Genomic DNA, 72,089 nt, shown 5'->3' with positions numbered 1-72,089 from the left:
TTTTTAAATACTACCAATTTTACATGCTAAGGAAAATTTTCTAGTACTCAGTTACGACCGCAACTGCCCATTGCCAGCTCGACATCTCCGGGAGAACGGACGCAAAGGAGACAGTTTACAGATATGGCGGAACTCCAAATACCACTGATATTCCGAAGGACAAACAGAAATAGCAATTTCGAGTAGGGCGCACGCTGGTTCCCGGTTAAGTAAAGGTAAGCCACAGGCTCCCTTACCACGGCCTTGACACGGAGATAGCGCTTCAGCAATAGACAGCCACCTCACCTCTTCCATTCCTCGTGGCGTCAGCTGTTCGCTTTCCCCTTCCGTGGAACAGGACATTGCCGTACGAAGCACACCTCTTCGTTAAACCGGAAACACGTCCTACGCAGGTTCCTTACCCCCACTCGCTGCTGGTCGGTGTAATTCAGACCTTCAAGAGCGGACACCAGAAAAACATCCAATTCAGTGAAAGATATGGGTTTATTAGGGAAGGTTATTCCCCAACAGTCCTCTGGCTGTATTTCCTCTAATATATTATCGACTATTTGTATCTCTGTGACTTGCAACTCCGATGCTAAAACAGCCATACGCATTTGATCTACGGGCGTAGCGAAAGGTTCATGAGGAAACTACAGTCGCCCAAATAGTTTACGGTCCAGCGCACTCTTAATATGGGGCGACAATTTCAGCCTAATAATTCTTTCCGCAAATCCCTCAATGTTCCGCATTCGTGTAAAATTTGGGAGTAGACATGGCTTGACACACCTCTTGTCAGGGATACGACGCCTGAAAAAAACCTTATGGTAGACTGCCAAAGCGTCGGCATGAAACTCAGATTTGACCGTCATCCACAGGATGTATTCCATTTGGCTTAAATACTCAATTGAAAGTTCGTTTCTACCTTGAAGCAGTAACATCATTCGTATAGGTAATTATCCAAACGACTCCCACTTTGGTCCTTTAAAGGCGTCTATAGCATTGCTGCTACTTGCGGCAATTATCTGCTCTGAGGGACACTCTTGTACACCACCTATTGCTCCTACGAGGTACATTCAAGTTCTAAGGCCTCCGACTTTTTTTTCCTAATTACTACTCACCCGAAATCGATGAAACTGGCGTTACTTCTCGACGTAATCGCCCTGCAGACGTACACATTTTTCACAACGCTGACGCCATGATTCCATGGCAGCGGCGAAGGCTTCTTTAGGAATCTGTTTTGACCACTGTAAAATCGCTGAGGCAATAGCAACACGGCTGGTGAATGTGCGGCCACGGAGAGTGTCTTTCATTGTTGGAAAAAGCCAAAGGTCACTAGGAGCCAGGTCAGGTGAGTAGGGAGCATGAGGAATCACTTCAAAGTTGTTATCACGAAGAAACTGTTGGGTAACGTTAGCTCGATGTGCGGGTGCGTTGTCTTGGTGAAACAGCACACGTGCAGCCCTTCCCTGACGTTATTGTTGCAGTGCAAGAAGGATTTTGTTTTTCAAAACATTTTCGTAGGATGCACCTGTTACCGTAGTGCCCTTTGGAACGCAATGGGTAAGGATTACGCCCTCGCTGTCCCAGAACATGGACACCATCATTTTTTCAGCACTGGCGGTTACCCGAAATTTTTTTGGTGGCAGTGAATTTGTGTGCTTCCATTGAGCTGACTGGCGCTTTGTTTCTGGATTGAAAAATGGCATCCACGTCTCATCCATTGTCACAACCGACGAAAAGAAAGTCCCATTCATGCTGTCGTTGCGCGTCAACATTGCTTGGCAACATGCCACACGGGCAGCCATGTGGTCGTCCGTCAGCATTCGTGGCACCCACCTGGATGACACTTTTCGCATTTTCAGGTCGTCATGCAGGATTGTGTGCACAGAAGCCACAGAAATGCCAACTCTGGAGGCGATCTGTTCAACAGTCATTCGGCGATCCCCCAAAACAATTCTCTCCACTTTCCCGATCATGTCGTCAGACCGGCTTGTGCGAGCCCGAAGTTGTTTCGGTTTGTTGTCACACGATGTTCTGCCTTCATTAAACTGTCGCACCCACGAACGCACTTTCGACACATCCATAACTCCATCAACACATGTCTCCTTCACCTGTCGATGAATTTCAATTGGTTTCACACCACGCAAATTCAGAAAACGAATGATTGCACGCTGTTCAAGTAAGGTAAACGTCGCCATTTTAAGTATTTAAAACAGTTATCATTCTCGCCGCTGGCCGTAAAATTCCATCTGCCGTAAGGTGCTGCCATCTCTGGGACGTATTGACAATGAACGCGGCCTCATTCTAAAATAATGTGCATGTTTCTATCTCTTTCCAGTCCGGAGAAAAAAAATCGGAGGCCTTAGAACCTGAATGCACCTCGTAATTGTCTAATCGAGGCGGCTCACTCCACTTTGCAATTCATGCACCTGCCCCTGTAACTGCAGGGCCAATCTAACTTGCTCAGAATGAAGACTACATTCCTGAACACCCTGCAACCGATTATCCCAGTAGGTCATCTGTACCTGAAATCTGTACATTACTTTACGGGTGTTATATGTCGTAAAAGCTCTGCATTCTGACAAAGGGTCGTCAGGGCCGCAGCGCAGGCAGATAGCGCTACACCTTCCTCCTCAACGCAGTCGGTACTTAATCACCAAGTGGTTGTCCATACCGGCAGGCAGACGAGCCGCAAGTACGGCAGTGTTGCCTCACACAGAAGCCGATTTACTATTAATTCGTAGATCAGCTTGTAGCGAAACAAGCACTGTATCGTTCGTGAGATACAGAGGCGAGCGAATGGGCCGGGACTTAACCCCAGTTGATTGCTAGTAGCACCACGTCACCATAAAGCGTCTGCGCGCAGCGCGCAATTAGTGCACCAAAATTAAGAGTAAAATCAAAACTTTTAATTGCTTTTTCAAACTTTGTCAACATATGCTTTAATGTAATAATATTTGAAATGTCAATTCTTAGAGTGATTTGATCTATACTTTTCCTAAATACATCGTTTTAAGAACAAAAAATAAGTGGCGCTAAATAATAGAGCTAGAAAGTCAGAAACTGGTCAAAATGTGCATATGTATGTTAAAATTAAGTGGTGTAAGTCTCAAGAAGATTAAATAAAAATTGCGATCAGAATTCACGTTTTTAAGAAAAATTGAAGGCGCTAAATTCACTATGTGATCAATAGTATACGGACACCTGGCTGAAAATGAGTTACAAGTTCGTGACGACCTCCATCGGTAATACTGGAATTCAGTATGATGTTGGCCCACCCTTAGCCTGGATGACAGCTTCCACTCTCGCAGGCATACGTTCAGTCAGGTGCTGGAAGGTTTCTTGGGGAATGGCAGCCCATTCTTCACGGAGTGCTGCACTGAAGAGAGGTATCGATGTTGGTTTGTGTAGCCTGACGCGAAGTCGGCGTACCAAAACGTCCCAAAGGTGTTGTATAGGATTCAGGTCAGGACTCTTTGCTGGCCAGTCCATTATAGGGAAGTTACTGTAGTGTACCACTCCTCCACAGGCCGTGCGATATGAACAGGTGCTCGACCGTGTTGAAATATGCTATCGCCATCCCCGAATTGCTCTTCAACAGTGGGAAGCAGGAAGGTGCTTAAAACATGTACTGTGATAATGTCACGCAAAAAAAAACAAGGAGTGCAAGCCCCCTCCATGAAAAACACGACCACACCAAACACCACCGCCTCCGAACTTCACTGTTGGCACTACTCACGCTGGCAGATGACGTTCACCGGGAATTCGGATAGCCATATTGTGTGCAGTGATTCGTCACTCCACACAACGTTTTTCAAATGTTCAGTCGTCTAAAGTTTACGCTCCTTACACTAAGCGAGGCGTCGTTTGTCATTTACCGGCGTTATGTGTGTCTTATGAGCAGCCGCTCGACCACGAAATCAAAGTTTTCTCACTTACCACCTAGCTGGCATAGTACTTGCAGTTGGTCCTGATGCAGTTTGGAATTCCTATGTGATGGTCTGGATAGTTGCCTGCCTATTACACGTTACGACCCTCTTCAACTGTTGGCGGTGCCTGTCAGTCAACATACGAGGTCGACCTGTACGCTTCTGTGCTGTAGGTGTCCCTTCACGTTTCCACTTCACTATCACATCGGAAAACGAGGACCTAGGGATGTTTAGGAGTGTGGAAATCTTGTGTACAGACGTATGACACAAGTGACACCGATCCACCTGACCACGTTCGAGGTCCATGAGTTTCGCGGGGCGTCCCATTCTGCTTTGTCATGATGGCTAATGACAACTGAGGTCGCTGATGTGGATACTTAGCAGTAGGTGGCAGCACAATGCACCTAATATGAAAAACGTTAGGTTTTGAGGGTGACTGCATACTTTTGATCACAGAGTATGTTAGAGTTAGAAGCGTGAAAATTTGTATGATGCTTCATTTCAACATAAAAATAATAACTACGTGACCACATTAAGCTACCTCTAACAGTTTTCGAGTAATTTAATGAAAACTCAAATTGGAACTAAAGCGTCCTAATTTGTAGTAGATTAAGTATCGTAATTGTAATACTAAATTTTTTTACAGCACGTGATAAAATCTATTAAATAATAGAGCTATGACAAATTTTAAGACCGTAATGTTAATAACAACCAATAAAAGGTCTCTTAAGGTTATAGTTCAGAGGTAGATCATTTTAAAAAATTCTAGAAGACAAAATTTCGGTGCAAGCGACCTGAAACTTTTTCTGTGATTTTAACCAAGTTACTAACATGCTTACAAAATTTAAGAAAGTTTTGGATTAATTCATAACTTTGTTACTAAATATTCTGTGTATGAGAAAGAGGCCGTTTCGAGACTGCTGCCGTGTGCACAAGGCGGATGACAGCAGGTGTTCCCTTGGCCTTCCGGAGCGCCACATATATAAATACAGCCCGAGAGGCAAGACTAGGTTTCACTTAGCAAGCTGCCAGTGTAAGATCCGCGTCAGTTAAACGCCGGAGTGCGTGCTGCCTCGTAAGACGTCAGAGACAGGCTATTTAAAAACGTTGATTTTCAGTAATAATTGATAGTGAACTAGCGAGGACTGCACACCGTCCTGGGTCGCTTAGATTTTCACCAAAGTAACAGTTAGTGTGCCGTCTGTGATATTTACGAGTCTGGGTGGCAAGTGGTGACAATTGTCTTCCACCTTTGTGTCGATCTTTTAAATTTGAGTATTAATAGTCAGGGCGAAAGACAATTTGGTAGGAACTTACCACAGAGGTCGCTTCTGGACTGCTTATTGTGCTGTTTAGGATAGAGAGATTTACTGTCACTATGAACATAATGAATACTTCATGTTGTGTTGGAGAAACCCTATTAAAAACATGTATCAATTAGACCTCCAAATCTTCATCTACAATCATAGTCCTGATCCAGCTAAGCAAATATAGAATTGCAGCATTTCTTTCAGTGGGCTGGACAAGAATGTGGACGTGCAGACTGGAGACTATGGTCAGATGTAGATCATTTCTAAAAATTAAGAACGTTCTAGATTAATTCAAATAGTTGGCAGGCTCTGGTGAACTATTGCTTTAACATACCCGCCGCCCCACGAACTGCTCCTTCTTCAACAAGGACAAACCAAGACTGTCACGGAACTCCATGTTCAGTAGTGAATCGCTACAAACAAACAGCTCAGTTAGTATGACTGTGCACTAATAGACAAGAAGATCGAGAAGAACCAACAGCAAGTTCAAATAGCCAAGACCGCAAAAGCCGCGCGGGATTATCCGAGCGGTCTAGGGCGCTGCAGTCATGGGCTGTGCGGTGGAGGTTCGAGTCCTGCCAGGCGCATGGGTGTGTGTGTTTGTCGTTGTCCCCAACGCGTCTCCACCACGCCCCCTGGCGCCACAGGCTCCGAGCCGCGAGAAGTGACGTACATCAAGCGCGCTGGACGGGAATTCAGGGAGGGGGGCCGTCATGGCTCGCATGCAACTGACCACTCCCTAAACTACTACATTTCCATTATCACTTGTAATGAATAGTTAAATAATTATCTGGCAAAAGTAGTAACGTATTCATTAAATAGCTACACAAGTACGACAAAATATGAGGCATTCAATTGCTGTATTTTTGTGGAGAATGTGATGTTCTGACAAACATTTACAGAGTTAAAATGTATGAAAACGCCATAGGTCAGTAAAAGAAATAGGTGCGCAGACAGTGCTTTCAGAGATGATAGCTATAGCGCAATGCTATCATCTGAGATATTATTTCTTGAAATCACAAAGTTTCAGTGTAAAAATTGTTTATAGTCACTTTAAAGTATTAACTTCTGTAGTATTAATAATACTGAAAATATTGCTCTGCTATTGGATACTCCTAATTTTTCTGAGATCGCAGATGTATTCAGATTTGTTTTAGTTTTTGACTTTGACTTATCCTTGAATTTATAAGAGCTGTAGCTTAGCCATCTTTCAGATTGTCTCCAAGCCCACCACTGCTGTTGCGTTTCACATTGTGCTAAGTGACCGACCACTGTCCAGTCTCCATTCTGGGATTTTCCTCATTTCCAGCGATACTGGTCGTCGTCACAGATGACTATCCGATACCCGTCGCTTAGATGGACAGACCACGGCGCCCCCTAAGCCCTGGAGCCGTCCGTATAGCTTCACAAACAAATTCACTTCTTCTCATCCCAATTCTAAACCAACAATTATATCGCCTACATACGCGTAACGATAAAGAATGTATTGTGAAGCACAACGTCGAAGTGAATCAAGGAGTGCGGGAAAACCGGAGAAGAAGGTAAACGAATTGGCGGAAATTAGATCTTACAGTAGAGCATGCTGAAATTTAAATCGACATAAAGGACAAGAAACGAATATGTTCTCCATAGATTCGCTGGGATTTGTGGAGAACACTCCCTAGAAGAAGGGACAGGGTGGTAGGACATGGGTTAAAACACCAGGGAATAAATTCGATAGTACTGCAAAACTGTAAGGGTAAACGGAATTAGATGGGTAGATCACGTAACTAATGAGGAGGTACTGAATAGAATAGGGGAGAAGAGAAGTTTGTGGCATAACTTGACCAGAAGAAGGGATCGGTTGGTAGGACATGTTCTGAGGCATCAAGGGATCACCAATTTAGTATTGGAAGGCAGCGTGGAGGGTAAAAATCGTAGGGGGAGACCAAGAGATGAATACACTAAGCAGATTCTGAAAGATGTAGGTTGCAGTAGGTACTGGGAGATGAAGAAGCTTGCACAGGATAGAGTAGCATGGAGAGCTGCATCAAACCAGTCTCAGGACTGAAGACCACAACAACAACAACAACAACAAACGGAATTTCAGAATTAGTGAACATTACACAAAATTAACAAAATATTGCTTGAATTCAGTTGTTTAACAAACATAAGCTGTTAAGCTATCTGACTTCCTGGGAGATCCGTATACTGCTTCGAAAATTATTTCTCGTGTGTGGTATTAGTAATGGTCTCAATGCCTAAATTTTACCTTTTTCTATTGCATTCATAATTCGTTCAAACTTCCGCCCGACGTCACTAACTCCGTATGAACTACCTCTTCTCCGAGGCACTACAGAGCTCGCTGTTTCATCCCGTAACCCCCAACCAACCAACCAATCAAGCTGTCTGACGCTGATGCAGGACTTTAATTGCGCTAATATATCTAGACTTGCCTTAAAGAAAGTGGGGAGAATAGTTTAAAACCAAAGGAGTAAAACTTGATGCCTCTGCAACGTTACAGACGCTGATTGTGGCTGACAATCTTTTAGTTGTAGGTAACGGGGAAGAGAAGCTACGACTAACTATTCATGAACTGAATCAGCTCTGCTCTAACTGTAATTTACCGATCTCAAATAACTAAACGGAGATAATGGCTTTCGTAGTAATATTCTCATGAAAATAAAAGAAATATTACTGTCAATATGCTGTTGGAACGTTACACATTCTATCCGTGCAAGCAGTAATATCGATTACAACTCTGGCAGTGGGAAACAGATGAAACCAAACAGACTGTAAACTATGTGCCGAGCAGTTAGAATCGTTCCGAAACAAAATAAAAAACATATAAACTTATCTAAACATTTATATTGTTTGGTTTGTACTAGTACTTCTTTAAGGGATATCCGAATGAAAGAAGGCCATATAAAAGCAGCAGAAATTAAATTATTTGGAACCATAAATGGATATATATTACTTAACAAGATAAGCAGCAATGTAGTCAGAAAGGTACGTAAATTTTATGCTATAAGTGATAAAATAGAAAAAGGCAGGAGAATGTTGAAAAGGCATTTAAATAGCATAGGAAATAGAAGAATACTAAAAACTGTTCGAATACTGCCTCGGTCATGGATGTGTGTGATGTCCTTAGGTTAGCTAGGTTTAAGTAGTTCTAAGTTCTAAGGGACTGATGACCTCAGATGTTAAGTCCCATAATGCTCAGAGCCATTTGAACCATTTGAAAAACTGTTTTGCATTCGCAAGCTAGTGGATCGAAGGAGTATTGAGAATTGGAACACATTGAATGATACTGAAGCGATGGTAACTACAATGGATCGAATGATGCAAAATCTTTTGAAAGAGAAGAAGAAGAAGAACTAGTGATCATTGGGCATAATTACTACTCTGAAATGTAGACTTTTACACAGGTGAGGAAGTCGTGGTCGGGAATACCACACCTGAGGACTGACGACTCAAACATTAGAGTAATAGTTACATACGAGATTATGATAAACAATGCGAACAAGCTCTTTACGTCCTGTGAAAAGTAGGACAATGTGCTAACGATGAGATCACTAAAGGCACCATAGCTCGGATTGTAGTAACGACGAGTTAATCTGTTAAACTAAATACTTTTGCTATTCAAATATTTATTCTTGTTCATAAGATCATAAATGATTATAAAAAATTTGATGCATCGGGAACTGTGCGATTGGAATTAAATGTAAATCACGTTTTGTTTCAAAAACAAATCTGTAAACGCAAATGTGAGATGCGAAAACAGAGAAAATATTTTTGAGTCAGCGAGACGTCCACTATCACTGCGGTCGCTGTCGAACTCTTTGAAGTTAATTTAGGAACAGCTGCTTACGAGTAGAGGAGTACTGAAACTGCGACCCTTAATTTTATATTCTGTTTCGCGACAGGAGAATGTAGCCTGTTGGGGTTACGCCCTCTTGGGAAATCTCTGGTGCGTTGTTGCTTTATAGGCGACTGAGAGGAACACAAGAACGAAAACAGTTTCTGCATTCGTGGTTTATTAAAGGAAAATGTGAAACGCAAATCGTGGACGCAGTTCTGTGATACATTTGTTTGTTTCTCATTTTAGGTATTTACTATTTTTTCTCAATATGAAAACTTGTCGCCATATAATAGCAATTTAGGAATACCAAACAGCACTAAATTCTATTTTTTGTGGTTCAAATTGCGAGTGTGTGTTACACATTATTATCTAATATTAAATCTCAATATTTTTAAGCATAATTTCGCACATTACGGGGAACACTGCTATTCGCAAATAAAATCGTCTTGTCGCTGTAAGACTACTGTCTGTAGCACTTGTTGTTGTTATCAATGATTAATGAGAACCACCAAAGCTTTACTGATACATGTTTACTGTTCAACGACCGGTTTTGTTCGTTAGAACATCAACAAATTGCCTGCAGTTAAACTAAACAAGACATTAATCTTAAAGCTATAGTACCTTAACGAATAAAATAGGCAACACATTGCCAACAGATTTACAAAAATTACTCGTCGAGTTGTGCCGGTACGATGAGAGAGGTTAGAAGTAAACTCTGGAAATGACTACCACACAAACGTTCTGCCGAGCACGTGGAAACATGCCTGGCAATAAGTGCTTGCTTTATACACAGGAACTGTCCAGACAGACAGGGCCGGTTCGAGAATATTTTTCCTCGACTTATAATTTGGCGTCCTTCGGCTCACTTCTTTTCCCTTGCTCACTTTCACCGACGTCACTTTTTGCTACTAATTGTGAAACACACTTCATACAGGTTGGCACACCTTGATTCTCCAACCCTCTCAAGTTCCCCGGCGCTCCAAGTTGCGTCTTGCGTCGCTTATGCAGACAGAACCACTTCACCAGAGAGGTTAACATACTCTATCGAGAATGGTATATCGATTGTGGGATAATGATCAGGTAAACAAGGAAATATACTGCTACAAATAAAGACAACATTTTAAAGTGCAATATATATATATATCACAAAATTGGTAAAAACGGGGATGAACGAAACAGTTATGGTCATTAAAAAGGGAAGAGATGACAATGCATATACAAAGTCTCATCGTTATACGATATTTTAACTGTGATCATACAAAAAGATCGTGAGTAATGAATAAAAGCAGTTACCAAAATCGAATTGTTATTGAACATATAAAAGAATTAAGAACAGCTGAAAGGAGTGGTTCCTATTACATGTTGTTAACAAATTGAATGTGAACTATGTTGAACTTACTCCAATCCCGTACAATAAAAGGACAGATTCTAGTGTTTACAGAAAACTGAACTGCCATTATACAGATGAAACAGTGAATGACAAATTAAAGAAACGATTGTGAAGTAATTAGAGGAGAGGCTTGTGCCGTCAGCTGGCATGTATCTTGAGCCAATCTTACGTCATATGGTCTTTACTCACACACACCGAATATTGCCTACCGTGGTATGAGGATAGCTGTTGTTGCAGGGGCAAGGAACTAATATTTCATTTTTCTACATAATTCGATGTTTTTGTCACCTAAAAGTAAATTTTTCTGTTCTTATATCAATGCTATTCCAGCTATGTATGTACAAGTAAAACATTTGAAAGGTGAATAATTATGATAGACGTTAATCTTAATAATCATGGTGTGAATGTTCCCACCATTTTATTATTTTAAGTTATGTAAGCCGATTATTGGGAGGGAACTTGCACTTTGAGCCAAATGGTGGTACTGTACTATGATTATTGCACAAGGTGCAGTTCATTATAGGGTATGTAACTAAGTTTTTTTAGAATATATGGCCTGTTAATTCTGACATGACAAGGAGCAGAGAGGGGGCGGGGGGAGAAGGTTTGGAGAGGTTGGCGTGGGGCCAAAACAAGACCAGCAATTGCTTTGGAAGCTCTGACAGAAGCTGTAGCTGTTGTGAAGTCTGAACTAAAAGTGAGAAAAGAAGCGAAAGATCTTGATGTTTCATGAGTCACTCAACAGACAAGATTTAGAGAAGTTCTTGTTACGCTTCTTACAAAAGCTGTAGCCAAACAGGTATTTACTCCTGAGGAAGAAACTGAGTTGGTTACTAGCTTGTAAGTGTCTCTAAACTGCACTGTGGACTGTCTCCAATTACAAAAATTGGCATTTCACTTTAGTACATCGATGAATAAAGGCATGCCTCTGTCTAGAGAAAAAACAGAGCTTGTAAACAAGAAAGCCTGAAGCAACTTGCTTGGTTCGTTCAGAAAGCACAAAAAGAAGAAAAAAGAAAAAAACACTTCACGGGAGAAATTGCTTCTGTAAATTATTGAGACCCAACTGCGAAATTCCTAAGAGAGGGAAGAGTAAATATAACATTTGTGTGTGGCCTATAGCAGATGACAGATGATGTAGATGAAATTTCGCAAGGAACACGTTCTTAGATTCCTTCCAGATCCAGCATTTTCATGGCCACGTCAGCTAATCGATCTGAAATTGGCAAAACTGTTGACTGTCGATACTTGAAATGTCAGCATCACAGCTACAAGTATCCTGCGTAAACTAGCTGTTCACCACTGGTACATCATATATATTGGTTGTGATAACCGTTTCAACATCAACTAAGGCCTGAAGATGGTGTACTGAATAGCTACACAATAAATGATCACATAAGGACGGCTGTAGGTGTTTCATTTTCTTACAAAGTAAAGAAATGGTTTAATGCGTACATCAAAAGACAGTTATGAGGGTCCAAAAAAATCATGCCCAAGGCACAAGCCCTTCCTGTATATACCATACAGCAGAAACGGTAACTGCGATCACATAGAATGAATATGACCAATGAGTAAAGTGACTACAAAATAATCTTGTTCTCATTTAACACGAAAAGGGCTAAAATAAGTAAACTGATTGGCTTTAGTTGTATGTTGCTAGGAACCTAAAAATCTAGCCACATTAAACTTGGAAGAATTACGTGCAATAAAAAATCAAATGCCAGTGCTTGCAAAAAGTTATTATCTTGATTAGACAGGATTTTATTCCTTTTTTGGCATTCGTTATTTACATAAAATAGCAACTGATTCAATAAATGCTAGTGTAGTAAAAACTATACTGTAGGTCGCATCATATTTACATGGAATAAGAAAATGTAAAACTTTTAAAGTGAACGAATATCATCGTCAACTTTCAATAAGAAATAAAACTGAAATTTCTAAGTCATATGAATCTGCTTGACAAAAATATTACGCAGAGAACATTATGTGAAGATAGTAAGTATAACAGAACTATACACAAAACTTAAATATAAACAGCGTGACTAAAATATTTGAAAGCCACCTAATACAATAGGTGCGGCATCACTGCAATCGAGCGAATTTCTGTATACTGTCTATAATACTAAAAAACCTAAACCTTAAGACAGACCTTTTACGAGAGCACTTGTTATTAATATCTTACTACTCTTTCAATCCGAATTTCAGTGTTTCATTACAAAAGTTTTGTTCGAAAAGATTTTTATCTTTCAATTTGTCTTTGCAATAGATCCAACATCGAATCCTCCCCAAACACTGAATTACAGTATTTTGGCATCCCATTGATGTTCAATGATGTTCAAAACACGGAAATATATACTTTTTTACCGAACTACTTTACTTAAATGACACAAATGGCTCTTGTCTTTATGCTGCATGGTATTTCTTTACTTTTTTACTAACTTACTTCGTTTTGAGAGCAATCAGCATTCTATAAACAAAAGACAGAACATGTGTTACAATTTCAAGAGTTTCCAAATGATTATCCTTCCACAATAGTGAGTAAATTCGTGAATACCTTAATTCAGTGATGGACAAGTGTATCTGTGGAAGACATGGAAAGCAGTACAAACGGCGCAGCTAACAGGAGAGTGAGTAACATCAGCACGTGGGTTTCAGAAGACAGATTAACTCTTAACCTCAAAAAAACGCATTGAAGGCAGTTTCTGAGGCAGAAGTGTAGTAAACGCGAAATTTTATAGTTCCAAGCTCCACAGTCAGTGGAGTGGAGAATTTTAAATTCAGAGGACACAGGGTAGATGACAGAGTTTTTCGGCTGGCTGATTGGTTGAATGGGAGAGTGACCAAACAGCGAGGTCATCGGTCCCATTGGACGAATGAAGGATGGGGAAGGAAATTGGCCGTGCCCTTTCAAAGGAACCATCCTGGCATTTGCCTGAAGCTGTTTAAATCACGGCAAAATTAAATGAGGATATAATTGCGTGGACTTCCGTGGCCAGAGTCAGTCGACATACAAGTTTTCTGGGTATGGTATCGCGTCATAATGTAAAAAACTACTGCTGCTGGAGAAAAACCAACGTTTTGGCCACGGTTGCAGCGACCTTCTTCTGGGTCTACCGGTCCAGTAGACACAGAAGAAAGCCGCTGCAACCGTGGCCGAAACGTTGGTTTTTCTCCAGCAGCAGTAGTTTTCTACATTATGATGCGGACCATGTCCAGAAAACTTTTATGTCAGCTAAATGAGGATGGTCGGACGCGGGTTTGAACCGTCGTCTTTCCGAAACCGAGGCCAGTAAGCTAACCACTGCCTCACCTGGCTACGTGAGTTTTTCGGGAGTGTCACGCTCAAGATGTAATTCAAAAAATGAATGCTACAGAAATGTCCCCCAGTGTCCCTGGCACAAATGCGAAGGCTTGTTTATTTAGCTTACTTTCACTCTGTTACCTCGTATGGCGTTATATTGTGGGGCAACTCTAAGCGCTCACCATGAATATTCTCACCCCAGTAAATATCAGACTGATTCTCGGTGTCAGGTTGTCGCGTAATCCCCACCGCACACCCTATTTACTTTATTTGCAGTTTATATGGCATAATATTTTAATTAATTTTATATTTCTTATTGTTGCCAGCACAACAAATAAATTACGATTTTCACTATTAGTTTCTGCAGTTGAAAATATTTTAACTTTATGCACTTTGACCTATTATGTGGGGATACGCACAACACTGAAAGATTTCCTGCTGTGGACGTACGATCTTTAATTTGCAAACTATTTTTATATAACACTGATCTGGCTTTTTAGATACAGAACATGGTATCATTACTGTAACTAAATATGAAAAACAAATGCCCTTCGCTACTTGAATGCACAGGAAATTACTCTTATTGCCTGTACGGAAGTTACAGTATGTTATGTTCACTAAACGTAAACGCTGCAGTGGATTTTTTTTAATATATGAAGACTATCAACTGCCAAGACTAATATGAGAGCATGAAACAAAAAGAATGAAATTTAATTATTATGTTATTAGCCAGAACAGGTTTTGCACAGCAGTCTTTGATCATACACAAGTAAAACTTTATCACTCATGAATTATTTACGAAACTGATAACATAACAGAAGCTGCCCATGTCCACCTGAAAATGACATAATAAAATCCACAATTTCCCTCTGAAGTCTCCAGGAAGCTGAAAGAGATAATTTTAATGTACCGTTACCTACCCGCTATTTTGCGGGAAAACTGCTTTCATTCAATTTAATTTGAATTTCCCGCGGCAGCGTTTCCACAATCGCCGTACGGCTCTGCGTCATGAAAAATTCTTAACATGCTGAAACCGGCTAATAATGTGGAATGAAATCTTGAGCAAGCTAGCAATAAATTGTTACAGGTAACAATTTTAACAATTTCTATATTCAAAAAATCAACATAAATTGAAAGTACACACCTTTTACAAATATCAACCTCCAATGACGTCTACCTACGCATTCCAGCATGCGTCACAGGCTCTTACAACTCTAACAGCTACAAGAAGACAGAGAGAGTAATGTTTTAACCTCAACTATTTGTAGGCAATTTAATAACCATCTTTGTAATTATTTTTCATTATCTGCTTTGCTATACACATACGCTGACCATAGACGTTGTTTGTGAAACATAGATACATAAATTCATACAGTAATGAAATAATAATAATACAGATAAATGTTTATTTTTTTTTATTTTTTTCATATATCCTAACGATTTTGTAAATGTGTTGGCAGGAGACGTCACAAGGTTGCATACATAATGTAGACCAATGACCCAGTGTCTCGAAATTCTACTTCTACCTTCTCAGTAACCTACCCGTATTCCTCAATGGGAATTGTTGTTGTCAATATTAACCTATTCAGAAGAAACTACAACATTCCGTCAGTGAGCATTACTCAGAAAAACGTTATGCACTGGTTGTCACTTTTACTCAAGCAATGTTCAGTAAGCTGTGAGCTTTTCAGCCGGTTTCATTTTCAAAAGGTTTCCAGCAGAACTTAAAAAAGAAAAAAACAAAGAGTGATAAAGCCCAAGTATCGAACCCAGGTTAAACGGTTTCCTTGTAACACTCCTCCAGAAGTTGTGAACTGTACTCCACACAGCATTACTTTTTCATATTGCCTGTCACGATTTTTTCGTTTTATTGATACTTTAATTTATAAATGCTAAGTCGCATTCCGCAAACTATGCACTGAATTGTTCAGTGACTCCGACCGACATAGTCCCACGGAACTAAATACCGCACTGCAATGTTTAAAATGAAAGTATTATACACAGATTGCTCACAAAAAGACTGAAAAGCTTGTGAAAGTTTTGTAGGGTAGGTTATTTTTCTCCTTGTGGCTACGAAGGCTTTCCCGGCGTAATAATTGATAATATTCTTCTCGGGTATGCAGCCGGATCATAACGTTTTCATGACACAATATATCCGTGGTCCAACTGGCCGCCATCCTCAGGTGAGAGTGCTGGTGCACGATCTCGTCGGAACTGACTTCCTAGCGCAAGCGGCGGCCCCTATATAGGCCGCAGAAGACCCACAACGTGTGCGCGAGAAGGTGCCGTAACTGCCCTCACCAATTAATTGCAAGGATTCTTCCAGAGGAACCCGGGTAAAAAGCGACACGACATCAAAGCTCACAAGTAAATCCGAGGGACTAAGAGACAAGGACTTCAATCTCTAAATACACACCATAGAACTGGAAATGTTCCGACGTGAGGGCCGAGAACAGATACTAAATACTTGGCTAGATTGTAGGTAGGAGCACCCAAATTACTCACGATCGGACGAAGCGGGACCCCTTTCTTACGAATCTGGGGTAGACCGTATAATCTCGGTGACACGGCAGCACCAGGACGACGTTTTTGAGAACGTCGTCAGGTAAAGAACTCTTCTTCAGCAGTGAAAGCGTCTTCCGTTTTATCCGTTCAGTAGGGTCGGCCTGCAATGTTCTGTATGTTGAGTCTTCAAGTAAGAGATCCATCTTTCCCAGATAGTCATCACGTGACAGAAGCCAAGTATTTAGCATCTGTTCTTGGCCCTCACGTCGGTAAATGCGAACACCACATTTCCAATTCTATGGTGTTTATTCAGAGGTTGAAGTCCTTGTCTCTTAGTCCCTCGGATTTACTTGTGAGCTTTGATGTCGTGTCGCTTTTTACCCGGGTTCCTCTGGAAGAATCCTTGCAATTAATTGGTGAGAAACTGGATGAGCAAACAACCAGGCTTTGTCGCCACGTGCTGACATCGACGTACTTTTTATTCAATGACAAATATTTTGAATAGACTGACGGAGTGGCTATGTGGAGCCCATTGTCCCCAATAGTCGTCAATCTTTTTATGGATTATTTTGAGGACATGGCGCTCAAGACGGCGTCCTTAAAACCAATCTGTTTCTGGAGGTACGTTGACGATACGTTTATGGTGTGGCCTCATGGGAGAGAAGCTCTTGACCGCCTCCTAGATCATTATAATTCCCTGCATCCTAGCATCAAGTTTACCATGGAGGTGGAAAGTGATGGAAAGCTTCCGTTTCTGGATGTTCTGGTGTACAGAAAGGATGATGGGACACTGGGACACAGTGTTTATCGAAAGCCTACGCACACGGACCGTTACCTGCATGCTTCTAGCTGTCATCCATCGTTCCATCGTACGGGGGTCCTGCGGACGTTGGCGAGAAGTGCTTATGCCATTTCAGAGGGAGAAAGCTTGACACAAGAATTGGACCATCTTAAGGATGTGTTCAAGCAGAATGGCTATACAGATAAACAGATCCGTCGTGCTTTCCAGTTTGGATCTTCGCCTGAACCACCAGAAGATACCTGCAAATCGTTGGCTTCTCTGCCTTTTGCTGGGAGCATTTCCTCGAAGAATTCTGAAAAGATACCATATCAAAAGTATTTTTCGTCCGCCAGCCAAGATTAGATCGCTCCTTGGCTCTGTAAAGGATGACTTGGGTTTGAGGAAGCCCGGTGTGTACAAGATCCCTTGCCACTGTGGGGAGGCTTATATTGGTCAGACAATCCGGACCATTCAGGACCGATGTGTTGAGCATCAGCGGCACACACGGCTGCTTCAACCTGAGAAATCTGCAGTGGCGGAGCACTGTCTCACCGAGGGACACAGAATGCACTATGACGAGACACAAATGGTTGCCCCTGCTTCTCGTTATTGGGACTGTGTTTTAAATGAATCCATAGAGATTCGTTTATCTGACAATCTTATTAATAGAGACAAGGGTTATCTTTTAAGTAAGACTTGGAACCCGGTGTTATCTGACATTAAAAAACAACGGTCAGTGTTTCGATCGTCGGAATAAAATTTTTTTTTGAATTTTTGACAGCGATATCTCGATTTCGCCTATTTCCACCACTGGCGGCGCGGTATGTTTACTGCGCTAGAGGGCAGTTACGGCACCTTCTCGCGCACGCGTTGTGGGTCTTCTGCAGTCTATATAGGGGCCGCCGCTTGCGCTAGGAAGTCAGTTCCGGCGAGATCGTGCACCAGCACTCTCACCTGAAGATGGCGGCCAGTTAGACCGCGGAAATATTGTGTCATGAAGACGTTATGATCCGGCTGCATACCCGAGAAGAATATTATCAATTTTCTCCATCCCCGTCGGTCCATCTGCCCCTTCCCCTTCCGTCCATCCTCTCCTCTAATTCCGTCTTCTCCTCCGTTCTCTCGTTAACCTCTTTGTCCCCCCTCCCCCACCCCCTGTCTGTCTACGTGCTCTTTCCCCTTTTCTCTCCATGTTCCCATAATCATTCCAGTAGGACGTTCGCTGTTCTTTCCAGACTTTCCAGACTGTAACTGATTTGTGTAACGAAATCGGTTGAAATTCTTCCACAGGTCTGGGTTGAGCTTTTTGCTCGTGGCTTTGGCCGCTTAAACACGTTTGGAGTATATTTCACATACATCTAAACATACACACATCAAAAAAATTTTGCATCGCCCCAGTTCCCAGAACTCCTGAGGATAGACGTTGACAGTGGATATTGTCCAAAGATGTCACTAAACCCGGCCAAAGATGTAAGCAAGCATGCATATGCAGCACCTACTGGAAGTCATTGGAAGTCATTCCACCAGGAAGGACGTACAAGGCCCGTGTTTTCTGTAGTTCAGCCATGCCTAGACAGTGAGGACCGCGGTTCGATCGCGTCCGCGTTGTTACTTTGTGCCCGGAAGGGCTCTCAAAAAGGGAAATATCTAGGCGTCTCGGACTGAACCAAAGCGATGGTGTTCGGGCATGGAGGAGAAGAGAGACAGGAACTGAAGATGACACGCCTCCCTCAGAGCCGCCCTAGGGCTACTACTGCAGTGGATGACCGCTACCTACGGATTTTGGCTCGGAGGAACACTGACAGCAATGCCACCATGTTGAATAATGCTTTTCGTGCAGCCACAGGACGTCGTGCGCAATAGGCAGAATGATGCACAACTTCAATTCCTACGTCCATGGGGAGGTCCATCTTTGCAACGACGTCACCATGCAGCGCGGTACAGATGGGTCCAACAACATGCCGAATCGACCGCTCTGGACTGGCATCACGTTCTCCTCACCGAGGAGTCTCGCATATGCCTTCAACCAGACAATCGTCGGGGAGGTTTTAGGAGGCAACCCGGTCAGCCTGAACGCCTTAGACACATTTTCCAGCGAGTGCAGCAAGGTGGAGGTTCCCTTCTGTTTTGGGGTGTTATTATGTGGGGCCGACGTACGTCGCTGTTGGTCATAGAAGGTCCTGTAACGGCTGTACGATGTGTGAATGCCATCTTCTGCACGATGGTGCAACGATATCGGCAGAATATTGGCGAGGCATTCGTCTTCATGCACGACAATTCGTGCCCCCATGGATCACATCTTGCGAATGACTTCCTTCAGGATAACGACATCGCTCGAGAAGAGTGGCCAGCATGTTCTCCAGACATGAACCCTATCGAAACTGCCAGGGATAGATTGAAAAGGGGTCTCTTTGGACGACTTGACTCATCAACCACTCTGAGGGATCTACTCCGAATAGCCGTAGATAACCTGGACCAACAGTGCCTTCATTAACTTATGGATAGTATGCCACGATGAATACAGGCATGCATCAATGCAAGAGGATGTGCTACTGGGTATTAGAGGTACCAGTGTGTACAGCCATCGGGACCACTGCCCTTGAAGGTCTCGCTGTATGGTGGTACAACAAGCAATGCATGGATTTCATGAGCAATAAAAAGGGTGGAAATGATGTTTATGTTGATATCTAATCCAATTTTCTGTACAGGATCCAGAACTCTCGGAACCGATGTGATGCAAAACTTTTTTTGATGTTTGTATTTCACGGGTACTTGTACGCTTCTCTCAGCTGTATCTCTAGAGATTTTTGCCCTGCAGTATCATATAGCGCAACTCAATGTTTATGTCGTCGTATCTTCTGAACTATGTTCTGTACAACGATATTATTTTGCACGTAAGTCCACTGATGTTTGTGGCTACTGTCTGAGAAAGTTTTTGTGAATAAACTTATTGGTAAAAGAGTAAAATTAAAACGTCACCAGTGATGCACATTTTTTCACGCGTCCAATTGCATATGACGTCTTATCTCCTGAAATGTGTTGTACAACTCTGTATTTTCCCGCTGCATTCAGGGGCAATGTTGATACTATCTGCGAAAAGTGTTCAAATAAATTTAATAGAAGTAATAAATACAAATGGCATGCCTAATGTGGCAGATTTAATGTATGATCAGGCTTGAGGTAGCTTAAGGAGATACACGGAAGGTGGACCCACATGTTTGTCATCTGTTATTTTGTGTCATACATTTTATTATTTAATGGCAATATTAACCTTACAATTTACGAACTTAATAAAGCAATTAGAAAAATGAGCGAAGGTTGAATAAGCCTACATCATTTTTTTTCTTTCAAAGAACACCTTAATTACACTACGAAAATCAGGACATGAAAAACGGAAATACAGAGACACCGAAAACAAAACTGTTACATCAACTGAGCATGGCTGCAAGCAGATTCAACCAACAATTTTATTAACCATATGAACCGCAATAACAGCTGTTAAATGTACTGACAAATTTCAAGCGTGGCTGACCGCTACACAGCTGAAAAACATTCATCTAAATCCCGGACTGATTACAAGACACGCCACTGTCGGAAGCTGTTGGGAGGCCACTTAGCAATGCATAACCCTGAATAAAAATCCCCTAAACAATAAACTACACAGTCCCTCAAACATACCAACCAGAAAGGTTTAAAATTTGAACCTAAGCGGCCCGTCATACATCGCAACCAAACAGTAACAACAAGGCTTATTAAATATACGATTGCCCAAATTCGAATGTAAGTTGAAGTACATGCAATTGAAACATACTAACTTGGTATATACAAGCAGAAACTTTGACGCTATCCTTAATAATTAATCATAGCGGGAATTGTTGACAGCCAAAATAGTTGCAGGATAAAGATTTATTAAAATTCTTGACCACGGTTTCGGTATATCTAAATATACCTTCAACAGAAGTAAAATAAACTAAAATTACATCCTGCAATGGAGATTCATAAAACAATTGTGCCAAAGGCGTCGTCAGTAGTTAAAACATCATCTCCATTTATGCAACATAATTATGGACAGAGGGTCGATGCGAACACAGCTTAGCATCAGTAGGACACACAGCTTCACCGAGAGAGGGCACCTGCGGTATATTCGTACAAATATCAATCATTTTCAAAATAGCGCCCTCTTGCGTCGATACACTTCTGGAGGCGGTGTTTCCATGCCTGGTAGGCATCCTAGAATGCCTTTACCGGAAAGTCCTTTAGAGCTGATGTAATATGCTACGGGATGCTTTCAATCGTGTCCCAATGTTTTCCTTTCATGACTCCTTTTAACCGAGGATACAAAAAAAAGTCATCAGGAGCCAGGTCAGGACTGTAGGGAGGCTGGGGAACCAGTGGGGTCTTGGTCCTGGCCAGGAAGCCGTTGCCAATGAAGGCGCTGTGACCCGGCGCGTTGTCATGGTGAACTTTCCACGTGTCCTTGATGTCGCTTCGACAGCGCGAGACCCTTCTTTTCAGTCTTTTGATCTCTTCCAAGTAGAAAGCTGAGTTCACTGTACTCCCGGTAGGTACGAATTCGTGGTGGACAATGCCTCTGACGTCAAATTAGACAATGAGCATGGTTTGATCGTGGACTTGCTCATACATGCCGTCTTGGGACAGGGCGAAGATGGGGTGTGCCTCTCTGAACTCTGCCTTTTTGTGTCAGGGTCGTACTCAAAACTCCACGACTCATCACCAGTGATAACTGAGTTTAAAAAATGAGGATCATTTTCACACATTTCCAGCATTTCTCGGCACCGAAGCACTTGCATGTGCTTGTATTTGTCGGTCAACACTTTTGGGACGAGTTTGGCACACACCGTTCTCATCATCAAATCTTCGGCCACAATGCGGAAAACGGTTGTTTTTGACATGTTTAGAGTTTGTGCTATCAATTGAAGGCTCAGCTTTCTGTCGGAGTTCTAACAATCGCGCACACTCGTGCGATTGATGGCCGTCCACTGCGAGGTCCGTCGGTGATCTCCTCTCGGCCCTCCATGAACGACTTGTGCCATCGTAAAACTTGTGATTTGGACAAGCAATCAGTTCCAAAGGCATGGAAACGTTTCCGTGGCGGACTTCCCAAGTTTAACGCTCTACAGAATGATCCATTGTCCGTGTCACATAAACTCAAAATGGGGTTGACGAAAACGCACATTCTGACTCCCCGACAGCTCGCAGCCAAATGAGATAAACAGCGTTTTGAAGCTAACTCCCCCCTCCATTTAGTCCAGCCGGTTTGAACACGATGTGGTGTACCGTTGCGTCAGAAAAAAATTGGTCGCATTACTTATGGAACGCACTCTGTATGATTATATTTATGGAAACAGAAACTCAAGAAGTATTTTTTTTTACAGTAATCTCCAGCAACATGGCTACTAGACTAACGGAGAAGGAATTTTGCGTGACGTAATTGTGCAAGAGCGAATCGGTAACCGCAGTTCGTCTGAAATTATGGGCCATATTTAACAAGAATCCGCCTACCAGATAATCCACTTACGCCAGTCACGGGCTACTAATTCCACAATTGTGGGGGTGAAAAAGCAGTGGAGTCGACGAGGTGCTAACATCCTTTCTTTGCTCGTCCAATATTTCAGAATGAGAGCACTTAGACCAATATCCTTAACATCAGTTTGTTGCAGGATTCTCGAACATATTCTCAGTTCGAATATAATGAATTTCCTTGAGACAGAGAAGTTGCTGTCCATGCATCAGCACGGCTTTAGAAAGTATCGCTCCTGCGAAACGCAACTCGCCCTTTTTTCACGTGATATCTTGTGAACCATGGATGAAGTTTATAAGACGGATGCCATATTCCTTGACTTCCGGAAAGCGTTTGACTCGATGCCCCACTGCAGACTCCTAACTAAGGAACGAGCATATGGTATTGGTTCCCAAATATGTGAGTGGCTCGAAGACTTCTTAAGTAGTAGAACCCAGTACGTTGTCCTAGATGGTGAGTATTTATCGAAGGTGAGGGTATCATCTGGAGTGCTCCAGGGAAGTGTGGTAGGTCCGCTGTTGTTATATATGTACATAAATGATCTTTTGGATAGGGTGTATAGCAATGTGTGGCTGTTTGCTGATGATGCTGTGGTGTGCGGGAAGGTGTCGTCGTTGAGTGACTGTAGGAGGATACAAGATGACTTGGACAGGATTTGTGATTGATGTAAAGAACGGCAGCTAACTCTAAATATAGATAAATGTAAATTAATGCAGATGAGTAGGAAAAAGAATCCCGTAATGTTTGAATACTCCATTAGTAGTGTAGCGCTTGACACAGTCACGTCGATTAAATATTTGGGCGTAACATTGCAGAGCGATATGAAGCGGGACAAACATGTAATGGCAGTTGTGGGGAAGGCGGATAGTCGTCTTCGGTTCACTGGTAGAATTCTGGGAAGATGTGGTTCATCGGTAAAGGAGACCGCTTATAAAACACTAATACGACCTATTCTTGAGTACTGCTCGAGCGTTTGGGATCCCTATCAGGTCGGATTGAGGGAGGACATAGAAGCAATTCAGAGGCGCACTGGTAGATTTGTTACTGGTAGGTTTGATCATCAGGCGAGTGTTACGGAAATCCTTCAAGAACTCGGGTGAGACTCTCTGGAGGAAACGAGGCGTTCTTTTCGTGAATCGCTGCTGAGGAAATTTAGAGAACCAGCATTTGAGGCTGACTGCAGTACAATTTTACTGCCGCCAACTTATATTTCGCGGAAAGACCACAAAGATAAGAGAGATTAGGGCTCGAGCAGAGGCAATTAGGGCTCGAGCAGAGGCATATAGGCAGTCATTTTTCCCTCGTTCTGTTTGGGAGTGGAACAGGGAGAGAAGATGCTAGTTGTGGTACCCTCCGCGACGCACCGTATGGTGGATTGCGGAGTATGTATGTAGATGTAGATGTAGACTTGTAACAAACTTTACACTTAATTTCAAATCATTACGGGGGTATAATAAGGAAAAACCTCAGGCTTGGCAAACACGCCTTACGCTCCTGACGTCTTTAAATTCACCTAACAGTTCTAACTACTGGTCTCCGCACGAACGGTGACACTCCGCCGCGGCACGCATGGAACGATCAACTTAACTCGAGCCACACCGACGCGGCTAGTATGGGCGGCCGTCTGTCGACCAACCCAGGCCCCGTGCGACGATCGTAGCCACGCCAACAAACAAACACGCCTCTACTCCGGGCCCGGGGAAAAGGAACGTGCCGTTTGCCGCTAAGGCTGGACCTGCCAACACAGAAGGAAAGGGAACAATAATATGCGGAAATAAAGTTTCACACAATAATGGCCGGGGAATAAAAGGAAATACACAGATTAATGGCCAGCGCCGGCCGCAGTGGCCGTGCGGTTCTGGCGCTGCAGTCCGGAACCGCGAGGCTGCTACGGTCGCAGGTTCGAATCCTGCCTCGGGCATGGGTGTGCGTGATGTCCTTAGGTTAGTTAGGTTTAAGTAGTTCTAAGTTCTAGGGGACTTATGACCTAAGCTGTTGAGTCCCATAGTGCTCAGAGCCATTTGAACCATTTTTTATTGGCCAGCGGGTACCAACAGGCTAAATTTAACACTCTTTAAAACTACTAATATTCACTGACAATCACGTCAGCAGTCGCTGATTCAAGAACACATACGCTTAACCATCATGTCTCCCACAGAGTTCGAGCCACAAATTGTTCCCTTCACGAAAATCTATCACAGGGAATAATCTTACACTTGCACGAAATATGATCTGGAGCACAAATAGTAACACTGACCGATGGTCATGCGCTCAAACATTGGTTGCTGCTTAAGTATAACAGGCCCCATTCCATATAACACAGGCACTGTCTTACAATATCAAGTGGTCAGAATAACAAAACAGCACTATAAGCCCACTGAGGTGAGAAGGAGCCGCGACTTGCGTGACTCTGGCCAGGGCTTTATTGCTTCCAACCCACGCAGGCGACTTTCGAGGTGGCGTAAACGTGTTTGTAGAGTAGGCCGGGAACTTGTCGGTCAGGTTGCATACGACGTCCGTCTCTCCCCGCGCCGCCTGTCGCTACCAATTCTTAAGGAGCCGGCCAGCCTTGCGCCCGACGGTTTTAACCTTATTCGTTTCTTCGAGACCGGCGCCTGACAGCCAGAGTCCCCGAAAAGCTGCAACTTGCCAGCCACACCCCTCAGCCAACTGGCGTCCGTAGGTCCCGCCAAACGAACAGCACACACTCATCGCCAAGGCCCTTACGTGGCGACACACAGTCAACTTGACATTAGCAACGTAAGCAGTTAACAGCGCCAATATTAGAGCCGCGACAGCTCAGTTTCGTGAGGGTCATCAGCGTGAAAAAATTTCGTTAATATTTGAAATTAAGTGTGAAGTTTGTTACACAAGTCTCTAAGTACTCTCATGAAATATTGGACGAGTAAAGAACGTATCTTCGCACCTCGTCGACTCCACTGCTTTTTCACCCCCACAATTGTGAAATTAGTAGGCCGTGACGGGCGTATATGGATTATCTGGGAGGTGGAGCCTTCTTAAATATGGCCATTAATTTCAAACGCACTGCGGTTGCTGATACGTTCTTGCACATTTCCGTTATGCAAAAATTCCTTCTCCGTTAGTCTGGCAGCCATGTCGCTGGACATTACTGTAACAAAAATACTTCTTAAGTTTCTGTTTCCATAAATATCATGTAACACCTTACCTCACCACAAACAATTTTTGTCAGTTGAAAGTGTCTAGATCGTTCTGTATCACAGAATTCATGTGACGTCGACCATTTTTACTAGTCATGTTTTTTGAATCCCGCAGGATGTCATTTTGTATCTCTGCTATAACACTGGTCCAAGATAAAATTCCGCATTGTGCCTTCAGATTTACACATTGATTTGCCTCCTTGGTTTCAAACGATATCTATTATTTATGGTTTAGTAGTACACACTCTGTTAATAACTGTTGTTACATAAACCGGAGGAAATGTACTGTGCTCTTGTTGACGATATACCGAACGAAATATCACGATCGCCGAGGGATAACATTTCCCAACAGCCGCACTGTTCACCCCTGTGGTAGCTACGCCGGTGGGCTTGTATCCTGACTGTTTACGCAAATGGTTCGGAACGAGGCGAAAGTTAGCTGATTCTCGTGTTCTGCCAACCTCAGCAGCAGATAAGCAATGGAGGGAGGACGTAGAGCGCTTGCAACCAAGTTCGCTTTGCTTTGATATCACTGTTTAACCTAAGATGAAAGTTGTCGCAGCTAGATAAGGATAAGTACTTCGTCCATTATAATCCGTTAACTATAAACTAATGCAGAGGCTATAAATCACAAGACGTCGCAAAGATATCAACAAAAGAAAAAAGTAACTTGACGGAAGGGGTTCGGTCGAACAGAACAAAGATAGTACACTCTCGGACAATAAAATTGGAACACAAAAGGCAACATGCAACAAATGACACAAATTTACATGAGGTTTACTACCTGCTCGGCTGTGAAAATGGTTAAAATGTCAGAACCACACTGACTAGGCAGGAGTAACGTTGTCTACGTTCTGTACATACTAAAATATTACGCAACGTGTTTCCCATTGGCGTATTACACTGCAATGTTAGCTGTTTGTGAGAAGTTCATAGTATGCCACATGTAAGAAGGAGAAACCTCTGCCAGCATGAGTTGAAATTGGACAGCTATAGGATCATGGTTTGTTGGGGACGCGGTTTATCGTGCCGCAGTAGTGTTGCTCTCGCTGATCTGGATCCCACAACTGTGATGCCAATATGATATCGATGGATTCACAAGTAACATAAAATTATGCAAGATATAAATGCCTCCACGCAGAAGACATGTCCTTCAGTCGTACAGTCACGTCACGTATCTCGTTTCACGAAATATGCTAGTTTGCACTAAGAAAATCATTCACACTCTAGGGGATGTCTGGAGCAATGGAGCATCACATAGCGCAGAGCCGCGACCGTTGTTGTGGCTACATCTGAATCTATGGCGGAGACAGACGCTCTTCTTTTCAGGTGGTCTTCTGACTGGTTTGATGTGGCCTGTCAAGAATTCGTCTCCTGTGCCTACTTTTTCATCTCAGTAGCACTTGCCGCCTTCTACCTTAATTATCTGCTGGATGTATTCCAATCTCGTCAACGGTCTTGATTCAATGGTCACACCGGTTCCGTCAGATCACCGAAGTTTTAAGCGCTGTCGGGCTTGGCTAGCACTTGGATTAGTCACCATCTGGGTCTGTCGAGTGCTGTTGACAAACTGGGCGCACTTAGCATTTGTGAGGCCAATCCAGGAACTATTTTACTGAGGAGTAGCGACCCCGGTGGCGAAAATTGTCAACAGCCTGGAGAGTGGTGTGCTGGCCGATTGCCCATCCGTATAAACATTCGGTGACGCCTAAGCGATATTGACGATATGGTCTTCATGGCCTCTCCAGACGATACCTGTTTGTGTTAAAATTTCTGTCTTGCTGTACGATTATTATCCTCTATACCTCTCGCTAGTACCACTGAAATTCCCTCATGTCTTAATATATATCCTATCGTCCTGTCCCTTCTCTTAGTGTTTTCCAGACATTCCATTCCTCGCCTATTCTGTGGAGGGCCTTCTCACTCCTTACGTCATCAGCCCATCCGATTTTCAACATTATTCCAAAGCACACCCACAAAATGTTCCAATTCTCTTCTGTTCCGGTTTCCCACAGTCCTTGTTTCACTAACATATAATGCTGTGCTCTAAACACACATTCTGAGAAATTTCTTCCTGAAATGAAGGCCTGTCTTTGATAGCTGTGGACTTCTCTTGGACAGGAATGCCCTTTTTGCCAGTTCTACTCTACCTTTGATGTCCTCCTTGCTCCGTTTCTCATTGGTTATTTTACGGATTAGATAGAATTCCTTAGCTTCATCTACTTCGTGACCATCAATCCTGATGTTAAGTTTCTCACTGTTGTCATTTCTGCTGCTTCTCATTACTTTTGTCTTTCTTCGATCTACTGTCAATCCATGTCCTGTACGCAATGGACTGTTCATTCCATTTAGCAGGCCATGCAATTCTTCTTCACTTTCACTGAGGATAGCAATACCATCATTGATATCTTTTCAACTAGAATTTTAATTCCATTCCTGAAGCATTCCTTTATTATAGCTGTCATTGCTTATTCGATGTACTGATTGAACAGTAGGGGGGAAAGACTACACCCCTGTGTTAACCCTTTTAATCCGTGCGCTCCGTTCTTGGTCGTCCACGCTTGTTATTCCCTCATGGCTTTTGTACTAGTTGAATACTGCCCCTCCTCCTTGCACCCACTTTTCTCAGAATTTCGAATATCTGGCACCATTTTACATCATCGACCCTTTTTCCAGGGCCACAAATCCTATGAACGTGTCTTGATTTTTCTTTAGTCTTGCTTCAGTTATCAACGGCACCGTCAGGATTACCTTTTCTAAAGCCGAACAGTCATCTAGGGCATTCTCAATTTTCTATTCCGTTCTTCTGTGTATTACTCTTGTCAGCAATTGGGACGCATGAACAGTTTAGCGGACTGTGCGGTAATTTTCGCACTCGTCAACTCTGACAATTTTCGCAGTTGTGTCGATGGCGATTTTCCAGAAGTCTGATGGTACACCGCCAGGCCCATACACTCTACACACCAGCGGGGATAGTTGTTTCGTTGCCAGTTGCCCCTATGACGTTAAAATCTCCGATGGTATCTTATGTATTTCTTCTGCCTCGATCTTAAGTCTACCAAAGCTCATTGAAAATCTGTTACAAATATTGGATCACCTTTTTTTCCCCTACCGACTCCTGTTTCTTCTTCTATCACATCAGCCAATTTTTAATTTCACCGAAGACTGTTTTGGCTTTTCTATGTGCTGAGTAGATCTCCGGAAAACCATATTTTTTTCCTTTTTATCATATTGTTCATTCTATCATTTCGCATTAGCTTTCCTGCATTTCCATGTTATCACGTTCCTAAGTGACCTGTATTTCTGTATTCTTGAATTTCCCTGAAGGCTTTTCTACTTTGCCTTAATCGTCTTAGAATACCCAGACAGTAGGAACCGCACATGCCCTGACAACACGTTGGGCACCTCGCAGCTTGTGTCCACTGCTAAGATTACTATAATGCTGGCGACGAACACGCATAAGCGTGTCGGTTTGCGGATCTAATATTTCCGGGATAACATTTACGAGGGGCATCGTCTGTTGCTTGACATAAGCCCACAGGAATATACTTTAATCGGAAAAGTAATGGCAGTTCGTGATTTTAACAAAGGACGGACATTTAACATTGATGATGGTTTTTATCAGTTGAGGAAGGCTGAGAAATTTGCCTATATACGCCAACTTTACACTGTGGCCTTCTGTAACAGCTACCAATATTGTAGGACATAGCAATTATATACACCAGAAGAAGAAACTTAAATACATTGGACTTTTCATTTTGTTTTATATTTTCTTACATGTATGTGAACACCTGTTATAGTGTATGAACTGAGCAACATATTGTGTACAGCTTCCTTCCTTCGTCGATCAGGTAAAGTTGAGTTGTGCATGGCTCGTGTTCATGGCATTTATTGTTTCTCATCTTTTATTGTGGTACTGCCTTCTCGTTTTCTTATCCTACTTACTGGCCTCACTAACTTCCTCCCTTACTTGCTCGTGAGTGGCAGCAGCAGCGCGTATCTATGAGTGCAGTGTCGTACCATCTCTGGATCGACCGATAGTATTTCCAGGTCATCGTGTGGTTCAAATGGCTCTGAGCACTATGAGACTTAACTGCTGTGGTCATCAGTCCCCTAGAACTTAGAACTACTTAAACCTAACTAACCTAAGGACATCACACACATCCATGCCCGAGGCAGGATTCGAACCTGCGACCGTAGCTGTCACGCGGTTTCAGACGTAGCGCCTAGAACCGCACGGCCACTCCGGCCGGCTTCTCAAAGTTAGTTGGGAGCTCAGTCAGGAGGCAACAGCCGTGAAGTCGGGTACAGGAGTCAGTCGGGGATGGAGCACCAGTGAGGGCCGGACAGCCGGTACTCGCCCGACCGTCTCTCGGCCCTTTCTGTTGGTCATCTTGTGGGTCATCGGTGGGTTCCTTCCTGTGCATAGATGTAGCGTGGTGTTCCCTCTGCACGATTGAGTCCGCGCCAGTGTCCCCGGTCGCCGTGTGCCCGAATTGCGGATGGCCAACCAGTTGCAGACGGACCAGCAGTGCATTCGGGGACCGAGCAGCGGTCGGCGACGAAGGAGCGTCGGGGACGAAGCACCAGCGGGGCGCAGACAGCCGGTGCTTGCCGACATGCAATGTCCGACTGAAGGGGACTGGTGAGAGAAAGAGCGTTCGTAGTTCGTTCGGTCGGTCGTCCCATCAGCCGACGTTTGATGGTCCTTTGACCGTTGCCGGTTGGTGGCAGTCGGTCGCTTGTCGCAGAGCAGCGAGGAGGTCCCCGTCGCGCGGAGTCGGGCCAGAGCCACTGGCGGAGCGCACGCGCAGTTGGAGTTGTGAGGCGCTTCTTGCGAGGGTTACGAAGTTCGCCGCCCACCGACCTTGGACTCTAAAGTTGAGTGCTCACTTAAACTACTATCCAGCCTCAACTGCTATCACTTCTCTTCGTTTGATCCTGGTTCTTGCTTTCTGCCTTATTCCTGCGAGCAATGTGTGCATTGAAGTCGGCTAGAAAAGCAGCTGTTTTCTTGGATGGGATTTAATTTAATTTACTCCTTCATTAATGGAATGCACTAGTGGTATCTTCTGCCTTGTGGCCGTTAACGTTCCGGTTACCTGGCCTGGGCGTTGACGTAGTTTTTGGAAGTGTATTTTCCTTGTCGTGTTGTTGCTGTCGAGCACGGCGTGTAGTTCGACAGCTGAGGTATGTTGGTATTTTTGGGCGTTTATTCTGACTTGGCTCGATTGGGCACCAGTATCCAGAACCTTGTGCTATTGACATATTGTTGTCGTTTTGCTCGACGGGTGGAGCAGAATTGATTTTGTTGTTTGGTTTGTCAGCTGGCCTTCGGTTGGGTTGCCTTCCGATTAAGAGGTTGTCGGTCTGGCTGCATGTCTCACCTAAACGTGCGTTAGTGTTAATTTCCATGCTGACCCTTCGAATCTTCTGAGCGTTGCTCCTTGTGTTTTACATAGTGATTTCCTTTTAGTCTTAAGTACTCCGGGTGGCCTTCAGCAGAGTTTTAGCTTATTGAAATGGCGAGCTTTCTCCTCCTTAGGCCATAAGCCGTGAAATTATTTTCTCCATGGTGTGTGGCTTTCAGCCGAGCTTTAAACGCTCTTAAACTGAAAATTCCAAATCTTACTCTTACCCCTAAGTCATAACATTGTAATTTTTTTTGGGTATGAGGCCTTCAGCCGAGTTCGCATGAAATGTTTTAAGCTAAGGCCCTCAGCCTGTTAAATTGAAATCCCTTCTTCCTAGGCTTTAAGCCGTTAAATTGTTTGGTTAAATTATTTGGTTTTCAGCTGGTTTCAACCTATTTAGAATTAACACTGGAAATCTTTGTTTTTGCCCTAAGCTGTACCAATGTTCTTCCTTAATGTGTGACCTTTAGTCTATTTTTATTGAAGAAAAATAATTTTTTTTTTTTTTTTGGAAGAAGTTAAACTTCCAGAAGAGCTCCTGTACCTCAATTCCTTGCTTAGGCCTTGGACCCTGAATTTTCGTATGTGGCTTTCGGCCGATTGAAATCAAATCAAAGGAGCTCTTTGGTTAAAACCTTGAGTTTTTATTTCTTGCTTATGTTATTGATTGTTTTAACTAATTAAATTTATATGTTGAGTGTAACCGACAGCAACTTATTTTGGCCCGTTTACACAAATATAACATCGCCCGCTCTGTTCCCTTAGGCCAGGGATTTCAGAAGTATTTCTCTGTTATTCACCGTTTCCTTGCAGTTACATTTCCTGTGCCTATGTTTTTCTTTTCAACTTCTGAGCTTGTCCTTTCTAGAGAAATGAACTGCCTACTGAGCTACCCATTATCGCAAACTCTATAGCCTCAGAGAACCTCAAATGTGTCTCTTCATTCCTTAGTATTCCCGGAACCCTCTTCTTCGCTCTTTCATTCTTCCTGACTAGTCTCTTAAACTTCAGCCTAGTCTTCATCCTTACTAAATTGTCCTAGAACGCAATATCGGATTATCTCCCTAACCATGACGTAATCTAACTAGAATTTTCCCGTGTCTTTCGGTCTTTTAGAGGTATACTTCCTTCGCTTGTGATTCTTGCACAGGGTATTGGCTATTACTGGCTGAAATTTATTGCGGAACTCAATCTTTCTCCTCTCTCGTTTCTACTGCCATGCCTCCCGTAACGCTTTCTTATACTCCTTCCCCTACAACCGCATTAGAGCCCCTGTCACTATTGCATTTTGATCTCCTTTTACTATTTAATTTCCCGTTCAATGTCCTCATACATTGTACTTTTTCTAGCTCTTCATCTTCTGCTTACGACTACTGTTGTCCTACCCTCCTATTCAAAATGAATCCTACTCCCGTTACACCATTTTCTGCTACTCTTGACATCACCCTATATTTATATGACCAGAAATGCTTTCCCGTTTCACTTCACTGAACTAACTACATGTAGATTGAGCCTTAGCATTTTCCTTTTCAGATTTCCTAGCTGCCCTGCCACGTTCAAACTCCTGATATTCTACGCTGCTACAGTAGAGGGTCAACATTCCGTTGGTTATTCAGTCTTTTTGTCATGGTCATCTTCCGCTTGCCAGGGCCCTCCCGGAGATCCGAATGGAACTAGTGCTCGGGGTAGCCGTGCAGTCTAGGGCGCCTTGACCCGGTTCACGCGGCTCCCTCTGTCGAAGGTTCGAGTCCTCCCTTGGGCATGTGTGTGTGTGTGTGTGTGTGTGTGTGTGTGTGTGTGTGTTTTGTCCTTAGCGTAAGTTACTTTAAGTTAGATTAAGTAGTGTGTGAGCCTAGGGACCGATGACCTCAGCAGTTTTGTCCCATAGAACTTACCACAAGTTTCCAATTTCCAAATGGGGACTAGTACGAAATCTTTTGCCAACGGAGAGATCGCCATGACAGGAGCGTCTACGGAGATGTATCCAAGGACTAGAATGGTCGCAGAAGTGGCATCATATCATATTTCCAGACGAGTCCCAGATCTGTGTATAGCATTTGGATGGACGTAATCATGTGTGGGGGCTCAGAAGAGAATGACCTTTGCCTGATTGTGTGCGTAACCTTACACCCGAGCACCTGATGTGATTGAATGACAAAACAATTCTCAGGTAAATAGCCGATGAAAAGTTCTTCAGCGCACTTAACGATAGTAATGTGGTAGATTTCATATATGCTGTTCCAGTTGTACTCTGATATCTGGCCTCTTGAACTATTTCGTCAAAAATTTCATCGGAAGCAGTTGAAGAACCACACTGCACCTCTGGTTAGCAAAGTCGGAAAATAATTTAGCAGGCTTTCCACATATGATGTGGCCCTTCTTTGAAGTTTCCATAACGTCACGTTTCAAACGAGACAACAAAAGACGGTGCCTGCGCAGTCCTGAGCTACGTGTTGGCGTCCTCCATCCCATGCATCTGGCCATGTGTTGCCAAGGGACCGATGTGCCATCACTAGCTAGCTACTGCAACTGATAACTTACTGTAGGACTGAAGCAGAATAAACCGGCGTCCCCGTATCTGTCATCCAAACCTATTTCGACTCGATGGCCAGATGGGTTAAAGCCAGAGAGTGCAGATGTGTATTCGAAATTTCGTATCCTGTGTACCTCCAAAATCACCTACAAGTTTAATCATGTATTAGTTTTACTGAACTGCATATACAAAATAAGTAATATATCATTATTTGATATCCTTCCCGAAGTTGCAATTTTAACGGTCAGTAGTGTAGAACAGTCAACAGCCCTTACAAATTCGTGCATTCCATTGGCATTATTTTGGTACATCTGTCACATTATCATGCATAGTCTTCAACGTACAGCTACATTTATATTAAACCCAGTTCAAGAAATTATTACGAGTTAAAAAGTGAGACACAATTAAATATTCTGCTGAAATTGTTAAAAATCGAAGTAGTGCAGTCGGATGGATAAGAGGAAATACCACAGTTACAGCAATTCATTGTGCATTTCTATTGAACTGTCATCCGGAAGGCAGTTCTTTCAATCTCGTGACCCAACGGGTCATGAATATCTTAAAGAGGTTTCAATGTCTTACTAGACAGAGTAGCAGGATTACCTTCTCCAACAGCGAGCCCGTAATCGTCCTTATGCACTTATGCACGTTGCGCTTAAGTACTGTTTTTGAAAAGGTACACAATATTTTTTTTCCGCCGTGCTTTAGGGTTTACATTTTCTGTCTATGAACAGAGTATTTTGCCCCGACCTATTGGTATGAATATTTTATTTCTGGTAATATGTGGGAATATATATATATATCTCTTTATTCCTTTTTGACTGACGACAAACCCGATAATGGCAGTTTGCCGATACACGAATCCCGTCCATAAATAAAATGCGATCCAAGCAGTTAATTATGAATGTCTCTGGTCAAGGATTCTCTAATAAAATTTGGTCCTCGTTATTACGAGGCTAGTCTGTTTAAAACTACTTTTGTTTTGTGCTTAGTGTTCAATACCGTTTGTTTTATGCATTCTTGTAAAGAAGTTACTTCATAATGGAATAAGGTAGTGCAGTTGTCATGCATTTCTCGACAGCAGTCCCGGCACACGCTATGAGCCGACTATTTGATAACTAAAAGTCTGTTACTACACTGTTCATATATTTCTCAACACATTACTTACACACACTCACTATGACCTGCCAAAAGGATCACGACAGGGACGACTGGTATCCATTTTGTTATTCTGAGTACTCCCCCTTCCCAATTGCTTTCCTGGAAAACAGTGTTGGCAGCCTTTCATAGAAAATGAGAAATTTAGTTCAGAAACAGAATAATATGTTAGTATTCTCCATTGCAGAGCTGCAGTGTAAGAATTTACAAAGAAAAAGGTTCAGTATAAAATAAATTTTGAGGAAGTAAGAGAGAATGAAACGTTAATTACATGTGTGCAGCTGTTGCACCTAAGCATTTTACTAGTATAAATTGCCGGCCGCGGTGGCCGTGCGGTTCTGGCGCTGCAGTCCGGAACCGCGAGGCTGCTACGGTCGCAGGTTCGAATCCTGCCTCGGGCATGGGTGTGTGTGATGTCCTTAGGATAGTTAGGTTTAAGTAGTTCTAAGTTCTAGGGGACTTATGACCTAAGATGTTGAGTCCCATAGTGCTCAGAGCAATTTGAACCATTTTGAACTAGTATAAATTGATAGTGGCGTTCTTGAATCCAGATCTTACAGCCAATAAATGTAATTACACTACTGGCCATTAAAATTGCTAAACCAAGAAGAAATGCAGATGATAAACGGGTATTCATTGGAAAATTATATTATACTAGAACTGACATGTGATTACATTTTCTCGCAATTTGGGTACATAGATCCTGAGAAATCAGTACCCAGAACCACCAACTCTGGCTGTAATAACGGCCTTCATACGCCTGGGCATTGAGTCGAACAGAGCTTGGATGGCGTGTAAAGGTACAGATGCCCACGCAGCTTCAACACGATACCACAGTTCATCAAGAGTAGTGACCGGCGTACTGTGACGAGCCTGTTACTCGGCCACCATTCACCTGACGTTTTCAATTGGTGAGAGGTCTGGAGAATGTGCTGGCCAGGGCAGCAGTCGAACATTTTCTGAATCCAGAAAGGCCCGTAAGGACCTGCAACATGCGGTCGTGTGTTATCCTGATGAAATTGAGGGTTTCGCAGGGATCGAATGAAGGGTAGAGCCACGGGTCGTAACACATCTGAAATGTAACGTCCACTGTTCAAAGTGCCGTCAATACGAAGAAGAGGTGACCGAGACGTGTAACCAATGGCACACTATACCATCCCACCGGGTGATACGCCAGTAAGGCGATGACGAGTACACGCTTCCAATGGGCGTTCACAGCGATGTCGCCAACCACGGAAGCGACCATCATGATGCTGTAAACAGAACCTGGATTCATCCGAAAAAATGACGTTTTGCCATTCGTGCACCCAGGTTCGTCGTTCAGTGCACCATCGCAGGCGCTCCTGTCTGTGATGCAGTGTCAAGGGTAACCGCAACCATGGTCTCCGAGCTGATAGTCCATGCTGCTGCAAACGTCCCCATCTGATGTCTCAGGAATCGAGACGGGGCTGCACTATCCACTACAGCCATGCGGATAAGATGCCTGTCATCTCGACTGCTAGTGATACGAGGCCGTTGGGATGCAGCACGGCGTTCCGTATTACCCTCCTGAACCCACCGATTCCATGTTCTGCTAACAGTCATTGGATCTAGACCAACGGGAGCAGCAATGTCGTGATACGATAAACCGCTATCGCGGTAGGCTACAATCCGTCCTTTATCAAAGTCGGAAACGTGATGGTACGCATTTCTCCTCCTTACACGAGGCATCACAACAAAGTTCCAACAAGCAACGCCGGTCAACTGCTGTTTGTGTATGAGAAATCGGTTGGAAACTTTCCTCATGTCAGCACGTTGTAGGTGTCGCCACCGGCGCCAACCTTGTGTGAATGCTCTGAAAAGTTAATCATTTTCATATGACAGCATCTTCTTCCTGTTGGTTAAATTTCGAATGTGTAGCACGTCATCTTCGTGGTGTAGCAATTTTAATGGCCAGTAGTGTAATATCGTCGCGGCTCGAGCTTCACTTACGCCTTCGCAATCATCCAAGGAATATGCAGACCAGTCACTGTCGTAATACCGCAGCTGAGCCATGCAAACAGCTTCCAACACGGCGTTCAGTGCTCAGTGATTTATTGGGTTGCAACGTGCTGAACTACAATGTGGCGTTTCCATAGCAGACTACGTGATGGTAGTCTGCCTTGTGCTTTAGCACAGACGCGGCTCCCGCGTCAGTCATCACGGTTTTAAGCTTGCTGTTCCAGGCGCATCGATCAGTACGAAAAAACAGACAGAGACACTATGAACCATCAGCCATCCTCGATGGTTCTGAATTTTGGTCAAAATCTGCAGTGGCGATGCTGCTAAGCGGGTTTCATTGTCTAACAAACACTCTGCGAGGGTCCTGGGTTCGAGGTGGGGCCTGCACTCTTTCTGCTAGCCGCCATGGGCCACGGGAAACGCGCGCCAGCTCGCAGTCTAGCCTAGGTGCACCGCGGAGTTGACACAAGGCTCCAGTTTTCCGCCGCTTCCTCAGAATAAGCCTCATGCTGGCCACTAGCCATGACTGGCACTTGGATCGTTTCCCGACTGGCACTTGGACTGCTACCGCCTAAGTACTGTATGCAAGGCACTAAATAATAAAGAGTGTAAATTTATTCGTTATTATCTTACAGTCCTCTAATTTGGACATAGAGCATCAGTAACTGCCCTTACAAGGTTTATTAAACGCGAGTTACAGTTGCATTACCTGATCGGCTGTGGTCCCTACATCGTTATTCATTATAATCTAGGAACCGACACAGGTAGAGCTAGAGGTAGAGCTAGCGCTAACGCTGTCTTTGAGACAAATTTAATAGTTGACTAACAAAAAGGGACCAAATGTTGCAAATGAAGTGGCATCAATATAGCACACAGTGTTTTAACATAATTAGAAATGCGTCAGTATAATTAAGCATTGTGGCCTTCAAAATGAGAAATACTCAATAAAATATATACATGACAAAAGTAATTTTAAAAAATTCTACATACTACCCTTCGGCTATATAGCATATTCAAAAAATGTTCAGATGTGTGTGAAATTTTGTGGGACTTAACTGCTAAGGTCGTCAGTCCCTAAGCTTACACACTACTTAACCTAAATTATCCTAGGACAAACACACACACCCATGCCCGAGGGAGGACTCGAACCTCCGCCGCGACCAGCCGCACAGTCCATGACTGCAGCGCCCAGACCGCTCGGCTAATCCTGCGCGTCTAGCATATTCATCTGGAATCCATAAGGCACATGTTACTGCTTCAATCTACTATGCTACTTTGCTGGATCACAAATTTTGTAATTTATATTTCCAGATCTACCCTACTTTACAATACTCCTTCAGCATCAAGCTGGGTTTCTCTTTTGCCTCTATAGTTATCCCAGAGTGCGCTGAGGAACAACTCGGGATTCATAGATGCTGTGTTGCCTTGCCACCGAAGATGTAGTGATTGGGAGTTGGCTATTAGATTCTCAGGAAATCCTTCCTCCCTCTTCCGATGCTCATCTCCCCCATGCTTCCGGAGGGTTATTGTAGTTGAATATTGTGCCATGGTGCGTCTAGTTGTCATTGTTCATGGCCTCTTATTGCTTGTCTATTGTAGCTGTCAAAGAGTTCAGTTTATGCCACAGTTTCTCTTTCATTATTATCTTACAGACTATTGTATCACCAAAGACGTTCCCGTCCTGTCTTCTTGTCTGATGGTATACCCACAGACGATGTGGTCAGGCGCAGGATTTTGGTCTGCACGGAAGGGGCAGATGAACCCCGTGCCGTAGGACGAATCAAAATGTTTTTGAGTGATCAAAGGTGTTCCGTTAAATCTTTTACTATTTGAAATTTTACACATTTTTATACTCTCACACAGAATTCTCTTTAACTACCATATATCACGCTACATTCTGTAAATCTGCAAAATTTCAACTTACCATAGAATTTGAAGTTCATTACGGTATACACAAATCTGTATATTTCTTCATTTCGAATTGTTTATGACATACCAGATAAAAATTTTCTCTTAAAAAATATAAACTTGATTTCCCCTTGTACCTAACACTATACTGACCTTCAAGAAGGATCACTAGTGTGCATAATATGAGGGTCAGTCAAAAAGTAATGCCTCCTATTTTTTTTTCTACGTTTAATTGTCAGGAAATTTAAATGCAATTACATAGGTTGAAAACCACAACATTGAGGATCATTTTGTCATTTTTCAATGTAATCTCCGCCCATCTCTACAGTTTTGGTCCATCTTTGAACAAGGGCATGTATCCCAGCACGGTAAAAATCACAGCTCTGCTTCCTAAGCCATTGACGCACGGATGTTTTGACGGCCTCCTCATCTTCAAAATGAATCCCACGATGAGCTTCTTTTAGTGGCCCGAACAGATGGAAGTCTGATGGTGCCAGGTCAGGGCTGTATGGGGGATGAGGCAAAACTTCCCATCCAATTTTGACAATCTCGTCAGAGGTGTGACGACTGGTGTGTGGTCTTGCATTGTCATGCGAAAGAAGAACATCTGCCATTGATTTTGTTGGGCGAACTCGCTGAAGACGTGCTTTAAGTTTGTTGAGGGTTGTGACGTATTGAACAGAATTTATTGTGCATCCCTGCTACAAAAAATCAACCAGAATCACACCCTCTGTATCCCAGAAAACTGTTGCCATAACTTTCCCTGCCGATCGCACAGTTTTGAATTTTTTCTTCCTCGGCGAGCTTGTGTGACGCCACTCCATTGACTGCCTCTTTGATTCGGGTTCAAAAAAATGCACCCATGTTTCGTCCCCGGTCACAATTTTTTTCAGAAACTCATCTCCCTCCAAACGGAAGCGCTGCAAGTGTTGGGAGGCTATTGTTTTCCTTGCCTCTTTATTCTGATCGGTTAACATTCTTGGAACCCACCGTGCACAAACTTTTGAGTACCCCAATTGTTTAATAATCGTGATCACACTGCCTTTACTAAGAGAAATAATGCGACACACTTCATCTGCAGTCACCCGACGGTCACCACGAATGATGTCATCAACTTGCTGAATGTTGTGTGGAGTCACTGCACTCACCGGCCTGCCGCTCCGCTTTTCGTCAGTCAACGGTGTTTGCCCTTCAGCTTCCTTACAACGACGAACCCATCGTCTAACAGTGCTGACATCCACTGTCACAACACCATACACCTTCTTCAGTCTTTCATGAATGCGTATGGGCGTTTCACCTTCTGCATTCAAGAATTCAATCACACAACGCTGTCTCAAACGAACATCGATGTCGGCCATCTTACAAACTTCTGCTGTGCTGCCACCTGTTGACACAGAAAGTTACTACTGCAGTGGATTGCAGAAGAAGGTTTGAGGAATGGCGCCAAATTCAAATTTTTCACTTAACTTAATTTCTTTAAGTAGAAAAAAAATGGGAGGCATTACTTTTTGACCGACCCTCGTATCTACAAGAATTTCAGAGTAAAATGGCTTCAGAAAACTTTATTTATTATTAATTTTTAGAGAGAGAATAAACATAATATCCGGAGAAAATATTACAGATTGTCACACTTTTGTGTTACACAACATTTGTGCTTCAGGAAACTTTCATTTACTTAAAATATCAGCAAGAAAATAATTTAACTTCTTGAATAACTGTTATTTTCTTTAAAATACTCTGTTATTAATATTTTACAGTAGCTGATGATTTTTATCGTCTATGTCCTCTACTTGGTCTTCGATTGGACTCTGTTCTTAAAAATACATCACGAAAGTGGGTAAAATAAACACACCGCAAATCCTGACTTAAAGGAAATAATAACACAGAAATATGTGTTTTACGCCGTAATTCGCAGCCGTAGCCTTTGAAAAGAGCCTCCGTCTTGATATGCAAACGCAACCATGAATTTTTTGATCATTTAAAACTGATGGACATTAATCACCCACAACCTGTTCTTTCCCAGCGCGAAGAAATAGCGCCGGCCACTCTAAATATCTGAATATTTAAAATACTGATCTGTATAAGTCCTAACAGAGGTTAGGCAGGGTATACCCCTGTAAGGAACTGGCATTAATAACCCTTAAGATATTGCATATCAGGCTAGCCATTCGTATATTTTTACATGTATTCCATAAGACGAGCTGCTAAGTTCAAAGCCGTGATATCACTGATTCTGTAATTCTGTGTATGCCTCCTATCCTTTCATTGTCAACTGTTGTCCTTTATTTCGATATTTTTCTTGTTAAATCACTTCTGGAGAAACATACATGAACAATCAACATTTCTGATCGTAAATGTAATTCTCACAAACATTTCAGTGCCACATCTATAACCTTAACGCCACGTCAGGACTTCAACTAAAATTTCGCCAGATATTTATGTACACAAATTTTATACCAGTTGTAGAATACTACAAGACATTATTCAGTGTGTCCACTCAAAATGTTTTTGTAGTAAAAGCGAAACATAGCCGGGCAAAAAAGTCACTTTTATTTGCTGTTTGCCCTAGTGCTGTGCAATGAGGAACAGAAAAATCAAAGCAGAAGCTGTTCAAAGAAAAAAGGGGCACATAACAAAATTAGTAAAATGCTTTAACTGTGCCCACTTTTCTCGCCTTCCGGTAAGAATCACATAGGATTCCGAAACACATTCGAAGTGTGTGAATGTTCAAATGGGAATGAATTCCAACGAGACGAAACTGCTGAGGCCATTGGTCCCTAGACTGACACACTACTTTAAACTAACTTAAGCTAAGGACAACACGCACACCCATGCCATAGGTAGGAGTCGAACCTCCGGCGGGAGGGGCCGAACACATTCGATACGTCATAAAAAATACAGCGGAATAAAGACAGTACGTCCCAGTCGAACCGTCGGGTTCCGAAATGAACAGAAGAACACAGGTACAATGTATACGCTCTGACATGGCCGCCGCTTCAAGTGGCGGACGTTAATTTGTCACTTGTGCACAGCTTCCGGCGCAAGAGTCACGTACCGTGTAGGTACTTTCATAGGAATAAGGCAAAGTGCAGAGACGTTCAAGTTCGAATGCGGTGTCTGTTTCCAGCAACGAAGTTAAATTAAGCGTGTTGATAATTATTTGACTGCTGATATTGTCAGTAACGGTAGCTGCTTTGAAGTCAGCAGACTTTTAAACAAAAATATACAGTGACATCTGAAACAAAAAAGAAATAAAAACAGGAAAAATAATTTAAATGTCGGAAATAGACGAAATCACGAAAACTACCGACTTTTACCGATGTCTATCGAGGTGGACTACGGGGCTGAGCAACACTTCGACGGGGCAGACAATGGCCACCTGTATTGGAGACGGCCGTGCACGGAGTATACCGCTATGATCCTCATGTAAAGAATACGCGCTCGGCAGACGGTCAACGATCGTTAAGAACTTCACATCAAAAATCCATGCATGTCACCCCCTCACCGTTTCTGTTATCACCCCCGCTCTTACTTTCTCTCTCGCAAAGGGGTGAGGGGTGAGCCGGGGTGGGGAGAGGGGAAGAAATCCATCTCTTAAATGGGAAGGGGGAGGGTGCTACAGGCCGGCACAATTTGAATCTTTTGTGTTTGTCACCAGCGAACTTCACTGCTGGCACCTTACTTCTGATATTACCACTCTGGTCCTTCTCACAATTGTTTGTCTACTGTTTTGTTGTCTGGTAGGAAGAGCGTTGAGAATATTGGATCAAGCGTTAAACTGTTACATTTTAAAAATTGAGTATCATTGACTGTTATCACTTTCACAGCGGTGAAGTTATGTAAGTGATCAGATTTTGTAACATAACTCACCTGAAAAGTACTTTGGCTCGAACAAACACAAATACACCAAAATCGTGTGAGAAATAATGTAAAGGTCTCTTATTGCACTAGTGATACCCCCGCTTCTCCAAAACTCTGCAGTCGTCCGTTAGAGGCCTCAGCGTATGCCATGCCGCATTGCACACTCGCCTGCCGGTACGCCAGTCGGGACCAGTAGGGACGGTGCAGTGTGCCTCTGAAGTTGCGTTTTGTGACATTATTTGTGTATTGAAGCGTCAGATGGCTCGGCGATCGGTAATCAATCCTGCTAATGTATTGCGATTGGTCGAGATGAAGTTACGAAGAACCCTTCTTCGTGAAGATGGTATTGGTGTAGAAGACGAATCATTCGCATGTTTTCTGGTATCTATTATAGTGCAGAAATATGAGTATAAGTTAGGAATAGATACTGTTGTAACACTAACACATAATGATGATGATAGGGATGATAATGACGAACAACTCATTGCAAACGGTGGTGCTACGGCAAGTGCGGAAGAGGCGATGGAAGCAGTGACAGTGAATACCAACCGTTTCGCAAGAAGAAGGTTAAAGTTGCAAGTATCATCACGGCGTTTGATGACAACACATTGGAGAACATGTACGATGATTATTACGTAAGAGGTTACGACACATACGACAAGCTTCTGAAAAGATACCCTAAACTGAAGTCTAAAAGCAATATTAAAAACATACTGGATTACGTAGCAAAGAAAAGAGAAGGAAATACAGTTTTCAAAGGAAATCGTACATTGCTGTTCAAGACCATCAAGGAACGTGTAATGGTGAAATTCGATGAAGCGCGAGAATGCGGTTCCGCCGTTCATTATTGGCATTTACAACATTGGGCATTGGACGTAACCAGAAATCTCGGGTGTACAAACTTTACAGCTTCACTAGGATTTATTACTAATTTGAAAAATGAGTTTAGGATAACATCACGCCGTATCACTAAGCTCCAAGCACGAAAAGATAAAGATGACGAAGAAGAGCTGATTGAAAGAGCTCAAACGTTTGATGCTGACGTCAATGAGCATACCACGAGAGAGAACATCGACATTAGTTCTGTATGGAACTGTGATCAGTTCAACTATGAACTTTCTTGTGACAGAACACTATCCATGAAAGGGGAGAGAAACACTGTCGCGATGTTGCAATCAGTTAACTGTGCAACACATAGTTACACGATCGATGTTGCTATATCAATGGACGGACGATTGGCAGACGAACTCTATATTTGCTTCCAAGAATCGAGTGGAAAGTTTGGACCCCGCGTGTCAAGGGAAATAGAAACACGGTGCCCTCCACATGTCGTCGATGCAAGTGTGAGCGGAAAGATGACGAAACAACATCTGAAGACGTTTTTTCTGTCAGTTTTGAATCCATATTTGTCGAGAAAGTTATTAGTACTTTGGTGGTCTGGACATAAGGATAAACGAGTACTACTGGAAGCATCTGGCGGAAAACATGTAGATTTAAAAATCATTCCGCCTAAAACTACAAAATATGCACAACCTTTGGATGTGTATTTCTTCAGGAAATATAAAATATATGCCAAGAGAACAACAGACTTCATTAAACTACGTTCCAGTAATATGCAGCCAAAATTGCACGACTGATTCTTCATCATGAATATGCATTCTGTCATTTAGAATCAGTTATCTGCGGGAGTATACAGACCAATGCTTCGTTACGCGTGGCAGAACGCTGGCTACTATATTGATGAACCAGTGAACAACTTTAAAAGTGTCACTGACGTGGCGTTCAACACTGATATTATAGAATGTGCAAATACGCCATGCGATCAACTTGCATTTCTTCACTGTGCGTTTTGCAGTCACTCGTATTGCTCGGAGCATTTTATTGACATTCCGCATTTACATTTATAGTTAAGATTGCTGCATTGCGTTTGGCGTCTACAATTACATCTACAGTGACATCTAGAACATGACTGCAAAGTTTTGCAGAAAAACGACACCCACCAGCACATTCAGAGGTACATAATGGTCCTGTAACCAAACGTTCATACAGATCTGTTTGTTTGACCCCAAGTACTTTCCTGGTCAGTACTCAACACAAAACACTGCCACCCCCCCCCCCCCCACCCACCCCGCACCCCACTGCACACCACTTTAGTCACAGATGACGATCCCAAGGTAGAAGACAAAATGCTAGACGAACAACTGTTCGCAAGATTAAAACTTACGTCGGAGCAAAGAGACTTCACCAAAAAAATTAGCGTCAGCTGCAAAAACTCACAGTGCGTGAGTAAAGAAGGTGGATAGCTAAGTAAAAAATAGGAAACGATACTCAACACTCTTTGTAAAGCAAAACAAATGCACCTAATATTACATATTTACAAAAACATTAGGGTCACAGTGTCAACACTAACGAATAAATTACTTGAACATTTTGTTTGCTTGTATATAATTTCCTCTTCTACAAAATTCTGTATAATATTATTTTTAAACTATCACTTTGAAAAATGCAAATTCCAGCTATAGTAGTTAACTAATTGTTTTCATTTACAGAGATTTCAGTGCCAAATTTAAATTACTTCATATATAGAACTGCCTTTAAAATAATTCTAAAGGTTGCTCAAGAGCAGAATATTGATATTCGAAATAACTGATTACAACATTCTGCAGTGTTTTCCAGAAATTTTTGTGCAATAAATCTCTACATTTTACACAATAAGTGTGTTTCATAAGTACGTTTGTCCCTTCGGATGTGAGGATGTGAAATGATTAATATGACAGAACAGACACAAGTATAAACAAAATTTAAAATGGTGAAGTTTTGTAATCCTGCATTTGAGATGATATAACAAACTTTGTGATCTTATGGTGTTCAAATTACTTCCAACAGCATTACATGATGATTAATAACTGAAGAGTACAGGAAAAGAATGCGCTTTGCTCACTCTTTTCAAAAACAACTTATTTATGCCATGAGATGTAGAATTCTGTGTTGTTGTTGTTAATTGTCCAGAGTGATAGTATAAATAGTCCATGTTACATATCCATCTTTAGATTATGCATGCAGAGAAAGAACACGCCAATGTTACTCGATGTGGCCGAGCGGTTTTAGGCGCTACAGTCTGGAACCGCGGGACCGCTACGGGGAATAAATGTGCATTGTCCAATGTTGTGTATCAAATTTTAGTTTTCTTTGGGTTGGGAAACAATGTTGAAGCAAGAAAAAGAGAACTTTCCTTTCCTTTGCATTTTGGGTACTAGTGAGAACCAATTCTTTCGTCTGAGACATTCTGTTTAGTAATGCTGGTGTCCTAAGTGATCCGATTCATATTAACAGTTTGTTATTTGTATTGAATGGTAGGTACTTCATTTGACAGTAAATGACTGAAACCTTCACATAACAGCATTAGTAAAAAGCTAGTAAGAGGATGAATGAGTACAGTCATTAGAAACTGAGGGTTCAGTGGCATGAATTAAGTGAAGATTGCAACTGTAATTTAAATTGTTTGTTAGATAGGAAGTGCTGAAGTAAGATATATTATATGAAAATTTAGTGATATTTTAGACTGAAGTGAACAACCAATTGTAAGTGGTAGGGATCATTGAAATACTTCGCAGAAGGTGATGGAAGAAGAATGAAGATGAAGCACAGCTTCGAGAGTGTAATTTCAGTTACAGAGTGAGTGTAAAAGGTGATACAGTGCTGGTCCGGCGTGCTTAACGCTTCACATTTACAAATGTCTGTGGTGCGTTGCCGTATTTTCAGTAAGCAGCTGGGATATACTAAGGAATGACGAGATACGCTTAAAGTCTTCTAAGGCTGTAGATAAACCAATAAGGAATACTTCAGTAGACAGTAGAGTTGAAGAGGAATGGACATCCCTAAAAAGGGCAATTACAGAAGTTGGAAAGAAAAATATAGGTACAAAGAAGGTAACTACGAAGAAACCATGGGTAACAGAAGAAATACTTCAGTTGATCGATGAAAGAAGAAAATACTGAAATGTCCAGGGATGTTCTGGAATACAGGATGAATGCACTGCGGAATGAAATAAATAGGAAGTACAGGGAAGCTAAGGCAAAATGGCTGCATGAAAAATGTGCGGAAATCGAAAAAGCAATGGTTACCGGAAGGACTGACTCCGCATATTTGGAAATTCAAAACAACCTTTGGTGAAATTAAAAGCAAGGTCGGCAACATTAGAAGTGCAATGGCAATCGCATTGTTTAGATGCAGAGGAGAAAAGAGTACATTTTAGTCCTCTATGAAGGGTCAAGTACTAGCTGCTTCCGGGAAAATATCATCCAAACAATTCAAAAGACTGCGAGAATCCGTACAGTCAACTTAACACCTCATGTATCCTAGTTGCTTACGAGAATAATATAGAGAACAAAGGAAAAGAAAAATGAGGATCAGTTAGATGACAGTTTGATTTTAAGAAAGGGGAAGGCAGCAGAGAGGCAATTCTGACGTTACGGCTGACAATGTAAGGAAGACTAAAGAAAAATCAAGACACGTTTATCGAATCGCCGACGTGGAGAAAACGTTCGACAACGTAAAATGGTGTAAGATGTTCGAAATTCCGAGAAAAATAGGGCTAAGCTACAGGGAGAGACGGGTAATATACAATATATACAAGAGCGAGACGGAATAATAGGAGGACGATCAAGAGCGAAGTTCTAGGATTAAAAATGTTGTAAGACAGGGGTGTAGTTAGTCGCCTGTACTGTTCAGCCTGTACACAGAAGAAACAATTAAGGAAATAAGAAAATGGTTCAAGAGATAAATTAAAATTCAAGGTGAAAGGATACTGATGATAAGCTTGCTGATGATATTGATTTCTTCAGTGAAGTTGAAGAGTAAATATGGAGTGAGAGTGAATCGAAGAAAGACGAAAGTTATGAGAAGTACCAGAAATGAAAACAGCAAAATAATAAACATCAGAATTGATGGTCACAAAGTAGGTGAAATTAAGCAAAATAACCAGTGATGGACGGAGCAAGGTGGTCATCAAGAAAAAGGTCAGGAAAAAAATTCTGTGCATGTACGTTTGCAGCAAAGCATTGTTTTGTAGTGAAACATGGACTTCGGGAAAATCGGAACACAAGAGAATCGAAGTATCTGAGATGTGCTACAAACGAATGTTAAAAATTAGGTTGACTGATAAGGTAAGAAATGAGGAGGTTTTGCGCAGAATCGGTAAGGAAGGGAATAGTTGGAAAACACCTACAAGGAGAAGGGACAGGATGACAGGACATCTGTTAAAATATCACGGAATGACTTCCGTGATACTAGAGGGAGCTGTAGATGACAAAAACTGTAAAAGAAGACAGATACTGGAATACATCTAGCGAATAATTGAGGACGGTAAGGTTATAGTGCTACTCTGAGATGAAGAGGTTCGAGCGAGAGAGGAATTCGTGACGGATCGCATCGAACCAGTCAAAAGGTTGATGACTCAAAAAAAAAAAAAATAAAATAAAAGAAGAAAAAAGAAATTAACATGGACGATGCCCGAACAGATTACAGTTCCCTTGGTAAAAGGAACTCTGACATTCTGAATATTTCTTTTGTTTTAGGTAGTTGTGCCCTGTCCCAGTTTTCGTTCACTGTCTGTGTTTGCCTTTCTTTACTTATTCGAAACCGCTTTCCTGCTCAGTATTTCCTTTACGTTACCAAAATTGTCTTTTTTGAGCCAGTATTGTGCACCTCTGTTTCTTACGGCTGGATCCAAAGGTAGCTTGCTAGTATCACCAGCAGTGCCTCAGTCGGTGTTGTTCTGTGCACGCATGTCAAGCGCAGGAGTACGCTCCTTACTTTCCTAGCTCCATGAGCGCAAGCGCTCGACCTGTCCCTACCACAGCGATTGAGACTGGGTTGAGATATATTCTTATTACACTTAGTGGCAGCTGTAAATTTCTTCGACGAACTGTTTATATTTGTATCAGGAATTTGATGCCTTTCTGTTAGAAGATTTCTACAATGCACGAAAATTTTGCTTTCCGTCGATGCTTATACCACGATAGTTATAAATTTGTTTTCTTTTCAGAAGTTGGTGGCTTACTCTGATTGTGGAATTTTTCGATCTGGAAAATGTTCCTTTTAATAATATATATAATCTTTTGAATATAATGTGAAAATAAAACTGATCTCTGCATGGATGGCTTTCTCAAAACATCAGCAGTAAATAGAAATATGTCAACAAACTTTCTTTCATCACTCGCCTCCTAAAGTTTGTTAGTCCACAGACTTTATTTTTTTATCTCTACCTTACTGTTCTGGCGGGGTTAGCATTATGTCTGTCGGCTAGCGTACGCTCCATAGCGTCGGTATCTCGTTCCTGAAATGAGAAATTTCTAGGCCGTCGGAGCAAGGCGAAACTTTAGTTTTCGTGGCGTGGCGCCCGACACAAAGCGCGTGAGTTAAGTTTAATCGTAGCCTCTGCGATGCGGGAATACAAATTTTGTTAAATAACAAAGCTGAATGTGTAGCGAGAGAGAGAATTTCTACTTGAAAAACGGCAGTAATAGTTTGTGTAGTATTCGTCTAGTCGCTGACAACTGCCTTCTGTTAGCACAGTCTGCCTGTAGACGCGAGCATTGTTTTCTTCCATTAGTAGACTAACAGTTCACCGTATGCCACAGCGCTCTTTGAAGCGTAATTCGTAATTTCTCTTGTTGTCGAGAGTCAATAAAGTGAATATTTCGCTCTTTGTATGAAAAAGAAATGCATATTTTAAAATTTGTCCTCTCGCATCTAAGATGAAATTTTCGATAACTATCGTAAACAGATTTGTACTTCCCTCTGTGTATGACTATAACAGTTGCATTTATAGTTAATGATAGGACTTGTTCCATTGGTAGTTACATAGCATAATCAAATGGAAACAGTAAACGCGTAATAAAACGGCGGAGAAGTGTAGAAGTATGATCTATGTTGCTAGACGTTCATCTAAAAGGGTATAAGATGCTCACTTTGTGTTAACTTCGACATAGAAGCACTGCCCCATTAACATAGTAAAAATGACCGTCCTATGAGCAACCAGCACCAGAAACGAACAGCGTTCTGCTATTCTACATCTACATATATGCTCCCCAAGCCATTTACAGTGTGCGGTGTTGTGTATCTTTGGTACTACTATTGTTTTTCCCCTTGTGTGTTCCATTCACGTATAGTATGGGAAAAATGGCTGTCTGCTATGCAAACCAGATGGGAAACCTACTGAAATTCATTGTAGGATGAAGGCTTCCATTGCAGCTATATTCGAATTTGTTTGGTATATCTGGCTGAAGCCTCTCGAATGGTCTGACACAAGGCACTGTTGCTCCAAAAACCACTCAAGCCATGAAAATAAAAAAAAAAATAATCTGGTGGACAACCGGACGACAAAATAAGGTTGTCTTGGAACACTTTGCCAAAAACCCCTATCAATAGTGCATCATAACGAGAACATCGTTGTTTTCGGTCATCAGTTTTCAGTTTGGTTTGAAGCAGCCGCCACAATTTCCGCTCCTGTGCTAAAGTTTTCGTCTCATAGCAGCACGTAACTCAATTTCCTCGATTATTTCTTGGACAATTTCCAATCCGTCTAGTATCATGTAAGTTATTCCCAGATCTTTTAAAAACTGTCATATTACCGTGCATCATATTCTAACTTGTGTCTACAAAAAAAAGGTCCCCAAACTAGTCTCCCCTATAAGCGGTAAAAATGCCCACGTAGTATTAGAGATCGAACCCTGGCTCAAACTAGATGGTAATACCGCTGATATTCTAAATTCCAATTTGAATATATATCATAAAGATATTTTAGACGCTGGCGGTAGAGGCGTGTTTACAGACATAAAAAGTACGATGGTGTCTAGTGAGATAAGTACAGATCCCGAATGCGAAGTAATTTTGATGAAGAAACGTATTAAATGTGGATCAAACATGATCATCGGTTGCTTTTATAGATCCTTTGCCTCAGGACGAATATTTGACAGGAAACTTGGACAATATTTCAAGTAAATTTCCAGGTCTTGTTGTAGTACTACGTGGAGACTTCAACTTACCGACTGTAGACTGGGAGACTCGAAAGATTATTATGGGTGGTAGGGACAGGGAATCCAGTGAAACTGTTTCAGACACGTTATTCAAAAATTACCTTCAGCAGTTACTGAGAGAGCCGGCTCGAGCTGCTGGTGATAAATAGATCAGAACCTGTCGACGCAGCTAGCGTAGAGCAGGAAATCAGTGATCATATGGCTGTTACAGGATCACTGAATACCACAATAAATAGTAATACAAAGAAAGGTAGGGAGATCCTTTTGCTTCGCAAGAGTGAGGAGAAAAAGATTTCAGTTAACTGAACCGTGAAACGGAAAAGTTCATTTGCAGAACTAACATTGTTGATTGTAAGTGGACAGAGTTAAAGAGCACTGCCCAGTACGCTTTGGACGGGTATGTGCCCAGTAAAGTTGTGAGGGATGGAATGGAACTGCGCCGGCCGGAGTGGCCGTGCGGTTCTAGGCGCTACCGTCTGGAACCGCGTGACGGCTACGGTCGCTGGTTCGAATCCTGCCTCGGTCATGGGTGTGTATGGTGTCCTTAGGTTAGTTAGGTTTAAGTAGTTCTAAGTTCTAGGGGACTGATGACCCCAGATGTTAAGTCCCATAGTGCTCAGAGCCATTTGAACCATTTGAATCGAACTGCCATAGTTTCGGTGCCATGTGAAGCTGCTACGGGAATAAAGCTTTATTGAAATTTTAAACGTAGCCAAAGCCTCGCAGGCAAACAAACACCAAGAGAAGGCAGTATTAGCGTAAGGAAAGCCATTTGTGGGGTGTTCAACATTTCGAAAGTAAAATTCTGTTTACCGACTTGATAGAAGGTCATAAGAGGTTCTGGTCTCATGTTAAATCAGTAAACGGATCGAAGCCATTTGTGCAGACTGTGGCCATAATGGCACTGAGAAGGAGGACGACACAGGAAAGACTAAAATACAAAATATGGCAAAATTTCTGGTTTCGAAATAAGTAACAATGGGACAGGAAAGTACTAATTATGGCAAAATTACTGATTTCTAAATAAGTAACAATGGGACCGAAAAGCTGCTGCAGTCGCTCAACACAGAGGTAAGGTCACTGGAGCTGACGGGATACCAATAAAGTATGTGTAGAGTATGCAAAATAAATTGCCCTTCTTAGTAGAAGTGTACCGTAGGTCTTCGGAAGAGCGAAGTGTTTCTAAAGGTTATCGGAGAAAAGCACAGGTCATTCCCGTTCCCTAGAAGGTTTGTCGAACAGACTCACAGAACTATAGGTCTGTAACTTTCACGTCGATAAGTTGTAGAATTTTGGAACTTGCTTTATGCTAGTGTATTATTACATATCTGGAGATCTAAAATGTGCTCTTTAGAAATCAACATGGATTTCGAAGACAACTGTCGAATGAAACTCATCTCGGTTTGTTACTCCACGAAACCCAAGAATGGGGTAGATACCGGCGCCCAGATAGACGTTGCGTTCTTTTAAATCTGTAAGGCAGTCGATTCAGTTCCACACTGTCGTCTAAGGACAAAATACGAGCGTATGGGATATCAAACCAACTGTGTGAATGGACTGAAGAATTTCTAGCAAACGAAAAATAGCATGTCATTCTCATTGGATAGATGTCTTCAGAAGTAAAAACTTCAGATGTACCTCCATGGAGTGTTGTAGATCGATTACTTATCACTGTGGATGATGCTGCTGTATACCGTGACGTCGTAACTTTAGGAAACTTTGCCGAAATGCAGGAAAATTTGGAGAGGAACGACAGTTGGTGCATGCGGGGAGTGTCGACTAACTCTCAACGTAAACAGCTGTAACGTACTGGCTCAAATGGCTCTGAGCACTATGAGACTTAACAGCTGAGGTCATCAGTCCCGTAGAACTTAGAACTACTTAAGCCTAACTAACCTAAGCACATCATACACATCCATGCCCGAGGCAGGATTCGAACCTGCGACCGTAGCGGTCACGCGGTTCCAGACTGTAGCTGTAACGTACTGCTAGTACATAAAAAGACCCTTCATTGTATTACACTTGAAAGTCTCTAACAGTTCTATTTATTACTGTGACCAGTTTAGACTAATCTACGCTGTCATGGTCAGATGTGAAAGTTGTAAAAAAAAAAAAAAAAAAAAAAAAAAAACCTATCCAGGTTGGCTCAAACATACACGATTTCGTAGAACAATTGTCTGCACTACTTCAATGTTAGAATGTACCGTGTAACATTATTCAGTGTACATGCATGTTACAACACTGAAAGTGATGTAATGTTGCGCCAAACTGTAATAAAAATAGAAGAGAACATTAGTACTTTACAAATAAAATATCACACATCTGAAACATACAACACGTTATGCTGATGTCGAAACACACATTAGTCACTTGACACCACGGTGTTACTTAGCTAGTCTAATATTTTCACAGATAAGTAAGTATACAGTTGTTTGTATAGTGGTGTCCAAAAATCGATTAAATTCGATACATGTGCCATGCTACAATTGGGTCTTCTCTTTTATATGACTACAACTATTTTAAAACAACGCAAGAATCATTATAAATCGCAGATTCAAAAGGACATTATTTTTTGAAAATATGTAGTGTCATTTTCGTGCAAAGTAAAATTTCCGATGTAACATGCGTTGTCATCCATTACATGTGAACGTATAACAGTCATATTTTAAAAAGTAAATTTTGAAAAATTAAGGAATGAAAATAAGAAAAATAAAAAGAAATAATAAGCTGCGGTCAAGCACCTCTACAAATGAAACTTATTGATTGAAGCGGTTCAGCTTCGTTGAGACTCGTTTTGAAAAACACTGTACGATACGCTTTCGTAAAATGAAGTCGTAAAACATCCTGCCACTTAAATTGATTTCCTTGCGTATTTTACTTTCGAAATTGTACTGTATCTTTCAGAACACCAGCAAACTCCAAGAAGACAGTATCTGTCAGTTCTGCAACTGCAAATTTCATTTTCTTGACAACTGAGCGCACCAGATGATACCAGTAATGCGGATGAACCTCTGGTACTTGCAGCTTCTTCTTTTGTTTTTCTATCAGCCCATGATGGATGTCACATTCTATGTAATGTGGCCTCTAACCCTGAATTTATGATCAACTATACACAGATTTGGATTCTCCTGCGCGGCGAACATGAACACTGCCCTTACCTGACAGTTTTTATCCTGCTCTCCGCAGGTGTCGTAGTATAATGTCACCTGTTTCACTTCTGAAGGAACTGACATCAGTTCCTTGAAAACCCACACTGCAATCTGATTCACACTAATAGTACGCTCGTATCCATACCACACGTAGCAAATTACGATAACCGTACTGGTTTCATGCATGGTCAAATTTTATGTCCACAGTGGCCGTTCATAAAAAGCAACTGAAGTATTCAAAAGCGGGTGCGGCAGACACTGTTGGTAGTCGAAACTGTAAGATAGCATCGAACTATCTGAGCTAGAGCGTTTCTTGTCTTTGTCCTTTTGAAGGTACACATTGTCTGCCTCAGTATGATGAATACCCAATTCGGCGTCAGTTTCTTCCATAAAACCGTCTTTCATTGATGGAAATTTCTCTCTAGCATGTAGAACATCACATTTGTGACACTTATCCACTTTAGGCTCTTTAAAAGTGAGGTTCGTCGTATGGAATTCTCTGGTGTACCGGGTGATCAAAAAGTCAGTATAAATTTGAAAACTGAATAAATCACGGAATAATGTAGATAGAGAGGTACAAATTGACACACTAAATTTGAAAACTGAATAAATCACGGAATAATGTAGATAGAGAGGTACAAATTGACACACATGTTTGGAATGACATGGGGTTTTATTAGAACCAAAAAAATACAGACGTTCAAAAAATGTCCGACAAATGGCGCATCATCTGATCAGAATAGGAATAATTATCATAACAAAGTAAGACAAAGCAAACATGATGTTCTTTACAGGAAATGCTAAATATGTCCACCATCATTCCTCAACAATAGCTGTAGTCGAGGAATAATGTTGTGAACAGCACTGTAAAGCGTGTCCGGAGTTATGGTGAGGCATTGTGGAGATGTCGGTCGATCACGATACACTTGCGACTTCAGGTAACCCCAAAGCCAATTGTCGCACGGACTGAGGTCTGGGGACCTGGGAGGCCAAGCATGACGAAAGTGGCGGCTGAGCACACGATCATCATCAAACGACGTGCGCAAGAGATCTATCACGCGTCTAGCAATACTTTTTTTGTTCTAATAAAACCCCATGTCATTCCAAGCATGTGTGTCAATTTTTACCTCTCTATCTACATTATCCCGTGGTTTATTAAGTTTTCAAATTTATAATGACTTTTTGATCACCCGGTGTATTCCTCTGCAAATTGGTGTAGACTTTACATCACAGTACAGCTTGTACATAGTTCGGAAATTCATATAACATGGTAGATAAACTCTATTACTTTCTCTACGTGTGTGGTGCGATTTACGATGAATAAGTAATGAAATATGATCTCTTAATTCTTTTAGTTTCTCAGGAGGGAGTTTCTTATCGGGTTGTGTTTTTCCACTATTCTCATCAATTAAAAGTTTCCGGACACATTAGCCTGTCGATTGGTAATTGCAAGTGTAACGAACATTTGGAAATAATGAAGGGGTTTCATGAGACATCTTCTGCAAATACGGAATCGTCCTCGTTTTACTCGGAAATGAATCGAATGAGTAACCATACGCCATTTTTCTTTGTCGGATTCCTGGGTCCTTTTTGGTGGTATTGCAGGTGCTTTCGAGGTAGTGAGGTGGACCACATAGCTTACTCTTTCCTCTAGATCTCAAAGAGCCCAATAGTAGTTAAAAATTTGTGTCTCAACAGTGTTCTGATCATCAATCATTTTTTGTAGTTTTCCTTCACGTTTAAAACGATCAACAGATACGTCTCACAAAGGATCACTGTCATTGCCTGTTGCGTCCCCAAAAGCCTGGATTACTCCTAACTGCAGTGCTAACATTGGCACATGCACGAGTCGTCGGCTGCGAAGGCCCATCGTTAAGCCGTCGGCACACGGACCGTGAATCCGAACGTTGAACGTTGAGCGTGCCATGTTTCTGACGTCATAGCGTGGAATAGCACGTTCGGGAGTCTTTCCCAACTTGCAGAGCAACATCTAGCATATCAGATATTCTGAGCGTGCGTCTGAGCGTTGACCAATGAGATGGCACAACGCTACCTACGTCAGATGCACCCCATCTCGCTTCAGCACAAAGTTGTGAGGCGCCATATTGGCATTCATTTCAAACCTGCACGTATATATGCCGTTTCTGAGCACCAGAAAATTGAGAATCACTGGAAAACCCGTTGTTAACTGTGTGATCCGTTGCAATAAAATGATGAGAAACATCATATTCATGGCAAAAGAATTATTGTAACTTTTGTATTATGAGAGGATGCTATTTGAAGGCAGGAATACACTGAGGATGCACCCAATACGCATTGTTCTTGGTGCAATTTGTTATAGTTAAATTTCAGTTAGTAACATAGTTACCATTAAAGCTTTCAGCAAGTGCTAAAATTGTAAGATCCTAGGAATGCCAACTAACGTCGGATTGTTGGTTTAGCGTGGTGAGTAGCGATAGTGAGAAAGTGAAATTTTTTTGTTTGGGCAGTGGTTCGCGACTCTACAGTACGTAAATTTTTTTCCTAACATTTGCATTTCTATTAAGTTCTGTTACTTTATTATTAGTGTAATATAAGTATATACTATAAATTTGATGCTATGTAAATATAAGTTCACCTTCTTTGGGTGTTCGATTGGCCTGATCTACAGGACACCTTGCGCTACTTGTGTAAAGCTATTTTGCTCCTTTTTCTTTTACGCTTCGTAATTCACGTGTTGCAAAGATTCTGCTACTTGGTAGGAACAGCGATCAAGTAAGACTAACCTTGGAGTTTAACTAAAATGTGGGAATGATGAAATAATATTTATATTATGTGAAGAGGTATTGCAAATTTGTATCGCACTGTTTGTAATGGAACTTTTATAAGCCTGTGTCCTTATTGATTGGACATGGTGCTTTTCTTTTCGTAGACAATGGAGGAAAGGTTCGTCTTAATACAGCTAACGTGGGAATTTTACTCGCGCCCGTTTAGTAAACAGTGTGATTTACGAACTATTAACTTCCCGCTACTGCCGCAGGAGTGCGTTGCGATCGCGTGTACGACGTTGGGGCCCACGTACCGTAGGCACTAGAGTGCTGCAACGCTCCATGTTTGACCGGTCACGGCTCGCCTGTTGACGTGGGGACCGATCCGCTCATGTCCTGCCCCACACGACTCGGCTCGGTCACGTACTCGCCCCATGTCTGATGTCCGGATTCCGCACACGCGGATAACCGAGCATGACCGGTCACCGCTGACGTCTCACCTCGCCTCGCCCCGGCTCGCTGCACTGTACTTTACTGTACAAATCCAACGCCTCTCTCTCTCTCTCTCTCTCTCTCTCTCTCTCTTTTAATACAAAAGTAACGTTTCCAAGATCGGGTACGTTACACAGCTAAATTCATAGGGCACTTTCTTTTATAATATTTACTCCCGTCTTCCTAACGTCCAGGAATTTTGTTGTAAATAAAACATTGATCACAAGAGACCAATCTGTGTTAATGTAATGAAATGTAAGCGTCAAATAGTGCACCTGATTATGCGAATCAGTCCACATATCAACTGTCGCAGCACATGTTTTATTAATAACTTCCGCAGTAACAGAAGGCATTATACTGTTTCGTACTGCACCAGCTTGTTCTTTGACATGTCTGCTTATAGTAGAGGGATGTGGCATGGCATCTCCCACGTTAACTTTTCCATAATGCGCACCTAGATGTATTAATTCTTGGCCTAGTTCTCTGAAACCTTCACCGCAAACAGCATTAAAAGGTCTCATATCTTTAGCACACATTGCAACACACTTTGCTGTAATACTATTTTTTATTACTGCCGGTATTCCTGAAGGAGCTGTATCTTTGTGAGGTTTCTTGCAACTGTGTTTCTTTAAAAGAGTGGTTCGCTATTGGGAACAAAATAATGTGGAGCAGTTTATGCACGATACGTACCCAGTAGACGCACTGTTTTCGTCTACAACCACCAAAAATATGAAACTTCCTGGCAGATTAAAACTGTGTGCCCGACCGAGACTCGAACTCGGGACCTTTGCCTTTCGCGGGCAAGTGCTCTACCAACTGAGCTACCGAAGCACGACTCACGCCCGGTACTCACAGCTTTACTTCTGCCAGTACCTCGTCTCCTACCGGGCGTGAGTCGTGCTTCGGTAGCTCAGTTGGTAGAGCACTTGCCCGCGAAAGGCAAAGGTCCCGAGTTCGAGTCTCGGTCGGGCACACAGTTTTAATCTGCCAGGAAGTTTCATATCAGCGCACACTCCGCTGCAGAGTGAAAATCTCATTCTGGCCACCAAAAATAAGCTCCGTACTTGGCTTTTTAGACCTTCCCGTCTCTTCAACGTGTAAACATTGATTTCAATCTTACGTCTTACTGCACTGGTTTCCTCGCACTGCATGATTGCAGAGAGAGAGAGAGAGAGAGAGAGAGAGAGAGAGACACCACAAATGAGAAGCCCGTACTGGCTGCAGTCTCACACGGATAATGACACGTGTAATGTGTTTGAAGTTGCGTACTACGTATTCGGTCACGGCTTCTATGCTCGGTCACTAGAACTAGTGCTGGCAGCCTATCCAGTTAGGGTGTGCTCGCCCCATCTCGTATTTTGTGCTCGCTTACTCGGTCATGCAGGACTCTAGTAGGCACAAGTCGCATCGTTTCTGAGCGTTCACCAGCACCTTGAACTTAGCACGCTCAACGTCGACGTTCGACATCACGGTCCCTGTGCCGACGGCTTTAGGGTGTTCGTTGCACTGCGTGTCCAGACACATTTGTACGCTGCCCAGCAGGTTAACGTTTGATCTTAATTCCACCACAGTTCGCTGCCAGTCCTTCTTTTACCCGAGTTCCCAGCCCACAACGTCCGACATCTGTAATGAGGGGTGGCCACCAATCTCACGACGTCTGGAAGTTGTTTCGCCGTGGTTTCGCTACGTGTCACACTCATGGAACACCTGACAAGTCGTGCAGTTTCCGCTGTTATAATCAGCCGTCGGTCAAACTCAGATAGGTCGCGGGCCTCCGCCATTCTCCACACGGACAGAACTCTCATTGACACTATTTGCACCGCGTTTGCGTCTGTCTAGCAATCACCCCTCGCCGGGTGAAGCTGCTATCGCGTGGGCGGGTTTATGTCGACAGTACGTCAGTGATCATGATGTTCTAGGTGATCAGTGTAATTTTTTTACATTAAGACACGGTACCATATTCAGAATACCTTTACGGTAAGTGATTCTGGCCGCGGAACCCTACGCAATTACGTTACTTACTTGTGTTCTGAGAAGTTATGAAGAATAGCTTAACGCAACTATCATAAATCATGATACAGGGAACTAAAAAGTAAATTTACTTTAAGAATTACGTTTTTCGAAATGCTTTACGAGCATTTATTACCATTTTGGTGTGCTGCTAGAGTTTATATAATACTTTAATACTATTTCTGTGTACGTGTTTTTCTGCCTCTTTTTCACTGTATCCGTATCTTTGGCTCACATTACATTTATAAAAAACGGGAAAACTTATTTTGGAATTGAGTTTCTGATGTTACAGAATATTATTTTCCTAATTTTTTTTATATCGTGTAAAAGATCCTAATTCCTTAATTATACCTTTAGTACCTGTGTAATTACCACCATCCAATACGTTTTAAAAGTTTTGTATACTATATAACGCTTCGCTATAGATGACGAAACAAAATAGCTCAAGCAAGCCAGTATGACTGGATTTTGTCGATCAGAAGTTGTCGAGAAAGTCGCTCTGGAGCTTCTTGGTTGCCAAGTCGCCTTCAAGCAGTTCTAAAATGTGGACGCACACTTGCATAAACTGTACTGAAGGCGATATGGCTTTCGAATTTGTGTCAGCAAATGCGATCCCTGCTACATGCGTAGCTTATAGTGTATATTGTGTTGCTGAAACTACTCCTATGAATCTTGAGCAAATTATGAAGTTGATATGTTCTGCAAAGAAGAAAACTGTTAATTCTATAAATTAGCAGTAAAATTAGAGGCCATCTTCAGCATTCAAAGAGCTTTAATGGAATACAAAAAATAAAACACGACTACAGACAAATATGGAAAAAGAAAAGAAAAAATTGTGTTCCCAATGAATCTAAAGGACGTGCATGAATTTAGGAGCGTCTAGAAATAGATTTTGTAAAAATTTTGATACGTTGAGTTGGCTGACTTTAACGTAATAAAAGGGAATAATTACACAGTGTGTGTGTGTGTGTGTGTGTGTGTGTGTTGGGGTTTATGGGCGCTCAACATCGAGGTCATCAGCGCCCTGACACACATTAAAAGAAACGAATGTGGAGAGACCTAATAAAACTGAAAAACACATTCAAAGAAAGCAGGAAAAGAGAGAAATTACTACATAAGAAAGTAAAAGCTAAGGGAAGGGAAAACATAGCAACAAGAATGACACAGGAAAGTGTCATTGGCTGGCCACTTACATAAAAGATGGGCGAGCTTGTCACACAGTGAGCAAATTAATATCCTCTCCCTAAAATCTTTGTAAAAACATTTGACAAGGCACAGAACTTTAAAACTTTAACCACATTCGTCCGAGTGTTGCCTAAAAGAGTTGGCAGGTCCGCTGGCAAATCAGCCGAGGCCCGCTGGTCAGAAAATAAAACACAATCCAGTAAAATGTGGCTCACAGTGACCTGGACGCCGCAAGCACCACACAATGGAGGGTCTTCTCGCCGGAGCAGGAAGCCATGCGTCAAAGGGCTGTGGCCTATTTGAAGCCGAGTGAGGAGAACCTCGTCCCGTCGACGGGGCTGAAAGGAAGTACACCACACACGCGTTGTGGGCTTGACTAGACGGAGCTTATTGTCAGTCACTTCCAGCCACTCATCCTCCCACCGACACATGACTCGGGAGCTCAACAGCGAGGTGAGTGCGTGCAACGGGATAGCACACTGAGATACGTGTGGATCAAGACACGCCTCCTTGGCTGCGAGATCTGCCCTTTCATTCCCAGCAATGCCGACATGCCCCGGAACCCAGCAGAAAGCTACAACCTTCCCCAGTCGCTGTAGCCGGAGGAGGGCATCCTGGATGGTCTGGACTACTTTATCCGCCGGATACAAATGGTGCAATGATTGAAGGGCACTGAGTGAATCGGAACAGACATGAAATTTAAGAGAGGAAGAAAGTCTCATCGGCTCCAGTGCCCGCAAGATCGCAGACAATTCTGCATCAAAGACAGTAAAAGTCTGAGGCAGGCGGACCTTGAGGACACGATCCGGAAAAACAACTGAGCAACCCACGGAATCCCCTTGTTTCGACCCATCCGTAAAAACAGCTACATAGTCGTGGTGCTCAGATAAAATAGCAGAAAATGCTGCAGTAAAAACGGTGGCAGGAGTGCAATCTCTCTTGTTCTGCAATAAATCTAAAATCACACGTGGCCTCATTAGTAACCAGGGTGGCAGGCGGTTAAAACCCAGGATTTGGGGTTGGACAGACTCCACACCGAGGGACTCAAGCACACGGTGCACTCTGATCCCAAACGGCAACGTAGCCCGGGGACGGCGGGAAAAAAGGCGATCCAGAGGTGGAAGGGCAACAAGATGGTGAGCAGGCGAGCTGGGAGCTGCAAGAAACTTACAAGCTTGGCGCACCAGCAGGAGCTGCCGCCGGATGGTAAGTGGCGGTTCGCCAGCCTCAGCACAGAGGCTGGGTATGGGACTGGTCCGATAAGCACCCGTAGCCAGTCGAATCCCAGCATGGTGAACAGCGTCAAGGATCCGCAAATAAGACGGCCTCGCTGACCCATATACTGTGCAGCCATAGTCCAGCCGTGAGCGCACGAAAGCTCGATAAAACTGAAGGAGACGCCCTGTCCGCTCCCCAAGATCTGTGGCTGAGGCACTTGAGGATGTTCAGTGCCTTCAGCGTTCTGACTTTCAAGTCACGTAGGTGTGGCAACCATGACAACCTGGAGTCAAAAATTAGGCCCAGAAACCGCACTGTGTCTCCAAACTGTAGGACAGTATCCCCATATGCAAGGCAGGCAACGTAAAAAGACGACGAGAACGATTAAAATGAACACAAACACACTTATCGGCAGAAAACCTAAAACCCGTCTTTGCAGCCCACTCCTCTAACCGCCGCACCGTTAGTTGCAATTGACGGCTCGCGGATGCAACACTAGAGGAGGAACAGAAAACAGCAAAGTCGTCCACAAACAAGGAGCACTGTACTGGAATCCTCACTGTAGACGTTATACTGTTGATTGCTATGGCAAAGAGGGTAACGCTTAAAACACTGCCCTGGGGGACACCGTTCTCTTGCTCAAAGCGATCAGACAGTGTGTTACCAACGCGGGTCCGAAAAAACCGCTGAGACAGGAAAGACCGAATGAAAATAGGGAGGCGGCCACGAAAGCCCCATTGATGCAGTTGTGCAAGAATACAGTGTCTCCAAGTAGTATCATATGCCTTACTGATATCAAAGAAGATACCGATACAGTGATGCTGACGGAGGAAAGCCTGCTGAATAGCCGCCTCGAGGAGGGTCAGGTTGTCGACTGTGGATCGAAATTTTCGGAATCCACACTGAAAGCGGCTAAGGAGCTGTCTGGTCTCTAGCAGCCAGACCAGACGACGGTTAACCATCCGTTCCAGAGTCTTTCCGACACAGCTTGTCAAGGCGATACTTCGATAACTACTGGGACATGTGCGGTCCTTACCTGGTTTGAGGAGAGGGATGAGGATTGCCTCCCTCCACGAGGTTGGGAACACTCCTGTGTGCCATATGAGATTAAAACATTCAAGGAGGATTTCCTTTGACGCCGCTGGCAGATGTCTAAGCATGGAGTACCGGATGCGGTCGTAACCTGGTGCAGTGTCAGAAGTCTCAGTAAGAGCCGACTCAAGTTCCCACATGGAGAAAGGGGAGTTGTAGGCCTCAGAACCGTTCGACCGAAAGTTCAAATTCGCTCTTTCGACAGTCGCACGGTAGCGACGAAACGCTGGATCCTGGGTTGCAGTGGCAGTACTTTGTGCAAAATGCTCTGCCAGCGACTGGGCTATGGCGCTGGGTGTCGTGGAATAATTACACACTGACTTGCCACTGCACATGACTGAAGTAAAAGCTCGGTATTTCAAATAATGATTTTTATATTCTCTGTATCTGTCAAGATGACTAATTTTCACCAATACTAAGATTGCCGCCTCAATCCAAACTAACGGGCCTGTAAAAAAAAATCACTTTCCTAATCAACCATCTATCAACACACGGCTCTGAAAGGCGGCAGTATACTACGCAGTTGATTGTGTAGAACATCTTACACACTTAGAACAACTCATTATTTATGGACCTGACGGCTTCAGGGTTCCATTTTTGGTCCACTTCTATTCCTCATAAGTGAATGACCTTAATCTCAACAAGTGCAATTAATACTTTTTATAATATATCCAGTTAGAGAGAAAGTCACAGAAGAGATGGTTCAATTTATTTGTCAAAGAATTATTTAGTGGTTTATTGTCAGTGGAAACTTCTTAAATGCTGATCCAAGGCGCTATGTTCAGTCTATAAAACAAATAAAGTGATTACAGAAATTGTTGTAGCACAAGAACACGTGTCAGTAAACAGAAAATGCTCCAGATTTTTGCGTGTAGGACAAAAATCGTTGGCAATTGAGGCCAAAGACTTCTGGCAAAGCAAGTCACCCTCGTTCTGCCATCGCCCTTGTCAAAGAGCGCAAAAGAGCGTACCGAGGTTCAGGACATTCTATTGCCCTTCGAGTGAGAAATTGACCCTAAATGATGGAAGAATCAGCAATGGTGAGCAGCATGAGGATGCCGAAGGCAATGGAAACCATTGCTACAAAACGAGTGTCCATAGGACATACGGCCTGTAATTAAAAGACGTCATAATCTCTCTATTGGCATAAGATATCGGCTTAGTGCGCCCTTCAGTATCTACGAGAGGGGACTGACTAAGGGGAGGTGTCCATGAGAAATAGTCTGAATTATCAACGGAAGGGTAACCTTCTACGAGTCAGTGCGTGGAATGTTACAGGTGTGATTGTGATAGGAAAACTAGAAAATGTGAAAAGGGAAATGCTGAGATTACATCTAGATTTACTGCACGTCCGTGAAATGAACTGGAAAGAGACAAAGATTACTCGTCAGATGAGTATAGGGTACTGTCAGCTGCAGCAGAAAATGTGTATGGGAAGTAGGATTCCTTATGAGCAGGTAGGTGGTACGGAGAGTGGATTGCTGCGAACAGTTCAGTGATACGGTTTTTCTCATCACATTAGACAGCGAATCGACACGGACAGCGGTAGTTCAGGAATACATGACGACGCTGAAAGGATAATTCAGTACAGAAAGAGCGAAGAAAATATAGTACAAATGGGAGATTGGAATGAGGTTGTAGGCGAAGGAGTAATAGTAAGGGCTACAGGAGAATATGGGTTTGGTCATAGGAAAGAGAGAGGAGAAACACAAATTGAGTTCTTCAAATTATTCTCAGCTAAAAAAGCGAATACTCTCTTCAGGAATCGAAATAGGAGGTGGCATATTTAGAAGAAGCCGAGAAATACGGGAAGTGCCAATTATATTACGTCATGATCAGGCAGAGATTCCGAAATCAAATATTGGATAGGAAGGCGTACCGGTTGTCTATAATAAAAAAACGGAGTACATGGAACAACGATGAAATTCAACGGATGTTATGAGACGATCGCCCTGGACAATAATAACAAAATCAGATTAAAAAATGGGGGTTAGCGCCTTTGGTTAGTAATCAAAACGTCTTCGGTCTCGGGTCCCAAATCCACCACCGCTTAAATTTTAAATAAAAATCAGCAGCATTCGCGGGCGAAGACATCCGGCATGAGAATCCACACTCATTCCACCAACGGCTTTGTCAAAGAGGGCGGAGGAGCGGACAGAGGTTCAGGGCACTCTCTTGTCCTTGGGTAAGGGAACTGCCCCAAAAGGTGGAAGAATCAGAAACAATCAATGGCGTTAGAATGTAGAAACCAATGGAAACCTCTGTATTAAAGACACATAACGTGTATCCACAGGACACGATACGAAGCTGGTTTCTAAAACAGAAGCGTACCCACCTAGTCTTTATGGATTACCCAAACTGCACAAACCTGAGGTTCCGTTGAGGCCAACTGTCAGAGCTGTAGGCAGACCCACCCACGAGTTAGCTACACACCTTGCCTCACTGCTCCAACCTTATGTTGGTAGGACGGACAGTCATATTAAAAATTCAGCTGATTTCATAGACAAGTTAAAGGAAATGAGCGTTGTCCCTGTTGATATCCTCGTCAGTTATTTACCATGATTCCGGTATACGAAGCTATTTCATGCATAGCAGATGTTTTTTCCTAACAATATTGTGGCATTATTCCGACACTGCCTCACCACAACCTACTTTAAATAGCTACTGACTTTTATGAACAGATTGACGGAGTGGCTATGGACAGTCCCCTTAGTCCTGCTGCGGCTCACTTGTTAATTTAGACAGTTGAACAACGGGTGTTGCAGACTGCCAGTAACAGCCCAGCAGATGGTATCGCTATGTTGATGACACGTCCGTAGTATGGAACACAGGAGTTAGACGCCTTCCTGACACATCTAAACAGCATTAATCCGAAAATCCAATTTACTATGGAGAGGGAGAGTAATGGGCAATTGAATTTCCTGGATGTGTCTGTGATTAAACGACGAGTAGGAACGTTGGGCCATAAGGTGTACAGAAAGGCCACACATACTGATCGTTATCTGCATAAAGATTCAAACAACCACCCTCGACGAAAAAGAGATGTAATAAAAACCTTGGTAGACAGGGCGTACAAAATTTGTGAACCTGTTTATTTAAAAGATGATATGAACATCTATGGTCAACTTTCCTCAAGAATGTCTATTCTAGCAAGGATATGGATCGAGTATTTCGCTCTAAGCAGAGAATCTTGAGCAACGACGAACAATAGTCGCCCAACGGCAAGGTTTTTCTTCCGTTCATTAGTAAGGTCGCAGATCTCAATGGGAAACTGTTTAAGTAAGTATGGGGTGGAAACTATTTTCAGACCCACCACTAAAATAAAAGAATATTTAAGATCGGCAAAAGATGCACGACACCCTTTGGCTACTGGGATCGTATATAAAATTCCTTGTAGTTGTGAACAGGTTTATATCGATATCACAGAGAGAAGTGTGAACACTCGTCTTATTCAACATAAGAGGAATTGCCGCCTGGGTCACAAGAGTAAATCGGCCGTTGCAGAACATGTTTATCAGGAAGGCAAACACGTTAAGCGAGACGAGCGTCATTTCTAAAACCTCGCATTATTATGCGCGGATATATAAAGAGGCTATCGAGATTGATAAATCTAACAATTTTAACAGAAAACGCGAAGGTGTTAATCTGGATAAAATATGGATGTCAGCGTTGCACCGGAAGCGTGACGATCGATTACTTTCAATCCAGAATGTTGGCATTACCAGAAACAGTCTCACACCCAACACCACGTGATAGACAGTGGCACCCTCTCTACTGCCTACATAACGAGTTCTCTTATCAGTTTATCGCTTTCCCTCGGAGGATGTGTCCAGCAGTCGGAGACGAAACGTCAGGGGAGTGTTTCATACATCGACCACGGCCTATCAGCCCCGAACTTTTAAGTGAGGACATGTGTCCTGTTATTGAAAAAGTGTCAAGATTCCGGAATAGTCCCCCTTTCGGATCTCCGGGAGGGTCTGCCCAGGGGGAAGTTACCATGAGAAAAAGGTTGAATAATCAAAAAAATGGTTCAAATGGCTCTAAGCACTATGGGACTTAACTTCTGAGGTCATCAGTCCCCTAGAAATTAGAACAACTTAAACCTAACTTACCTAAGGACACCACACACATCCATGCCCGAGGCAGGATTCGAACCTGCGACCAGAGCGGTCACGCGGTTCTAGTCTGTAGCGCCTATAACCGCTCGGCCACAGCGGCTGGCATTGAATAATCAACGGAAGGATAACGTTCTACGAGTCGCGGCGTGGAATGTCAGAAGCTTGAACGTGGTAGAGAAACTAGAAAATCAGAAAAGGGAAATCCAAAGACTCAATCTAGATATAGTAGGGATCAGTGAAGTAAAATGGAAAGGAGACGAGGATTTCTGGTCGGATGACTATACGGTAATTTCAACTGTAGCTTAAAATGGTGTAACGGGAGTAGGATTCGTATTCGTTATGAAGGTGGGGCAGAGAGTGGGCTACTGTGAACAGCTCAGAATAGGGTGGTTCTTGTCAGAATCGTTAGCAAACCAACACCGACAACCAGAGTTCAGGTACACGTGGTGACGTCACAATATATATATATATATATATATATATATATATATATATATATATATATATGTGTGTGTGTGTGTGTGTGTGTGTGTGTGTGTGTGTGTGTGTGTGTGTGTATGTGTGGATACTGAAAGAGATACTTGGGTAAGGCCGGGTGATACGGAAAGACTTCAGTTGCATTATATAAGAGTCAGACAGAGATTCCGAAGTCAGATAGTGGCTTGTAAGGCGTACCAGGAGCATATATAGACTCAGATAGTAATATAATAGTGATGAAGAGTAGGCTGAAGTTGACGAGATTATCAGGAAGAATCAATACGCTAAGAAGTGTGACGCAGAGGTTGTAAGGTATGAGTTCTCTAGGGCAATAGATACAGCAATATGGAATAGCTCAGTAGACAGTAATGTTGAAAGACGAATGGACATCTCTAAAAACCTAATCACAGAAGTTGGAAAGAAAAACATAGGTACACGGAAGGAAAGTACCAAGAAACCAAGGGTAACTGAAGAAATACTTTTGTTGATAGATGAAAGAAGGAAGTACAAAAAAGTTCAGGAAAATTTAGGAATGCAAAAATACATGTCGCTGAGGAATGAAATAAATAGGTTTTGCTGGGAAAGTAAGATGAAATGGATACATGAGAAATAAGAAGGTATCGAAAAAGAAATGATAGTCGGAAGGTCTGTATTATCATATAGTAAATTCAAAATATACTTCGGTGAAAATGAAAGCAATAGTGGTAACATTAAGAGCGCAAGGGACATCCCAATGTTAAAAGCAAAGGAGAGAGCGGTTAGGTGGAAAGAGTACACTGAAGGCCTCTACGAGGCGAAAGATTTGTCTGATTCAATAGAAGAAGAAACAGGAGTCGATTTAGAAGAGACAGGGAACCCAGTATTAGAATCAGAATTTAAGAGAGTTTTGGAGAACTTAAGATCAAATAAGGCAGAAGGGACAGATAACATTCCATCAGAATTTCTAAAGTCGGTGAGGGAAGTGGCAAAAAAACAACTATTCACGTTGGTGCTTAGAATGTATGAGTCTGGCGACATAATATCTGACTTTAGGAAAATTATCGTCCACACAACTGCGAAGACTGCAAGAGCTGACAAGTGTGAGAATTATCGCCAAACAGTTTTACAGCTCATGCATCCAAGTAGCTGACAAAGAATAATATACAGAAGAATGGAAAACAAATTTGAGGATGTGTTAATGAGGATCAGTTTGATTTAGGGAAGGTGAAGGCACCAGATTCTGATGTTGCGGCTGATAATGGAAGCAAGACCAAAGAAAAATCACGGCATGTTCATAGGATTTGTCGATCTACAAAAACCGGTCGATAATGTAAAACGGTGCAAGATATTCGAAATTTTGAGAAAAATATGGGTATGCTATCAGGAGTGATGGGTAATAGCCAATACGTACAAGAGCTACGAGTTGACGACCAAGAACGATGTGCTCGCATTAAAGAGAGTGTAAGACAGTGATGTAGTCTTTCGCCCCTTTCTGTTCTATCTCTACATTGAAGATGCAATGATGGAAATAAAAGAAATGTTCAGGAGTGGAATTAAAATTGAAGGTGAAAGGACGTCAGTGATATACCCAGTGAAGGTGAAGAAGAATTATGTGGTATGTTAAATGGTATGAAGAGTCTAATGAGTAGGGAATGTGAATTGAGAGTAAATCAAAGAAAGAGGAAAGTAGCTTTCTCGCTGTTCTCATCTCTGCTACTTCTCATTAACATCTGGATTGATGGTCCCGATGTAGATGAAGTTGAGCAATTCTACTACCTAGGCAGCAAAATAACCAAACGCAGATTAGCACTGGCCAATGGCCAAGAGATTACTACTACTACCAAACATACGCCTTAATTTCAGGATGAAATTTCTGAGAATGTACGTTTGGAGTACAGTGCTGTGTGGTAGTGAAGCATGGACTGTGGGAAAGAAGGGGATTAAAGAATTTGAAATGTGTTGTTACAGACGAATGTCGATAATTACGTAAACTGGTAAGGTAACGAATGAGGAGGTTCTGCTGATAATCGGAGAGGAAAGGAATATGGGGAAAACACTAACAATGAGAAGGAACAGTGTAACAGGATATCTCTTAAGACATCAGGGAAAGAGTTTCATGGTACTAGAGGGAGCTGTAGAGGGCATAAACTGTGGAGGAAGACAGAGATAGGAATATACAGAGGAGAGGAATTTATGGTAGGCCGGCTCAAACCTGTCAGACGGAAAAAAAAGCGTATCGAGGAACAAGTGCAGACTCCGGTCAAAATTTAGTAATAATGATGTGTAGGTTCGAAAGAAAGAGACTTGTCACTAAGAATCAGTGGAAAAGTTTTATATCATGTTCATTACTGCAAACAGGTTCCACATTTGGTAATAGCATGTTTATAAATTTACTTTCACGAAACTTTGGCAAAACATTTTTACTACAGGAGATGACTGGAAGGCTAGGATATGTTGACAGCAGTGGACAGCATGTCGAAAACTGCTCCCACCTCCCCACCTGTTGGAAAATATCATTTCAACGATTCACTCCCCGAAAGAGGTTTTGCTTCTTTCCCTCTTCCCATAATCCCTAGGAAGCAACACTAAAAGGCTTGCAGCCTATCTCAAAGACTAAACTGCCTCATATGGTGCTATTCGTGTTTTCGACTCGTCCTTTCCGAGGTCAGGAACCGCGCTTGGAAGTGTCATTTGATGAATTTTTTAATGTTGTTACGGTTTGAAAAGATCAGTTTTATATGACGTAGCGATGGAAATATGGATCTATGCAGTTTTGATTTAAAAATATGGAAAATATGGACTAAACTTTGAAATATGGAAAATGAAAGTTGCGTTTTCATTCTCCATAAGTATAAAAATATCGAATATTACTTAAATCAAAAATATATATTTACATAATAATCCGGGCCTAATATTAGTGTAACTGGCTGAGGCTCCTCGCTTGACCAGGTACTAAAAAAATATAGCTGCGAACCGAGATTCAGCTTCAGATCATGCCACGACGCGGAATCGATAAATACTTAACTATCGCGGGGGACCGGAAACATAAGGTGGAAGGAAGACGCGAAAGTTTGGCTGATGAACAACACCTACCTAAGTACAAGCTTTGCTTGAGAGCATAAGCCACCAAAATACATGCGACAAGATTTGCCCCGGCGAGGGGCAGAAACTTGAGGGCTCCAAATAACTAAAGAAATCAACTTGACGATTTAATACGCAAGGTACTAGGCAGGAAAAATGTTTACGACGTCATGATTGATAACCCTTAACATAAAAGAAATTTATCAAGTCCTAATAATTTAAAACACACAATCAAATTATAGCTCATTGATAGTTATCAAATTGATACGAGCGACGCGCTCCTCAAATCGCACAGGAAGAGGGAACATCAAGAACAACAACCACAACAACGACAGGAGGATGAGACCGAGTCCAACATAGAAGCAGAAGAGCACAAACACACGGAGGATGCGAACCAGTCACAATTACCACGCCCACAGTGGGGAGGAAGATCAGTCTTTATGAATGCCGCGTGAGCTCTGCACCGAGACAACGAATTAAAAGTAGCTCACCCAGCATAAAAAAACCGCTCGGGGATAACAAACAGTGGAAAAACTTGGAGTCGCCAGGAGTTATGTGGGTGAAGACGACACAGCGCTCGGCTCCAGACCTGGTTGAACAAAGTAATAATGTGACCACTCCCAACCGGCAGGAGTGGCCGAGCGGTTCTAGGCGCTTCAGTCTGGAATCGCACTACCGCTGCGGTCGCAGGTTCGAATCCTGCCTCGGGCATGGATGTTTGTGATGTCCTCAGGTTAGTTAGGTTTAGGTAGTTCTAAGTTCTAGGGGACATATGACCTCAGAAGTTAAGTGCCGTAGTACTCAGAGCCATTTGAACCACTACCGTTTCCGTCACACGTCCCTCGTGTATGACCCGCAGACCTGTGGTGTCCTTGCTGCTTCACTCACTACCTTTCCCGGAAAACGGCGTCAACGACAGTCGTGGCAAACGTGCTACGTTTCTTTCAAGGCGAAGATTGTGTTCCAGGGGTCGTGGCGTGAACTATCGATCACACAGAGGTTCAGATGTGTTGAATTGAATGAACAGTGAAATGAGTGCAGAATATGGACTGAGAGTAAATCGTGGACAGACCAAAGTAATGACAAGTAGCAGACATTACAACAGCGAGAAACTTAACATCAAAGTTGCAGATCACGAAACAAAATTAAGAAATCTACAAGTTAGGTGGCAAAACTACCCACGACGGACGTAGCAAGGAGGACATCAAAAGCAGACTATCACTGGCAAAGAGGGCATTCCTGGCCAAGAGAAGTGTACCAGCATCAATCATAGGACTTAATTTCAGGAAGAAATCTCTGAGAACGTACGTTTGAAGCTCAGCAGAGTATGGAAGTGAAATGTGGTATGCGAGAAAACCCGAATAGCATCTGAAGAATATTGAAAACTATGTGTACTGACAACGAGGTTCTCCGCAGAAATGGCGAGGAAAGAAATATACGGAAAATACTGAGGCTCGCTGCACACGGGCGAGAAACAGCCGCGCATGCTCACAGCGAGATCGCGGGATGAAAACTATTCTAGTGCACAAACGGAGGCATCGCAGCCATAATCGCGTAATGGGGAGTGAAATTTCAAGTCATTCTATTTGCGTTAAAAAAAATTGTTTTATGTAGATGAAGCATAACTACACCCATATCTGCACTTAGTTTCTCTTTTGTATCCGTCTGGAAGTCGGCGCGTGGGTATGGTCCTAAGATCTGCAAAATAGGCCGAATGAAGCAGGAGCAGGTGAGGCAAACGACTTCGGTACTGCAAGTAAAGTTAAAGCACCTTTACGGGTGTATAAACATATACAAACTCATTACTTCACTTTTGGTACAGATGAGCACTTAAGTGCGAAGCCGTTCATGTATCAAAGTTAACAATTACTAGAAGTAACAAATGCAA

The sequence above is a fragment of the Schistocerca cancellata genome, chromosome 2 (genome assembly GCF_023864275.1).
Source record: "Schistocerca cancellata isolate TAMUIC-IGC-003103 chromosome 2, iqSchCanc2.1, whole genome shotgun sequence".
Classification (NCBI taxonomy): domain Eukaryota; kingdom Metazoa; phylum Arthropoda; class Insecta; order Orthoptera; family Acrididae; genus Schistocerca; species Schistocerca cancellata.
This window is presented reverse-complemented; position numbering follows the sequence as displayed.